The sequence below is a fragment of the Chlorocebus sabaeus genome, chromosome 26 (assembly GCF_047675955.1).
Source record: "Chlorocebus sabaeus isolate Y175 chromosome 26, mChlSab1.0.hap1, whole genome shotgun sequence".
Classification (NCBI taxonomy): Eukaryota; Metazoa; Chordata; class Mammalia; order Primates; family Cercopithecidae; genus Chlorocebus; species Chlorocebus sabaeus.
The window spans coordinates 22465263-22537351 of NC_132929.1; the positions used below are offsets into that span (position 1 = coordinate 22465263).

At 35.8% G+C, this 72089-nt stretch overlaps 1 pseudogene; it reads left to right on the forward strand.

Moving 5' to 3' along the window:
- Positions 1 to 32257: 32257 nt before the first annotated feature.
- LOC119627874 (cytochrome b5 type B-like) lies at positions 32258 to 32797 on the forward strand (annotated as a pseudogene).
- The last annotated feature ends 39292 nt before the right edge of the window (positions 32798 to 72089 follow it).

Here is a 72089-nt window from a genome sequence, read left to right on the forward strand (position 1 = left end):
GTACAGCCGCTATAGAAAACAGCAAGGGGGTTCCTTAGAAAACTTAAAATAGAACTATCATATTAAATAGCCATCCCACTGCTAGGTATATATCCAAAAGAAAGAAAATCAGTATATCAAAGAGATATTTTACTCCCATTTTTTATTGTACCACTATTCACACTAACCAAGATATGGAATCAACCTAAGTGTCCACTAATGAACGAATAAAGTAAGTGTACATATACACAATGGAATCTTATTCGGCTATTAAAAATACTGAACTCCTGTCATTTGGAACAATATAAATGGAACTGAAGGTCGTGTTAAGTGAAATAAGCTGAGCAAAGAAAGACATACCGATGTTCTCACTCATATGTGTGAACAAATAAAGTAGACCTCATAGAGGTAGACAGTTGATGGGTGGTAAGCAGAAGCTGGGAACAGTAGATAGGAGAGGGAGATGAAAAGAGGTTGGTCAATGGGTACAAAATTACAGTAAATAGAAGGAATAAGATCAAGTGTTCAATAGCGGAGTATGATGGTTACAGTTAAAAATAATTTTTGTATAGTTCAAAATATCTAGAGAAGAGTTATTTCAACTTCCCAACATAAGAAGGGGGTGAATATTTGGAGTAATGATGTCCCAATTGCCCTGGTTTTATTACTACACTTTGTATGAATGTATCAAAATATCACATATACCCCCAAAATATGTACAACAATTATGCATCAATGAAAATGTCACTGTGATTAACCCCCTCAAGAAGGCTGTAAATGTCACAAATGCAGAGAAATAATTCTTAGCTAAAAACTTGTAAAATTTTGGGAAAAGACAAATATAAATCTTATAAACTAAGAAACAAAGTGACATAGTTTGAATATTTGTTTCTGCCCAAATCTCATGTTGAAATGTAGTCTCCAGTCTTGAGGTAGGACCTGGTCGGAGGTTTTTGGATCACAGGGGCAGATCCCTCACGAATGGGTTAGGCCATCCCCTTCGTAATAAGTGAGCTCTTGTTCTGAGTTCATATGATATCTGGTCATTTAAAAGTATGTGGCACCTCCCCTCTCACTTCCTCTCTTGCTCCTGCTTTTGCCATGGGACATGCCTGCTCTCTGCTTCACCTTTCACCATGAGTAAAAATGTCCTGAGGCTTCACCAGAGGCCAAGCAGATGCCAGGACGACGTTTCCTCTACAGCCTGCAGAACTGAGTCAATTAAACCTCTTTTCTTTATAACTTGCCCAGTCTCATGTAATAGCAATTTATAGTCTCTAAAGCAATTCAGAAATGATCTAATACACAAAGTGTACTCCACACCAGATAAACACAAAGAAAACCATGCTCAGATACATCATAATTTAAGTCTTAAGAACTAAAGGCAAATAAAAAATCTTGGGACCACCCAGACATGAATGCCACATTATGTAGTGGGAAAAAGTAACTCAAAAGACAGTAAATTTCTTATCAGAAACAACAGAGGTCAGAAGACAGGAGAAACTATTATTTAAATGTTGACCCACAAAAAAATCACCATCACTGCTTAATTCCATATCCTGTAAAAATATTCTTCAGGAAAGAACGGGAAATATAGATATTCTCAGATTAAGGAAAATTAAGACATTTTGTTTTCTGACCTAAAAAATACTAAAAGTAGTCCTTTCAATGGAAACAAAATGATACCAGAAGGAAATCTAGAACACGGGGGAAGCTGGCAATGCAAGAGAAATGTAAATATATGGATAAACAAAATAAACTATTTTCTCCTATTAATTTCCTTCAATGTATTTTTATTTTTAGAAACCAAAAGATAAAGTTGGTGTAAAAGTTATTGCATTTTTTTTTCCCATTACTTTCAATGTTAAAAATCTATAAAAAGCTGGATAGGTTACATTTAATTTCTAAAGCAACCAGTAAAAGATAACCAAAACTATACAGTCAAAAATCACAATTGGTAAAATAGAATACTAAAAATTCATTCAATTAATATAATAAAATTGATATAAAATAAATCGGGAAATGAGGGAGGGAAGTAGGAACTAAATGAAACAAATAGAAAGCAAATAAAATAATAGAATCCCTAAATAAAACATAACAAATGATCACATTCAATGTAAATGATCAAATCACATGCAAGTGGGTGTACATTTCCCTCACATCCGTGGACCCCAGGCATTCAACATTCTATATTATCTAACTAGCCCATACCTAATCTTTACCAATCTGTTAGGTTTTTTTTTTTTTTGTTAAAGCAGAATTCACCTTACTGTTCTACAGAGGAATTTGGTGCAGGGAAGCAAGCACTCCTGTTCTGTCTCTCCTTGAAAGTTCACATCTTTCTTTGGATTTTGGGTTAGTTGGTCCAATAGCCTCAGTTATCAGAATCAGCAAAATTGGAAATTTGCAAGTTATCTAGAATTTCTTGTTTGTTGTTTTGGTGGATATTTTGTGTGTGGGAGTGATGCCCTTCCTAGATTTCTGCATCCCAAATGCAAGCCCTATTATTTAAATAAAATATTTGGCAAGCACAGCCCTAGCTCTAATTCCTCAATTTAATGAAGAATGTAACAATTAAAATAATTATATTAATCTTAAAATAATTCATGTCTACAAACTGAGACATTCTCTGAAGGAAAAACTGTTTAACAAAAGATCTTGAGGTCTAGGTTAGGTATTGTAAAGTGGGCTGAGGAAATAATGCTTAGGTAAAAAATGTTTGGATTAGAATTAGTTATGTGCTAATGTAATAGGTCTGACTTCACTTTTTATGTTAAATGGCTAATAGTTTTTAAATGTCACCCCTCTCTCTTCCTCCTGCCCCACAATTGTCAAGTTGATAAGAAATCCTTCGACACTGGCAAGGGGATTTAAACCATGCAAGCGCCTTGTCGAAATGCACCAGAGCTCTCACCCAAGCCATACCCCTAACCATACTAGAAACCTCTAGCTATTTTTAGACTTATTTGGGAGGCCTGCACTGCTCTCCTCAGAAAAACATCAATTATGTAAGAAATAAACCTTATAATACCCTTTGGGTGTGTGTGTGTGAAATCATGTCTCAACATCTGAACCAAATTTTCAGTATGGGCCCATCCTTGTATTTCAGGGTTGGTGCAACAGCTAATTTGCATATCTGTTGAAGCCTGTATTATTGCCAGGAATTCTGGGATATTTGCAAATATGTCACACTATATTTATGTAAATATTTTTGTTTAGGCTATAAACAGGTAGAAATAGTTATATAAAGAAACGGAAATAGATTTTCACCAGTTCACTTCTATTTTTGGATGCTTCTGCTCTGGTGACTCTGAGACAGTTATGGTAAACAATTTAATGCTGTGAGAACTTAAGGACATATGATCAAAAACCTGGTGTATCAGACCACATATTAGGAGGAAATAGGTAGGACACTCAAGGTCACATCAGAAGTGTTTAATGGAGGCTATATTAGCAAAGTCATAGGCAAGAGGAAAGGAAAACAAAAGACAGCTCAGTACTAGGTCAGCAACAGTAAAAGCCAGTATCATTCTTTGACCTGAAGGATGAGGGGAAGGAGAGTTAGCATAAGATTCAGAACAAGAAGGCTTGGTGGAGAGGATATGAGGCTGAGAGTTTTGATGGGGGTACACAACCAGTTTAAGATGACCATGTAGGCAGAAAGCGAAGAGAATGAATATGTGGATATCACTCCTCTTTCCCTCTGATCTTCTGCAGGCGACCCTTGTCTTATGACCCTTAACAAAAACTCAACTGAAAGCCAGAAAGCAAAAGAACCTATTAATGCCATGTTTCCATAGAGCTGGGTGAAAATGAACAGAAAGGAGATCTGGAGGTCAAAGGAAACATGGTCAGCACACTGGAGCTTCTTAATGTTCTAAGTAATATCATTAATCTACTTTCAGAATTGTTATGCTTTTCAGTAGAAAGATGTATTCTTTGGTTTTACCATACACAGAAGTAACAACATCCTTCATGTCTCTGACAACTTTTGGAAAGTTTCCTTTTCTAATTAATTCTTAACACATTCACATGTATACATATCTAGTATCCTTAATGGATATTGTGTGTGTATGTTTGTTGAGGTTAATCATTTCCTCAGTATATGGCACAAAAGACAATAACTCTGAAAGTCATCCCACATCTTATGATTTTTTCATCAATTTTGAACTATGGGTAGTTGTATCTATACTACACTACAAAAGATATACTGCTTTAAATGTCATCCCATGTCTGTAACTAGAGTAATTTGTTTCTGTAATTCTTTTATAATATTGAAATATTACTAAGGACATACAATTGAAATAATCTTAAGCACAGTTTTTATTTTTCTTTATTAACATTAGTGGAGTATTTTATATTAAAATATTTTTAAATGAACAGGAGACAGATGAGAAATTTGTATCCATATGCTATAAACAGAATATGATGGATTGTGTTAATTACTTTTTTCTCTCTGATTCGTTGTTACTAAGCACTCTCATGAATATTTTCAGGAGTAAGGTAAGGCAACCTTAGACCTTTCTGGCCTTTAAAATGCTATTCAGACTCTCTTCAGTAATGAAATCAGTGTCTAATACTCTGATATTATCTTTTGTATAATAGTGTGTCCTGGCAAAGGAAGGTTCTAGCTAATTGTTAGCAGAGAAATATTTTATACTGTTTCATCCATCTCAATGAGCTTGTGCTATGGTGCAAAATATGTATTAAACAATAGACAATGAAAAGATTACTGGGTTCATTAAGAAATCATAAAAATTATAATTTTGCATTGGTATCAAATGCTGCTAAAAACAGATTTTTTGAAAGGAAAACATATGAAGTTATATGTTTTTGAAAAGGAAACAAAGTTTGGATAAAGTTATCTTTCCTTTTCCCAAATCTAGTTTTTATCACAGCTACTAGTATAGGTAGACATTAGGCTGATTAACAAAAATACCAGCATTAAAAAAGATGATTGAAAACTAAAATTCTATGAGAATAAATACCTAATTTCATGAAATTTACAATCTAAAAGTAAGTGAAAGCATAAGTATTTAGAGGATTGTTTCTGAGCAGTAACAGAGTAATAACGGAACACAACATCACTTAATACACGACAGCATGTGTTTCAGTAGAGTCACTGCTTTCCTATTGTATACACTATTTTTTTTTTTTTTTTTGAGACAGCGTCTCACTCTGTTGCCCAGGCTGGAGTGCCGTGGTGCAATCTCGGCTTACAGCAAGCTCCGCCTCCCAGGTTCACGCCATTCTCCAGCCTCAGCCTACTGAGTAGCTAGGACTACAGGTGCCCACCACCACACCCAGCTAATTTTTTGTATTTTTAGTAAAGAAAGGGTTTCACCATGGTCTCGATCTCCTGACCTCATGATCCACCTGCCTTGACCTACCAACTTTTTTTTTTTTTTTTAACTAAAAGCTAAATTTAAGTAAAACACCTATTACTTAATAATGTAAGCTTTGGCCAGATATCGGGGGAAATTCAGCCCCTGACATTTCAATGTGAGTCCTTTTCTATTTTCCCTAAGTGTCGGCCAGTCTGAGAAATAAAGGGAAAGAGTACAAAAGAGAAATTTTAAAGCTAGGTGTCTGGGGGAGACATCACATGTCAGCAGGTTCTGTGATGCCCCCCAAGCCACAAAACCAGCAAGTTTTTATTAGTGATTTTCAAAAGGGGAGGGAGTATACAAATAGGGTGTGGGTCACAGAGATCACATGCTTCACCAGGTAATAAAATATCACAAGGCAAATAGAGGCAGGGCGAGATCACAGGATCAGGGCAAAATTAAAATTGCTAATGAAGTTTAAGGCATGCATTATCATTGATAACATCTTATCAGGAGACAGGGTTTGAGAGCAGACAACTGGTCTGACCAAAATTTATTAGGCGGGAATTTCCTCATCCTAATAAGCCTGGGACTGCTACAGGAGACTGGGGCTTATTTTACCCCTTATCTACAACCATAAAAGACAGACATCCCTAGAGCGGTCATTTTAGAGGCCTACCCCTAGGCACATATTCTGTTTCTCAGGGATGTTCCTTGCTGAGAAAAAGAATTCAGCAATATTTCCCCTATTTGTTTTTGAAAGAAGAGAAATATGGCCCTGTTCTGCCCGGCTCTCAAGCAGCCAAACTTAATGGTTATCTCCCTTGTTCCCTGAACATTGCTGTTATCCTGTTCTTTTTTCAAGGTGCCCAGATTTCATATTGTTTAAACAATTTGTGCAGTTAACGCAATCATCACAGGGTCCTGAGTCAACATATATCCTCAGCTTACAAAGATGATGGGATTAACAGATTAAAGACAGGCATAGTGAAATCACAAGAGTATTGATTGGGGAAGTGATAAATGTCCATGAAATCTTCACAATTTATGTTCAAAGATTGCAGTAAAGACAGGCATAAGAAATTATAAAAGTATTAATTTGGGGAACTAATAAATGTCCATGAAATTCTCACAATTTATGTTCTTCTGCCATGGCTTCAGCTGGTCCCTCCGTTTGGGGTCCCTGATTTCCCACAACAGCCATTAAATATAAAACCTCTGATAGTGGCCAAGAAACCTATACTTAATTATCCATTCACCAGGACAAAAGAAAATGTAAATAATTCTGAAAACTTGTACATGATTTAAAATTTCTAGAAAATAAAGTTGGTGTCATTTGTATAAAAGTTGAGTGTAGTAATTTTATAGGTTTAAAGTGCATAAGGTTAAAAATGGTAATTTAAATATGCAAATGAAAACTACATTCTATTTTTTAAACAATCACAACACAATAAATTGAAAATAGTTCAGGTATCAAAAGGCGTACTAGAAATGGGGTATAAAAAAAGACTATGGATTTGTCACAGATGGCTCTTACTATTTTGAAGTATGTTCCTGCAATGCCTATTTGGTGAAGGTTTTTATCAGGAAGGAATAGTGGATTTTGTCAAAGAGTTTTTCTGCTTCTATTGAGATGATCATATAGCTTCGTTTTTAATTTTGTGCATGTGGTTAATCACAATTATTAATTTGTATATGTTGAACCAACCTTGCATCCCAGGAATAAAGCCCACTTGATCATGGTGAATTATTTTGATATGCAGCTAGATTGAGTTTGATAGTATGTTTTTGAGGATTTTTGTGTCTATGTTCATCAGGGATATTGACCTGTGGTTTTCCTTTTTCACTGTGTCTTTGCCAGATTTCTGTATCTAAATGATACTGGTTTCACAGAATGAGGTACGGAGAAATCCGTCTTCCTTGACATTTTTTTTTTTTTTTTTTTGGAATAGTTTCAGTTGGAAACAACTGTATGTCTGGTAGAATTCAGCTGTTAATCCATCAGGTCTAGGACTTTTTTTGGTTGGTAGGTTTTTCATCATTACTAATTCAATTTTGGAATTCATTATTGAATTTCATTTTCTTTCTTACATCATACCAAACAGGCAAAAGCAAGACGCATTCTCCCTAAGAACTGGGACAAGACAAGGACTTCTACTCTCATGACTCCTATTCAACATAGTTCTAGAAGTCCTAGCCAGAGCAATCAGGCAACAGAAAGAAGAGTCATCCAACAGGAAAAGCAAAAGTCAAACTGTCTTTCTTCACTGATGATATGATTATCTAGAAAAACCTAAAACACCACCAAAAGGCTCCTAGACCTGATAAAAGACTTCAGTAAGGTTTCAGGATACAAATTCAATGTATGAAAATCAGTAGCATTTCTATACACCAATAACATTCAAGTTGAGAGCCAATTTAAGAATGCAATCTTATTTACAATAGCCACAAAAAATGAAAATACCTTTGAAAAATATCTAACCAAGGAGATAAAAATCTCTACTAGAAAAACTGTAAAATACTGTTGAAAGAAACCATAGATGACATAAACAGAAAAGCATTCTATGCTCATTGACTGGGAGAGGCATGGATTGGGAGAATCAATAATAAAATGACCATACTGCTCAAAGCAATCTATGGATTCAGTGCTATTCCTGTCAAACTACCAACATTATCTTCCCCAGAATTAGGAAAAAAAAACTGTTCTAAAATTTAAATGGAACCAAAAAAGAGCCTGAATAGCTAAAGCAATGCTAAGCAAAAAGAACAAAACTGGAGGCATCACATTACCCAACTTCAAACTATACTGCAAGGCTACAATTACCAAAACAGCATGGTACTAGTACAAAAAAATGATACATAGATCAGTGGAATAGAATGGAAAACCCAGAAACAAAGTCCTGCATCTACAACCAACTGATCTTCAACAAAGTTGACAAAAATAAGCAACAGAAAAGGGACTCCCTATTCAGTGGTGCTTGGAAAACTGGCTAACCATATGCAGAAGAATGAACTATAACCTTACCTCTCACCATACACAAAAATTAACTCAAGATGGGTTAAAGACTTAAATTTAAAACCTCAAACTATAAAAATCCTAGAACAAAACCTAGGAAATACTTTTTTGAACACTGACCCAGGCAAAGATTTTATGACTAAGTCTTCAGAAGCAATTGCAACAAAAACAAAAATTGACAAGTGGAACTTAATTAAACTAAAAAGCTTATGTACAGCAAAAGAAACTATCAACAGAGTAAACAGGCAGCCAGCAGAATAAGAGAAAATATTTTCAAACTGACAAAGGATTAATAACCAGAATATATTAAGGATCTTAAGTCAACAAGAAAAAAAGAAATAACCCTATTTAAAAGATGGCAAAGTATATGAACACTTTACAAAAGAAGACATAGAAGCAGCCAACATACATATGAAAAAATGCTTAACATCATTAATCATCAGAGAAATGCAAATGACAACCACAGTGAGATACCATCTCACATCAGTCGGAATGGCTATTATTAAAAAGTTAAAAAATAATGGCTATTACTAAAAGTCAAAAGTATGTTGGTAAGACTGTGGAGAAAAGGGAGTGCTATATATTGTTAGTGGGATGTAATTTAGTTCATCCTCTGTAAAAAAGAGTTTGGTGATTTCTCAAAGAACTAAAAATAGAACTCATTCAACACAGCAATCCCATTACTGGGTATATAACCAAAGGAAAATAAACTGTTCTACCATAAAGACATATGCACACATACATTCACTGCAGCACTATTCACAATAGCAAAGACAACCTAGGGTCCCTCAACAGTGGACTGGATAAAGAAAATGTGGCACACATACAATGTGGAATAATATACATCCATAAAAATAACAAAATCACATCCTTTGCAGCAACATGGATGTGATTGGAGGCCATTATCCTATGCAAATTAACACAAAAACATTAAACTAAATATTGCATGTTCTCACTTATAAGTCAAAGTTGCCCTGGGTACACATGGACATACAAGTGGGAAAAATAGACACTGAGGACTCCAAAAGGAACAAGGGAGGACTAGGGGCCAATTTTCCATGTATTAGTACATGGAAAATTTATGTTGTTAAGTAAACAAAACAAAATACAAAACAATGGATTTCATCTAGGGTTAAATTTACCTGGGAGTACTTACTAAAATTATAGGCTACCGTCTTCACCATCTCAGAACTACTCAATCAAAAATTCAGGGGACAAGGCCTAGAATTCTGCATTGTTAAAAAATACCACTGATGGCTCTGATGTGTATAGATAGTTCATAATGAAATCTGATTGTGTAATATGATATATACCTTAGAAAATTTAAAAGTTATGCACTTGGATAGTAGTTAATTCATTTTATTCTCTGGTCATCATACTATGTTTCAATTTAAAATACAATCTGATGCGGTCCCATCAATGGTGTAAGAAGGAATCTATCAAATTATTTTTACTCCAGCAAATAGCAAGACGTTTAAAAATTCTTTTAAATCTTTTGTTATTTTAGAAGTGGTATACAGTTGCTGCTTTGGGGATTATTTTTGTGAATGGTAGTGATTCTGTTAATGTGAGAAAGAGACAGACGGAACTCATGGTAGAGGGATTGCACTGGTGGTGATGATGGGATCATAATAGCTCACTTAAAAACCAAGATCACCTAAATAATTTGTGGAGCTCAGAGCAAAATGAAAACATGGCACTTTTGCTCAAAAGTTATGAAGAATATTAAGACAGCAAGAGCACAGCATTAAACCAAGTGTGGGGCCCTTCTAAGTACAGGGTCTTTTGTGACTGCCCAGGTCACACGCTTATTAAGCTGGTTCTGCACTTAATACTGTAAGAGCAAGTTGACATTTAGAAATAATTGTGGTCTCAGCTTTTCATACACTCACTATTATTTTTTGGAACCAATAGTTCTGAGCAAGACTGCAAATAAGTCTTTATAAAGAATGTTCATTTTTCAAGCACTCTTTCCTCAGGTGACCTAATTAGTGTATATTTTTTCCAAACCTAAAGCATTTCTTGTATGGTGATTTAAATGCATTCCATGGAAATTTCTTTGCTTCTGTAAATAATCTTTTAAAAATATTTTAATGTTTCTATATAGAAAAATATTTGTAAAATAATAAATGTATATGAGGGTAAAGCTAAACATACATTTTAGAAATATGTAAGTATCTGAATATCTTTTATCTAAAATATAAAAGCCATTTTAGTCAGTAGCTTTTTTTTAATCTTCAATTATTCTAGGAAACAAAGAATACTTTTATCTCACAGAATTATTCACCCTTAGAGGTTCAAAGTTTTGAGCCTTGGAACAATTGTAATTTTCTCAAATCCCTCTCACTATCGGATTCCCTCTAGTGGAAGGATAAATTATTATTATTATTTGAGACAGAGTCTTGCACTGTTGCCCCAGCTGGAGTGCAATAGCGTGATCTTGGCTCACCGCAACCTCTGCCTCCCAGGTTCAAACGATTCCCCTGCCTCAGTCTCCCTAGTAACTGGGATTACAGGTGCCCTCCACCACGCCCAGCTAATTTTTTGTATTTTTAGTAGAAGTAGGGTTTCACTGTGTTGGCCAGGCTGGTCTCAAATTCTTGACCTCATGATCTGCCTGCCTCGGCCTTCCAAAGTGCTGGGATTACAGGCATGAGCCACTGTTCCCAGCCAATTATTTCTTTTTTATTGTACTATAATGTTATTGGTGAAGTTTTCTTATTTGAACTCTTTTATGACTGGTAGAAAATCCTGGTGTCTTTTGAGCAATGGTGAAGGGGTGTATTCAATGTTAAAGTCCTCTTATAATCCTTCTGAATTTAAATCTTACAAAAAATTACATAATGAGGCTTGGCTCCCACAAAATATGTACTTTCTCAGCTCCTACCCCCTCCAATGCATGTTCGATGTAAAGACGAGGAGAACAAGTCTGTTTTTTAACTGTAATGGACATTACTATATCCCTAAGTATTCAAGGAGAATCTTAGCTCATGGACATATACAATGGAGTCACTTACATCAAGCCTTAAGCCACATCTGTAAATTCTCACTGTTAACAGAATCCCCGTGGTCCTGGGGTTGTGTGTTGCACCTTGTTCTGGCTATTTCTTAAAGATTTAATTCAGCAGTAGGGGTATTCTCTGTGTGTTTCTTATTGTTTCTGATTTTGTTTTTCATCAACTGTAGTTATAGTAATAGTAGACAATTTATAAGGCATTAAATTAAAATAACATGAAAACATCTTTACTGTAAACCTATAAAATGATTATCCTCTCCACTGCACTGAAGAAGAAAAATACTCACAGAGAACAACATGATCTTCAGTAAGGTGAGAATACTTTTCCCGAACCTGATTCTTCAGCTTCCAAACCCCATTATTATCCACACACCATTGAAGTCCAGCATGTAAGTGTATAATGCTCCATCTTCACCATGAGCTTCCCTCTCCTACCCCCTATAGGTACACATTTCACTAGCTTTATCATAGTTCCTCATCAGTATACATTTGCTGCCCCATGAGGAACTGGTTAGTTCACTTTACACATCTTTGACCTGACACTTTTACTGTTTATTCATTCCCATTTACTATTCTTACCTTCTTCAAAGTCCAAGCAAGTTTCACCTCTGGAAATAGTCTCTAAATCCAAACCACATGTAGTTCTGTTAACACATAAGGATATGGTTTATATTATGTGCCAAGGTAGCAGTTACTTGTGTTAGAACGGAAATGACTAGAGGCAGAGAAACCCATCTATGACTTATAAGTTTTGTCATATTTTACAGTGTATATTTGAGTTTTCTCAACTCAATTAGGGAGCTGATAGCTACCACATAGAGTTTTGTGAAAATTAAATAAATTATAGCTAAAACACCAACTATAGTAATGAACTAATGGTAAGTCATTAAAATATTTCCTTTCTATAGGTCTATTTGTACATCAGTTAATTCTATTACCTACATCATACATGCATTCAAATTACCTGTTATGTTCAGTGCTTTAACAATTATTTGGGGTAACTTGTGTTTTTCTAGGAATCTGTCCATTTTATCTAAGTTCTAATGTGTTGGCGTAAAGTGGTTCATAACATTCTTTTCGGGTCTTTAAATTTAGGAAAAGTCTATAAAGATGTCTCTTATTTTTTATGGTAATTTGTGCCTTCTCTGTTTTTGTCTGTGGCCAGCCTACTTAAAGGAGAAACAATTTTATTAAACTTTTGATAAATAACTTTTGTTTTCAATGATTTTCTTTTATCTTTTTTCTCTAATTTATTGATTTATGCTCTATTGTTATTTTCTTATTCTGAGTTGGTTTTGCTTTCCTTTTAATAGATATTTGAGGTAGAATCTTAGATTATTGATTTTCTGTTTGTCTTTGGCTTTTAGTAGATTGGCTCTAATTTCTCTACGTGTACTTCCCTTTGTGTTTACCTACCAGGTTCTTTCAGGATCTTGAATCAATAGGGTAAAACAACCAATTTTGGAAGTTTTTAGCTATTTTTGTTCAAAGAGTTTTTCCAGCACTGTTTTATTACTTTTATAATAGTGGGCTGTAACTTTGTGTGTGTATGTTGAGATGCTTATGACAGCATAAGTTTCTGAGGCTCTGTTTATTGTATTTCTATTTTGTTTTTAAGCTATTTCTTGGATTGGAAACCTATAGTTCTGTCTTCAAACATATTATTTCTTCTGATGTCTAAAATCTTTTTTTGGCTTTACCTATGAAATTTTTAAATTTTATATAGTTTTCAAGTTTAGAATTTCCACATTATTTTTACATATTGTATTTTAGTATCTTTTAATTTTTCTGTATTTTATTTATTTCAGTTAGTTTCTATTAGCTTCATTTTATTTCCTGAAAATGGGTCACAGTTTCCTGTTTTTTGCATATTTAGTATTCTGTTGTTTTTGAAAAACAGTCACTTTAGAAAATATAGCCATACTAGATTGTGATTTCTCTGACAACTGCTGGGTTTGAGTAACTGCCTAGACTGAAACTTTTGAATCTCTCCCCCCCATGGTGTGCAGCACCTCGTGTCTCTGCTCATTTTTTTTTCTTAATCCTTGTTTTACTTGTTAACCTGGCTTCTTAGAGATTATCCATGTGCATACACAGCTTAATGATCAGTCAATAATTTTGGCAAAGATTATGCTCAACATCTTGGGCCCTCTAAGTCTTCCTCACTCTACCAAGTGATCTGTCTATAGGTTGGAGGACACAGACAGTTGCAAACAATTTTCATGTCTCCTTTGTTTTCACTTTTCACTGCACTAGGTTGGTTGGTTCTTGTGCATGCATGGTATTTCAGTCAGTCTGGGGTGTGTGGGAGCTTTTCTCATCCTCCTATGCCTTTTTCATCTCTAAATAGTCCCATTAAATCATATCTGGCTGTTGCTCTCCTTAAATGTCACCGCAGCTTGGGTATACCAAGGTTACAAATGTTTACAGTTTGTTCCCCAAAATTAATTTATTTTGTGCTTGGTAAAGTATATGTTCTTTTTATTATAATATCATGGCTCTCATCTTATAATATGGAATTTGTTTATTTTTATTTAATTTTGATTAGTTCACTCATATTTTTAATCTTTGGATATTTTTTACTTTTATAGATAACTTTTTGTATTTTGGTTTTGTTTGGCTAAATTCAATATGGAAACCACAGGTTTGCATGTATTGTTTTAGGTCATTTATATCATTTTTATGGTCATTGACATGCTCTTACATATGTGATCTCATTTCACGATTTTGTTGTTAGTTTCTTTTGAAACACCATTTCTCTTATGCTTTTTGATATCTAAACTATTCTCTATTTTGTTATGATTGTTTCATCTGGAAAGTAGAATGTAATTTACATTTATGTGTTTATATGACCACTGTAAACTTTATGTACATTAATGCATACCTGTATAATCAAACACATTAACATTTTATTCTATTTAACAGAAGACAAAGAAGTTGTGTGATTTCTGGCAGTCTTTCTTCTTTTCTACTACTTTTCAATTTCTCACTATTTTAACCCACGTATTTGTCCTGAATTGGGAGAATGTGTGTGTATGAGTGTGTGTGTTTGCACGTGTTTAAGTGGGTAGCTGGCTTTTATTCAGTTACTCCACTGGTCATATTAGCCATGTTATTTTTCCTTCTATATTGCTTTTAATACTGATCCATTGATTATATGTCCCTTTTAACTTGTATTAATATTATTACATATTGTTCTTTAAAGGTACAGCCAGTATTTATAGACTAAGGTATTATAATGTAGCCCTCTTTGATAAAACTTTCAACTTATCATTAAAATATTTATGACGGCCCTGAAAGATACAAAATAAAAAGAAGCTAGAAACTAAGAGTATTAGTTATTAAAAATAACAAGGGTAATTTTATTATTGTTACAGATTTTTGCTAATTATAACACGAATGGTCTGTATTGAAAAGCAATTTGTCACTTTCATTAGTTTTGTTCTAAAAATGCAACAATTATATGAAAACCACCACCAGTTTAATCTTGACAAATGTATACATTTCATATAGGTATAGATAGAAGTTGGCCCTGGGACCCCTGTGAATACAGCTCAGGCCTCTCTAGTCATACATGCAACAAGGAGAATATAGAAAGGGGGGTCACAACACGGGGTAATCAGTGTTCAGAACACCTGAGGGGGGTGTGTGTGTGTGTGTGTGTGTATATATATACACGTGTGTGTGTGTATATATATGTGTGTGTGTGTGTATGTGTGTGTGTTTGTCCTGCACATTTTGAGAGCTGTAACATATTCCTCTTTCATACATCTAGGATGGCCTGGGGTGAGGTGAATTTGCAGGATGCCAGTGACTCCTTGTGGAATTCTGGCTTTGATTGCCCTAAATCAGGGTCTCTTATTCCTTCTTCCTGTTCTTTAGAAGAGTACCCCCAAGACTTCTGGAAACATAGGTGAAGGGGCTGTAAATCTGCCTGGTGTCCATTCTGCCCGCAATGCCAGCAGGCCCTATGGAAGGAGTGAGGAAGGCACAGGTCAAGAGGGAGACCCTCTCATGCCTGAATTCAGCCTGTGCCCAGATAAGTTGTTTGGCTTGACTATGCACCACAGATTCATGCCACCCCCCACCCCACATACACACGGACACGCGGGCACATACACACGCACCTGCAGGCACACACACATGCACTGTTGCCTTCAAGTGCCTCTAAACTTCCCACCTCTATACCATCATCTGATGAGGAGTATCTTAATTTTTTCTATCAACAGCCATTTTTGTCAACTCTTAGGCATTTGCCTAGGGATAGCAGCATGAGGGAAACAAAAAAGATTCATTCTGGAGACAGAAAACGTGGTTCAAGCCTCCATTCTGCCACTTTTCAACTATTTGACTTCAGTTAAGCTACTTGATCCCTCTGAGCCTCAGAGATCAGCCTCAAAACACCAGGCTTATTACCAAAGGCAGTTCTCTACTAATGAGAGAGGAATTGGTGATAAATACTGCAACTTCCCAATCTCTCCATAGACAATTCCAAGTAATAATTTGCACGGTTCCTCAAAGGTCCCTAGAAGGATTGAGCCCCAGTTTCACACAGTAGTAATCACTCCACTAATGCACAGTACAACGGTACAGTTACTTATCTTCCCCAATCCCACACTGTGTTTCCTGAGATTACCTCTCCTACAAACTCCTGCCTTCAACTCCTTGCATTAGCTTCTGGAAGAACTGAAACAAATCATCTCATTATGTTTTAGACAATCCACAGTAATTCTCCAAGATAAATTCAACATCTGCTTGTTCAAACAGGCAGTTTAAATAATGGTGTGGTAGGAATAAGCACTTCTGCAAGTTTCAAATCTTTGACAGTGGCAATTAATTCTGTACTTCCTTCAAGAAGTGCTATTGCTTCTGATTTTGCTGTCATGGCAAAAGGTCGACACCAAGAATGTAAATTTAGCTTTTGCTATGTAATAATCCTCATTTCATGGATCAGTGTACCAATGCTTGGATTCTGCCAGCTGCTAGGTAGGTAGATAGTTAGGGAGGGAGACACGGAGAGAGATGTTTTCACTATATATGCCAGGACTGGAGAAATAATCACATATGTGTGTGGTCCCAATTGGACCCACACAGAGATGGACTCTGGTCAAGACTCTTCCCATCATCTAATATGAGTAAGTCACATTTTGACCAGTGGCCATCATGGTAGAGATGGAAGTGGTGAGGTTAAGAATTAGCTTTTCCTCAACGTCACTAATAACCTACAGAAAATCTAAAAAAAAAAAAAAAAATCTCCTTTTCCACTGCACACACCCTGGAAAATGGCCACACATCTTGAAGGCTTGGAGAAAGAGTTATATCCTATATTGTGGCCACATGGCCAAAAATCTAGGCCCCTCCTCAGACAAGGAACTCTAGGTCTTCAAACTGAGTAAGGGGCTATGAATTACCACTATGGATGAGTCAGGTTTCTTCCTATGTGACCTAGAATGTATTTGTTTATATATGTCTAGACTGTCCCTTTATTTCATTCCTAGTGTTCCCACCTTTGATTCCTTATCAACACAGAAGCCTGGGAATCAAAACGCTCTAAGTTCCAGTCTGTTAATCACCCATAGAAATTGGGACCACTTGTGCTGAAGTGCTACCACCTGTGTCTACTATTCTGCGCTCCATTTATTCCTACTATAACTAGGGAGCCCAACTACATGCTGGTATCATCTATGATCATTTTTAGTCTTCAGAGGACAGACTCCAAAGAACATTTTATTGTGCCTTTTTTTTTTTTTTTTGCCACAAAAGGAGTGTTCACTAGGTTTCCCTAAGGTTAAAAGATGGCTGAGCATGTTACACATAGTGTTTTCATGCCAACATTTCCATGTCCTTGAATTTTCAAAATCCTGCCTCGAGATTATGCTTGGGAAGTTCCACCACCTCCATTCCCTACAGTGACATCTTTAAGACCAGGCACAGAGTCATACACGTGAGCCAACATCATAATCACAAATTACAGATGACTATATTCATCCAATAACATAGGCTGAATCCAACTTTCCATTTTGTCATTTTTCATCTAATGCCCTTACAACCATTTCCATACAAGCTTCCTTGACTATTGCAGATACAAATCAGCAAGATTCCGCACTATTTAGGTGTCCATGTTATCTCCTCCTTGAATGGACATTGTACTTCCCTGGGGCTCTGCTGGAAAATAACTGTAGTATTGGTCTGGAGGAAATCATGGATGGTGAGCTTGGGTTCTAAAGACAATCTGCATCTCTTTATAATGCCAGATCTCCATTTGAAGTTCTTGGAAAAGTTTTGGCAAAGAAAGTTTGGTTTCCTCATTTAGGTGGGAAAGGGGCTGTTTTCATAGCTGAGAAAGATTTTGCAGCAATTTTCAATTTAAGATTAACAGAATGGAACTTGGAGCGTTTTGATTCCCAGGCTTCTGTGTTGATGAGGAATCAAAGGTGGGAACACTAGGAATGAAATAGAGGGGCAGTCTAGACATATATAAACAAATACATTCTAGGTCCACATAGGAAGAAACCTGACTCATCCATAGTGGTAATTCATAGCCCCTTACTCAGTTTGAAGACCTAGAGCTCCTTGTCTGAGGAGGGGCCTAGATTTGTGGCAACATGGCCACAATATAGGATATAACTCTTTTTCCAAGCCATATTTGAGTGTGCCCAAATTTTGCCCATTCCATGTCTCAGAATCTCTCCAGTTCCTGTTCATATTACTTTAGAATAAGAGGCCTGGAAAGGATGAGATTTAATTGATTGTACAATACTATAACTTGTACAATCAAGTTCTGTATCTGATCTTCCACTACATCTGCTTTGCAGCTACAAGAGATAAGGGATTATTTAACAATAGTCCAGAGTCATTCTGATTCTGCACCCATGACTTTAGCTCAGAGTGTAAGGCCTCAGTTTAACATTTTCGTGTTGTGAGCTCTCCGTGGTAGTTACATGCAGTTATCTTAACCCAGTCTTCATCATCACCATTGTTTGTAAAGCAAGCATGTAGAGCAATATCCTATGATTGCCCCATACCTTGCAATTCACTGACACTTCATCCCCCACCTCCATGTGTGATTACTTCATTAATTTTGATCCTGCATCATCCCCAAAGAACCTCTCTAGCAAGTGTCCTACAGGAAAGTGACAAGGCCTCCAAGGAGCAGCTGCACCAAGTTTGCAACATCATCAGACACCTCTCTAGTGTACATGTGGCAACTGGAATAAAAGAGCTGCCAGAATAAAGGGGCCTCTGGGAGCTGGGACAATTAGCATGTCTGTGGCAATCATTGTGAAGCAGAGATTTAAAGTCCTATCCTCATTTCAGCAAAATGTAATGCCTGGTGATCACCAGTTCACAGACTGAAGGGAATATTCCTTCTTCCACCTCCAGCTTAGGTATCATCAATTTTTTTCAATGCTTCACAATTTACATCAGCATTTTAATTGTAAGTCCATAGATTTCCACTGAAATGTTTGAAATATATAAAATGTTACATTTCACATTTTAACAAAAACAGCGTAAGGCCTCTGTCTACAATACTTCTCTCAGGGATCCACTGCCACCCAGAAAGTTACAGTTTTCCTACTAACCTAGGGACTTTATTTTGTTGCAAATATGTAGGCAGATTTATTTTCAGGTGGAAGTGAACTGAATTAAAAGTGAAGGTAAATCCTTCTCATCTGATTAAAAATACTATAACTATTTCAGACATTCTATATCAAGTTCTGTATTCCTCACTGCATTTTAAATAAGGATTCATTTTTGAATGTTGATTGTTAAAATAAGATTATAAAATTAAAATGGAAATAAAGAAGTATGCCATCTCCCATCAAATAGCACATCAACTTTTATTTCTCTATGCTTCTTTTTAGTATTTTTCTTTATGCTTTCCATCCCAGTAATTACAATGCAAATATGTTATTGCTTTCATTTCACATTTTATCAAGAACATTTATCTGTGTTGCTACATATCCTTCAAAATTATCATTAAATAATGATAAACTGTTTCAGTAAGTACATGCCTCATTATTTAATAATCATTTTCTAAAATTTGGTGTTTTCTATTATTAATGTAAATATAAAATGACATACTGAGGAAAAAATGATGAGGTAGGCATGTAAAAAATCACTTTTACATACTTTAAAATAAGGCATAATTTTATGATTCATACTTGTGTTCTACATGATATTCTGCAATAACAGTGTTTCGGTATTTACAGAAATTCTATAAAGTATAGCCTCAAATAAGTAATGGTCACCAAAGGCTGTCCTCTCCTTTCCTGTGTATTTTTAATCTATGTTGTCATCTTTACTGAGTTCACGTTTTCTTATTCTAGGACCCTAACCCAAAGCTATTTTATGTTTTTACTTCTGTATAACACAATTTGGCAGTTCACTGTTATTTATTCAACTTTCTGCAGAGAGAGAAAATAATAATAATGGCAGGGTCTAATTCTGATCCAGACTAGGACAGTGAGTGTGTTTTGAGTCCAACTGTCGTCTCCACACTTGTCTGTGCATCATCCCACCAAAAGACATTGGCCATCTCCAGGGTGTTAGATCTGCCCTCTGCTTGAGAAGTGACTGTCATGACGTTTTCATACCTTCCACACTAACTAAAGACTTCATGGCTATTTGGGAGACTGTAAAGAGTTCCCCATGGCTGCAGCTGTGACTGACCTGGGTCCCGATACTCTCTAAGTCTCATTTACTTTATCTAAATATGAAGGAAATCATGGATAGTCTCCACAGAAGAATTTACATAGACCCTGCAGTGCAGTCATGGAACATTCTGGAAATGAGGAGAGATTGTGATTTACACATACCAACAAAATTACTCTTCAAAGACTTTCCAGCTCTCTCAGACCTTCTCAAGATAGGGTGTGGGGTATGGCTAGGTAATTCAAAGTTTTGACAAGACTTATATTTAGACGCACGGGCTGTTGTCTGTGAATATTTACCTGGCTAGCCAGAACCTCAGTTGATTTTAAACACTTTGAAGCTCTATTATAGAAAATGCAAGGTTGCATGCCCAGCTAAAATAAAGAAGCAACAGTTATAATAAAATGTAAAAATAAGGTACTACTTCTATTTCCAGCTATAAACTAAAAAATTAGATTGTGGGGAAAGCCATTTTTATCAGAAATATTTAATGAAAAGAATATAGTATATTCATATTGTAAATACTCAGCTGTTTATGGAATATCAGATTTTAAAAATTAATTTACTTGCCATTAATATGGCTACTGTTCTATATACTATACATAATATAGAATTTTTTTTTTTTTTTTTTTTTTTTTGAGACGGAGTCTCGCTCTGTCACCCAGGCTGGAGTGCAGTGGCACAATCTCAGCTCACTGCAAGCTCCGCCTCCTGGGTTCACGCCATTCTCCTGCCTCAGCCTCCCGAGTAGTTGGGACTACAGGCGCCCGCCACCGCGCCCAGCTAATTTTTCTATTTTTAGTAGAGACGGGATTTCACCATGGTCTTGATCTCCTGACCTTGTGATCCGCCCGCCTCGGCCTCCCAAAGTGCTGGGATTACAGGCGTGAGCCACCGCGCCCGGCCAGAATTTTAAGGTTTACAAGTCATTACTCATTGCTAAATTGTAAGTGCTTTCATCTTTTCATAAATCAACACTAATAAGTAGTTTTTTCTAGTATGATAGAGTTATAGTTCTAGATATGGTTCTCTATTCCTGGAAACTAGAGCAGAAAAAAACTTGTAAGTGTAAAGAGTGTATCAGTCAAGTTTTTCATGAAAGCAACATATAAAGCTTATTATGAACCTTAAGATCTTTCATGAATATTTTCTCAGGTATCCTACATCAAAACTTGTATAGGTCCCACATGACAATAGTTGTCCTTTATTCATGCAGTTATTCATTCATCAATACACTTATACCATCAAGATTTTGATTACTATTATGTAATAGTAGTGGTTCTAGTGCTGAAAAAGTAGAGGTCGTACTTCCTCAAAGGAGATCCCTTGATTCTTGAGAATACCTAAAAGAAATGTTTTGCTTCCAGCAACAAGGCTCACTAGATATTCAGAGAAAATCCCCTAAAGTAATCCTGAATAAAATGAATATATTCCAGAGGCGGGGGTAGGGGGATGGCTTGGAGCCTGGGGGGCAGAGGTTACAGTGGGCCGAGATTGCACCACTGTACTCCAGCCTAGGCGTCAGAGCCAGACCTAGTCAGTCTGTCTGTCTGTCTCTCACTCTCTCTCTCTATATATATACATGTTATATATATAATTTATATAAAATATATTTTATTATATATTTTATAATATATATTATATATAAAATAAGTGTGCGGGTGTGCATGCATGCGTTTGTGTGTATTACAATGTGTTTGACTTGGTGGCAATTCAGAAAAATTCATCTGCAATGGTGAGGAAGCATGAACCCAAGACACTAGCATCTGTCATATCTGGTGGCTGGTGGTGTTAATTTTAATGGCTACTGGCAGGGACGGAAGGCAAAGATGAATTATTAGAGAATGAAGTCATATAACCTATGTGTCACAATGAACCCCGAACTAGGGATTTACTTTAAAATGATTCCAGGTTGTGATTTATTTTATGTTCTTTGAAGAAGCAAACAAATCTCTCAGGCCACAAGTAATTATAATAAAGTTTCAAAAGTATGAATTCAAAATCAAAACTCTAGACATAGGATGAAAAAAGAACCAAGAGCATGATTCATCAGAAAGAACAGAGAAGCAGATCGCCAATACTGAAGATATAATATTACATTAATCAGATACACAATATAAAGAAATTATTTTAACATTTTTAATAAGACAAAGGAATTACAGCAATATTAAAGCACAAGGTACTATCAAAGTTGACAAAACTAAAGTGAAAAAGGAATCTACAGCAAAAGAAAATAGTAATGTAACAATTGGGATAAGCACCAGATTGAACACATTTGAAAAGACAATTTATAAACTGGAATATAGAGTTGAATAAATTAGATTGCAACCTGGAGATATGAAAAGGTAGAAAACACAAAAAAAGAGACAAGAATCAAGGAAGTCTGAGAAATTCCAAAGTATTCAGTCCAAAATATTGTAATAAAGAAAATGGACAAAAAGTAATATGTGAGGAGATATGGCTGATAATTGAAAAGGCACTAATTCTTAGATTCTGGAAGCTCAAAAAAGTCTCGACCAAAGTAAGTAACAAAAAATCCACATGTAGAAATACTAGAGTAAAATCGCAGAAAACCAGAGACAATTCTTTAAAGTAGCCATGAAGTAAAAACAGAATATCTGCAAAGAAAAGACAATTCGATTGCTGTCAGATGATTTAATTTTTTTTATTGGACTTCAGATGCAGAAGATTAAATTATGGCTATATTGCAATCTTGTTTGTTTCCCCAAGGCTGTTTAAAACATTTTTTTCTAAATCATTTCTTCATTGTTTTTCCCATTTTTCATTCTCATTCTTCCACCCCATAAATATCCTAGTATATGTCAAGTGAATAGTCATTACTTGCATGTATGTGTTCTTGTAAAAATTTGTATAAAATAAGAAGATATTATGTTATCTATCTCATCTTGCTTCTTACATTCTTTACTCAGCTCTGCTAAGATCCATTCTTTTTGTGCTGTGTACCTCTCTCATTTCTTTTGATTGCTGACTAGAACTCTATGGTGTACATCCACAGTAATTTAACTATCTTGGTAACCAGATTGTCTCTAATATTTCATCATTAGCAAATACAAAAGTAGTTGAATATATATGTGCATCATTTACAACAGCTAAAATTTGGAAGCAACTTAGGTGTCTGTCAACAGATGAATGGATAAAGAAAATGTGCTTATACACAATGGAGTACTATGCAGTCATTAAAAAGAATGAGATTCTGTCATTTGCAACAATATGGATGGAAATGGAGATCATTACGTTAAGTAAAATAAACCCATCACAGAAAGACACACATCACATGTTCTCACATATTTATGGGATATAAAAATCAAGACAATTGAACTCATGGATATAGAGAGTAGAAGGATGGTTACCAGAGGCTGGGGAGGTTTGCAGGGCTTGGGGAGAAGTTGGGACGGTTCATGGGTACAAAAAATATATATATAGACATAACAAATGAGATCTACTATTTGAGCGCACAACAGGGTGACTATAGTCAATAATAACTTAATTGTACATTCTAAAATAACTTAAAGAGTATAATTGAATTGTTTGTAATTCAAAGGATAAATGCTTAGGGGGATGGATATCCCATTCTCCATGATGTGCACATTTCACATTGCATGCCTGTATCAAAATATCTCTATGTACGCCATAAATATGTACACCTACTATGTACTCACAAAAATTAAAAATAAAAAAATTTAAAAGAAAATTTTTCTTACATAAGATAAATGCAATAAAAATTTTGACTACAACTGCATTAGATGTTTGCATTAATCTGGAAAGAACTGATATATTATATTAGAATTTCCTATCTAAGAATGAGGACGATTAATCTCCTTATTTAGATGCCCTGTGTCTTTCACTGTAGCTTCAGTGCTTTCTTCACAGAAATATTACGCATTCTAGAATAAGTTGTCTAGATATTTGTATTTTTCTGTCATGTAAAGTCTATCCTTAATGACAATTCCCAGTTTATATTAGTGTGAAAAAGATTAGTATTTTGATGTTGATTTTGTATCCAGCAAAGTTCTAAACTTACCCCAGTTTTCTAGTAGTTTTGTTGTTGATCTGTTTGGTTTTTAGATAATCATATCACCTGACAAAAATGACAGTTTAAAATTTTTATTTCCTTATAGCATTGGGCAACACCACCAGTCTTTATTCAAGAGTAAGGCAAAAATGTGGACTGTGTAGTATTCCTGATTTTTAAAATAAGCCATCAGAGGTTACTTCAGGTATTTGATATATAAACATATTTAAGAAAATTTGCTTTTATTCAAAGATTAAGAGTTTTAATCATTAATAAGCATTAAACTTTATAAAGTATTTTTCAATTGAAATAATTTTTTAAATGTTCCCTTTAAAGTTTATTCAAATGGCAGATTTTAATAATTTATTTCCCAATGTAGAACCATCTTTGAATTCCTAAGATAAACTACATGATTGACTCTATATTTGGTAAGTTAATGTTTCATGAGAATTTTTGCATGTATGTTCATGAATAAAATGGTCCACTAACTTTCTTTTTATATAGTTTGACTATAATATGGTTAATGAGCTAAGATTAAATAAACTATAAAATGACCCAGGAAGCAACCTTTTTCTACTCCTTTCAAAAACATATGAAAGAAATTATTCTTTTAAGTAATTTAAAGAAAATACCTGAAAAATCATCTGTCTTTTCCCTACCTTTGAAGGGGGCAATTGTTTTTACGTACATAATACCATAGAAGTCTATTCAAGTTATCTATCCCTCACTGTACCAGTTTTGATTATTTTATACATTTTAGTGATTTATCTACTTTACCCCTCTATTTTGTCATGTAGAGTTGTTAATAAATCTTTTACTTGCTATGCTATTATGAATTTCTTCAAACTTTTTCTTTTGTTAATTTCCATATTCTTTGTTAGTCTTGCCAACAATGTATCTATATTATTAATGTTTTAAGGAACTAGATTTTAAATTTTCTAAACTTTTATTATTGTCCTCTATTTCATTTATTAGACAAATTATTTTGGATTCGTGTATTTCTTTTTATACTTTTTAAGTTGAAAGCTTAGGTTATTTGCTTTTAACTTATCTTGTTTCTTGATATATACATTTTAAGTAATATATTTTTCTAAATACTGCTTTAGCTCTTACAGAAAAGTGAACATTAAATATTTTCATTTTCATGCAATTCTAAGTATTTCTAAAATCTGTTTTTTCCTTTGTAAAACAATAAGTTAGAGTGAGGTATTATTTTGGTTTCTAAAAATAAGAGATATCATTATGCCATTGAAAATACTAGTTTTTAGTTTATTAAACTTGTTTAATAAAGATAGTTTGGTTTTTGTTTTTTTTTTTCAAAAAAAATTTTTTTTTATTATTATACTTTAAGTTCTAGGGTACATGTACATAACATGCAGGTTTGTTACATACGTATACTTGTGCCATGTTGCTGTGCTGCACCCATCAACTCATCAGCACCCAACAACTCGTCATTTACATCAGGTATAACTCCCAATGCAATTCCTCCCCCCTTCCCCCTCCCCATGATAGGCTCTGGTGTGTGATGTCCCCCTTCCCGAGTCCAAGTGATCTCATTGTTCAGTTCCCACCTATGAGTGAGAACATGCGGTGTTTGGTTTTCTGTTCTTGTGATAGTTTGCTAAGAATGATGGTTTCCAGCTGCATCCATGTCCCTACAAAGGACACAAATTCATCCTTTCTTATGGCTGCATAGTATTCCATGGTGTATATGTGCCACATTTTCTTAATCCAGTCTGTCACTAATGGACATTTGGGTTGATTCCAAGTGTTTGCTATTGTGAATAGTGCCACATGAACATACATGTGCATGTGTCTTTATAGCAGCATGATTTATAATCCTTTGGGTATATCCCCAGTAATGGGATGGCTGGGTCATATGGTACTTCTAGTTCTAGATCCTTGAGGAATCGCCATACTATTTTCCATAATGGTTGAACTAGTTTACAATCCCACCAACAGTGTAAAAGTGTTCCTATTTCTTCACATCCTCTCCAGCACCTGCTGTTTCCTGACTTTTTAATGATTGCCATTCTAACTGGTGTGAGATGGTATCTCATTGTGGTTTTGATTTGCATTTCTCTGATGGCCATTTTCATGTGTCTGTTGGCTGTATGAATGTCTTCTTTTGAGAAATGTCTGTTCATATCCTTTGCCCACTTTTTGGTGGGGTTGTTTTTTTCTTGTAAATTTGTTGAAGAAAGAATTTCAGCGATTGAGGATCAAATGAACGAAATGAAGTCAGAAGAGAAACCAAAAGAAAAAAGAAGAAAAAGAAATGAACAAAGCCTGCAAGAAGTATGGGATTATGTAAAAAGACCAAATCTACGTCTGATTGGGGTGCCTGAAAGTGAGGGGGAAAATGGAACCAAGTTGGAAAACACTCTTCAGGATATCATCCAGGAGAACTTCCCCAACCTAGTAGGGCAGGCCAACATTCAAATCCAGGAAATACAGAGAACGCCACAAAGATACTCCTCGAGAAGAGCAACTCCAAGTCACATAATTGCCAGATTCACCAAAGTTGAAATGAAGGAAAAAGTCTTAAGGGCAGCCAGAGAGAAAGGTCGGGTTACCCACAAAGGGAAGCCCATCAGACTAACAGCAGATCTCTTGGCAGAAACTCTACAAGCCAGAAGAGAGTGGGGGCCAATATTCAACATTCTTAAAGAAAAGAATTTTCAACCCAGAATTTCATATCCAGCCAAATTAAGTTTCATAAGTGAAGGAGAAATAAAATCCTTCACAGATAAGCAAATGCTTATAGATTTTGTCACCACTAGGCCTGCCTTACAAGAGACCCTGAAGGAAGCACTCAATATGGAAAGGAACAACCGGTACCAGCCATTGCAAAAACATGCCAAAATGTAAAGACCATCGAGGCTAAGAAGAAACTGCATCAACTAACGAGCAAAATAACCAGTTAATATCATAATGGCAGGATCAAGTTCACATATAACAATATTAACCTTAAATGTAAATGGACTAAATGGTCGAATTAAAAGACATAGACTGGCAAACTGGATAAAGAGTCAAGACCCATCAGTTTGCTGTATTCAGGAGACCCATCTCACACGCAGAGACATACATAGGCTCAAAATAAAGGGATGGAGGAAGATTTACCAAGCAAATGGAGAACAAAAGAAAGCAGGGGTTGCAATACTAGTCTTTGATAAAACAGACTTGAAACCATCAAAGATCAAAAGAGACAAAGAAGGCCATTACATAATGGTAAAGGGATCAATTCAACAGGAAGAGCTAACTATCCTAAATATATATGCACCCAATACAGGAGCACCTAGATTCATAAAGCAAGTCCTTGGAGACTTACAAAGAGACTTAGACTCCCATACAATAATAATGGGAGATTTCAACACTCCACTGTCAACATTAGACAGATCAATGAGACAGAAAGTTAACAAGTATATCCAGGAATTGAACTCATCTTTGCAGCAAGCAGACCTAATAGACATCTATAGAACTCTCCACCCCAAATCAACAGAATATACATTCTTCTCAGCACCACATCACACTTATTCCAAAATTGACCACATAATTGGAAGTAAAGCACTCCTCAGCAAACGTACAAGAACAGAAATTATAACAAACTGTCTCTCAGACCACAGTGCAATCAAACTAGAACTCAGGACTAAGAAACTCAATCAAAACCGCTCAACTACATGGAAACTGAATAACCTGCTCCTGAATGACTACTGGGTACATAACGAAATGAAGGCAGAAATAAAGATGTTCTTTGAAACCAATGAGAACAAAGACACAACATACCAGAATCTCTGGGACACATTTAAAGCAGTGTGTAGAGGGAAATTTATAGCACTAAATGCCGACAAGGGAAAGCAGGAAAGATCTAAAATTGACACTCTAACATCACAATTAAAAGAACTAGAGAAGCAAGAGCAAACACATTCGAAAGCTAGCAGAAGGCAAGAAATAACTAAGATCAGAGCAGAACTGAAGGAGATAGAGACACAAAAAACCCTCCAAAAAATCAATGAATCCAGGAGTTGGTTTTTTGAAAAGATCAACAAAATTGACAGACCGCTAGCAAGACTAAGAAGAAAAGAGAGAAGAATCAAATAGACGCAATAAAAAATGATAAAGGGGATATCACCACCGACCCCACAGAAATACAAACTACCATCAGAGAATACTATAAACACCTCTATACAAATAAACTAGAAAATCTAGAAGAAATGGATAATTTCCTGGACACTTACACTCTTCCAAGACTAAACCAGGAAGAAGTTGAATCCCTGAATAGACCAATAGCAGGCTCTGAAATTGAGGCAATAATTAATAGCCTACCAACCAAAAAAAATGTCCAGGACCAGATGGATTCCCAGCTGAATTCTACCAGAGGTACAAGGAGGAGCTGGTACCATTCCTTCTGAAACTCTTCCAATCAATAGAAAAAGAGGGAATCCTCCCTAACTCATTTTATGAGGCCAACATCATCCTGATACCAAAGCCTGGCAGAGACACAACAAAAAAAGAGAATTGTAGACCAATATCCCTGATGAACATCGATGCAAAAATCCTCAAGAAAATACTGGCAAACCGGATTCAGCAGCACATCAAAAAGCTTATCCACCATGATCAAGTGGGCTTCATCCCTGGGATGCAAAGCTGGTTCAACATTCGCAAATCAATAAACATAATCCAGCATATAAACACAACCAAAGACAAGAACCACATCATTATCTCAATAGATGCAGAAAAGGCTTTTGACAAAATTCAACAGCCCTTCATGCTAAAAACACTCAATAAATTTGGTATTGATGGAACGTACCTCAAAATAATAAGAGCTATTTATGACAAACCCACAGCCAATATCATACTGAATGGGCAAAAACTGGAAAAATTCCCTTCGAAAACTGGCACAAGACAGGGATGCCCTCTCTCACCACTCCTATTCAACATAGTGTTGGAAGTTCTGGCTAGGGCAATCAGGCAAGAGAAAGAAATCAAGGGGATTCAGTTAGGAAAAGAAGAAGTCAAATTGTCCCTCTTTGCAGATGACATGATTGTATATTTAGAAAACCCCACTGTCTCAGCCCAAAATCTCCTTAAGCTGATAAGCAACTTCAGCAAAGTCTCAGGATACAAAATTCATGTGCAAAAATTACAAGCATTCTTATACACCAATAACAGACAAACAGAGAGCCAAATCATGAATGAACTTCCATTCACAATTGCTTCAACGAGAATAAAATACCTAGGAATCCAACTTACAAGGGATGTAAAGGACCTCTTCAAGGAGAACTACAAACCACTGCTCAGTGAAATCAAAGAGGACACAAACAAATGGAAGAACATACCATGCTCATGGATAGGAAGAATCAATATCGTGAAAATGGCCATACTGCCCAAGGTTATTTATAGATTCAATGCCATCCCCATCAAGCTACCAATGAGTTTCTTCACAGAATTGGAAAAAACTGCTTTAAAGTTCATATGGAACCAAAAAAGAGCCCGCATCTCCAAGACAATCCTAAGTCAAAAGAACAAAGCTGGAGGCATCACACTACCTGACTTCAAACTATACTACAAGGCTACAGTAACCAATACAGCATGGTACTGGTACCAAAACAGAGATATAGACCAATGGAACAGAACAGAGTCTTCAGAAATAATACCACACATCTACAGCCATCTGATCTTTGACAAATCTGAGAGAAACAAGAAATGGGGAAAGGATTCCCTATTTAATAAATGGTGCTGGGAAAATGGGCTAGCCATAAGTAGAAAGCTGAAACCGGATCCTTTCCTTACTCCTTATACGAAAATTAATTCAAGATGGATTAGAGACTTAAATGTTAGACCCAATACCATAAAAACCCTAGAGGAAAACCTAGGTAGTACCATTCAGGACATAGGCATGGGCAAAGACTTCATGTCTAAAACACCAAAAGCAATGGCAGCAAAAGCCAAAATTGACAAATGGGATCTCATTAAACTAAAAAGCTTCTGCACAGCAAAAGAAACTACCATCAGAGTGAGCAGGCAACCTACAGAATGGGAGAAAATTTTTGCAATCTACTCATCTGACAAAGGGCTAATATCCAGAACCTACAAAGTTTGATATATTTTGTTTGAAATTAATTGAAGCTTTCATTCGTTGCTTCTAAAATATGACTAGAAATATATATTTCATATATACATATGTACATATGTATTATTAGTAATGGTATTGTTCATATCTCTAATTTCTGCCTAATTTTCTTAACATCTTCAAATATGTAGTTAATTTATGTGATTCTCTCTGCAGTTTTACCAGTTCTACTTTTCTCTAATTTAAGGCTGTATTGTTAAGCATATTTTTGTCATTTTTTTGTTTCAGTAGAAAACAACTATATTTTTCTCTTACTCTTTTTCCTTTATATAAATAGATTTACATATTAAAATAACCTGCCACCTTTTTTTTTGTTTGTTTATATTTTCCTGGTATAACTTTGTCCATCCTCTTTTGAAGTTTGCTGGGTTTTTTTTTTTTTTTAATGGCAAGATGTTACTGGGTCTTCTTTGCTTCTTAAATCCAAGCTCAGAGACCATATATTTTAATCGACCAGTTAAATATTTATATCAAGACAGGAATAGGTTTAAAAGTTACTTCTAACTTTACATTCTCAATTGTAAAAGAAGTATAAGTAAAATTCTCAAATTGTATAAGAAGACTTCAACTATTCTCCTACTTCATATTCCCAAAATTTGAGCTTAAGACTCCCATCTCTCCTCAGCATCAAAATACTGTCGTTCTCCTCTAACTCTCTTTTTTGGCTTCTAAGAGGTTTTTTATATTGTGTGGGGTAGGGGAAAATAACTGTTGTATATGACCACTTTTTTTTAATCACAAAATATTTCATGGATTGCATTTGGGCTGTGGCTTTTTGATTCAAAAGCTAAGGATTTAACATCTTTGCTGTCTGGCACCCGCCTGATATAATGGATATTTTAGATCAATAACCAGATGGAGACTGATCACTTGTTGGGGAAAAGGAAGTACAGCGATTAATGCCCGCCCATTTCATCCACTGCCCCAAGAAGACTATTCTAATTTAGGGTGACAGTGAATGTGGCCTGGATAGGGAGTCTGTAAAGTCCTTAAATCAGAGACTTTTGCTTATTTTTATTTATTCAGCGCCCAGCTCAGTGTTTGGCATATCAGAGGCAACAATCAATACACATTGAATGAATTTCATAGTAATACAGTAGCTCACACTCCACCAATAATGTGGAAATGTCAGCCTAAAAAATTAATTGCATCAAGTCTGGGATAGCATTACTGCAAAATTAATGAAATGACTAAAAACATCGAGCATGTTTTACAGACCAGGAGTCCCGAGAATTAGCTACAATATCCAAATCTGTCCCAACCCAACTGTACTTGATATTAAATGGTGGTAACTTTCTGATGTGGCTTAAAATGTTATCAGAAATAATTCTGAGTCCAGTACCAGACAGATCTTTCAAGGTAGAAAGCAACAATTCCAAGAATCTTCCAGGTGTTGACCTCTGCTTCATAGACTCACTCCAGGAGGATTCTGTTGATGCAGGAGCCTCTGCTTTGCTGCTCCTTGCTTCTCTGGCCTATAGGGGACTTCCTACTATATACTGCATGCACATGGTCTTATCCACATTTCTCTCCTGCTCCTCTAAGATAATAGCCTGCTATCTTTGAGAAAAGGGACCAGAGGAGAGAAGCCACATACCAACGAAGTTATATTCAAATGCATTTTAATTCTAAAATGTTATAGCAATTTTACTCTACTTTGTTATAGTCCACTTACAATAAAAGGAATTGGGAAGGAATGTCTCCTAAACCTAGGCTGGAATAGATTTTTGCTTAGCATCATGTCCATGACCTTCATCTAAGAAGCAAAAATTATGATTTGTGATAAAACACTTGAATGATTTTTTGATAGACCTAAATGAGATTAAGAAATTCGGGGACACTAAGGTTGCCCATCCAGCTGAGTAAAAATGTTAAAAATACCCACATACATACATAAAAAACATACAAACATACATATATAAAACACATACATATATATAATATGGATCTAACAATAATCATCTAATCATTTTGTTAGAAGATACCTTTGAATAATCTTATTTTAAGAACCCTTTTTCTTTAGGAAAAGTTTGCTGCGGGCTCTCCTCAAGGAAGGTAGTCTTGGAAGTCCAGTTAGCAGTGGAGAGGCAGTATTTCCAGTCCAATGGCGACTGCACAAGCTAGCGGCAGTGATGAAAAAGGGCAGGTGGGTAGGGACTTCCACCACCTAATACCAGTTGGAGGAGGTGGTGAAGCAAAACTCCTTGAAGGAACTGTGGCTAGTGACCCATGGGTGACTCTACAATGTCCCCCACTTCGAGGAGCCCCCTGGCAGAGTAAAGGTTCTGCTGGAACAAGCTGGTGCAGATGCAACTGAAAGTTTTGAAGATGTAGGCCACTCCTCTGATGCGGGAGAAATGCTAAAGCAGTACTACATTGGTGCTGTCCATTCGAGTGACCTCAAACCTGAAAATTGCAGCAGGGATCCTTCAAAAAATGACACATGCAAAAGTTGCTGGTCATATTGGATTTTCCCTATCATAGGCGCTATCCTCTTAGGTTACCTGTCTCACTCCTACATATCGGAAAGCAAATCCTCCTGATAGACCTTGTTGAAGTCTGGAAAGCACGTCTACTTTGGAGCGAAAACTGGAGACTTGCTCGGGAGCTGCAGCAATGCCGTCTTGTCGAATCCTGCCAGTTGTATTCTTCCCCCTTTGGAGCCAAGACAGCTGGCTGGACAACCACCTCAGATCTGGGACCACTGTCCTTCATCTTTCAGATTATTGTTCCCAAAGTACCTGGCTCACTGTTCTGTGTCAAACAATTTCTGGTCTTTCTTTTCTTCACTGGTTTCCATAGGTACACCCTTTTATTTCAAAACTTTGTTCATAATTGTAATTCATATGACATTGCTCTTTGGTAAAAATGCCTGCTTTCCAACACTTTAAATGCACATTACACATTCTTAACAGGACAACAACCTAGTGCTGAACCTTTTCCTTTTCCATTTTTCTTTCAAGTAAATATTTTTTAAAAAATTCTGATTCAGGGCTGGGTACGGTGGCTCATGCCTGGTATCCTAACACTTTGGAAGGCCAAGCTGGAAAGATTTCTTGAAGCCAGAAGTTTGAGACCATTCTGAGTAACATAGGGAGGACCCATCTATATATTTTTTTAAAATCTGATTTAATTTTGTTATTATAAGGAGTTTATGAAGTAAAGGTATGCACCTATACTTAAAACTGCCAGATTTTTGTTCCTTGTATGTGTGTGGTAAAACTATAAAGAACTGTGTAGTTATTTCCTCCCTCTCGAGCTAGGGTAGAAGGTAGCTCTTCACACCCCGAGTCCGGCCCCTTCCCAAGTGGCACTGGACAGAAAACTACATTTCCCTTTACTTCTTGGAGGTGGAAAGAAACAAGGAAAGAGGAGGATGAACTGGGGTGACAGAAGGTTGGTGATTTCAGAGTAATCTTTGTTTAGAAAAATATTGAAAAGCATTACTTCAGGATAGGAGTTTAGAGAAAGCACCAGAGCTTTCACGTTGGTTTGGCACCAGTTTCCAGACATCTGTTTTGTTTTGTTTTTTTTTTCTCTTCTAGCTATCTTTTACTGGTAAAACACAGACATATAATTATGTCTGTAGAGCTTTACCAGGGACTTTCCCTGCTTTTTTTTAATTGATTAGTAAATTATTGATTCTCCATTTTCCAAAAGTAAGAGTGGAACTCCAACTTGGCTTTCTGTTTGCCCAGCAGTAAAGTAACTTCTGTACAAATGGTATTTGAAAGTAAGAGCTCATGACAAGAGACTGTCTTCCATTTCATCTCTATTTTACCTCCCTGTCTCCAATTTGTGATTTTGTTCTGTTTTTCCATGAAAATAAAAAAACAAAGCGGTAGACTAAAAAAAAAAAAAAAAAAAGTTTGCATAATCATTATTCTGTACCTGGAACAAACTGGGGATATGGCAAGTCCAAAGATAAACAAGCAATCATTGTATAGAAGAAGCTTATGAAGCAGGTGACATCTTAACTGAATCTTTGGTTTTACTGACTCAACAAGAACCCAGACTTAATGGAGGATACTGAGAAGCAAGGAACTATGCTTGAAAAACTGGGAGACTATGTCCTCAGGTCCACTGCCAGGAAGCTGAACACATTATCCTTTTTGACCTCAATGGCAGGTTACATTTAAACATTTCCCTCTCATGTTTATGCTCTTTGACCTATTCCTGGAGCTCTCATTTCCAGCCACCCAGGCAAAGCTATCACATCTATATATAATCCCAAGAGAAGAACAAATTTAGTAACATCTGATGTGTTATTCTCAAAAGATTTATTCAGAAGAGCTTGTAGTCTCGTTTTCTTTTTTTGTTCAGTCTAGAACCAAAGTACTAAATGCCAGTTAATTACTCAGATGACTCAGAACCTAAAGAGGTTATATGTGTTTAGCTGAATATCAAGCAAAAAGAGAGAGAGAGAGAGAGAGAGAGAGAGAGAGAGAGAGAGACAGACAGACATAAAGAGAGATTCAACTCAAGCTGCAGATGGTACCAAGATAAACCCAGCTAAGACATGATTGGTTCTCTTCCCCTAAACAAGGAAGAATTTTTAAGTATATCTGCCATGATATAACAGGTTAACAATATAACATTAACTATTTGCTTCTGGGTTTTAAAAAAGACAGTTTTTGTTTAAGGCCTAGATAAAATTATTGGTTCTTCATGGCTTTTTTCACAGCCTCCTGAAAAGGCAGTATTTTTCCAGTGCTGAAGGAACTCATAATTTAAACTGCCTGGTCCTGTCAAATTCAACTTGACAGAGCCACTGAGAAAATAAAGTCTATATTTCATATGATATTTAGACACACATATTTCAGGCATTACAATGATGAAATGTACACTATTTTATTTAAAATAAAACTAAATCTGAGCACACATACCTATCCAATATCCCATGTCATTAAACACAGGTGATTCTATATAAAATGCACTCAAGTGCTTCAAGCCTTTGTAGGAATTAATGAAAAGGGAGGATCTGAGTGAGCTAAAGTAAACATGAACTGTAACTTAAATAGTTTCACTTGGTATATTTTACAGGCTATTTAAATTGATTGAACTACTTCTCAAAGAGAAATTGCTTTGTGCTCTTATAAGAGGAATCCCATGCAACATATACATATGTAGTAACAAGTTAATAGTCATCCTATCTTATTATCGTGGCATTTAAATTTGTATTCTGATTGTTTTTTTCTGCTGAAAAGTTAAAATTAACATAAGAATTCAAGATGACACCATGGAATAAGTGAAGTGTGTTCTTACTAAAATTAGATCAGAATCTGTTTTATCAATTTTACTGTATGATCAATATTAAGTACACAGAGTAATGTACTAAAACAACACAATGTTTATAATGTTTAGTTCTATTTAACTAAACATTCATCAAATCATTTAGATCAATTTTTTATAATCAACAAAGAACTCAAACCAAAATTAAGTCACAAAGAAAACCAACTGTTCTGCAAATATTTTAACCATGAAGACTTTTTTGGTCAAAAGTGTATTTAAATTAGAAACAAAAATGTTCTTAACACGAATATATTTGATAATCTTTTAGAGTTCAAAATAAGTCATTGATGAAATAAATCATAATAGAAATTAGAAAACATTTGCTGCTGAACAACAAACATGATGTATAACAAAATGTTATTGAACGCTTGCATTAGAAAAGAATTAAAAATTAATAAGCCAAGCATCCATATCAAGATTTTAAGAAAATAAAAAGTATCAAGAATTAAAGAAAATAAAAAGTAGAATAAACTGGCCAAAAGTGATAACAAATAAAGGATCAGAAAGTAATATCCTAAAAAGACAATGCAACAATAGGGAAGATTAAAAAGAAAATCAAGCAAAGAAAATGGTTCATTGGGATTTTTCTTCTAGCCAAGGTAGAGTAATAAACTCACGAAAGTGCAAAAAAGAAAAGGAAGAAGGGGGGAAGGAAGGAGAACAGGAAACAAGGACATAGAAAAAATAAGGATTTGAAAGACACCAGACACAAATGAGATGAGCCTTGCTATCATCACTGCCACAGCGTATTGGCTTGAGAATGTTTCAAGATTGCAGCACAGGGAAGGAGAGCCCAGGTAAAGCCCAGCAGATTGCCTGATGTGAGGGGATGGAGCTGAGATTTTTAAGAAGAACAGGAAACTAGAGTTCACAGGATACAGTACCAAAGAGAAGAGATATATACACAGAAAGCAAGCTCTGGAGACCTGCAGAAGAACCCCTTCCACTATTCAGCACAACACTGATCAACCTATAAGTGAGAGGAAACTCCCTCTGGCCAATGAAGGAAGCACCTACTCATAATTAAAGGTACTAGTGCCTGATGCCCACATAGAGTCGGGAATAGCACCTGTTTGTACCAGCCAGACTGGATGACTCAAGATTCATAGGGCAGGGGGCAGTGCATTCAGAAGGGTCTTGTTTCAATAGTGGGAAATAATTATTTCTAGAAAAACCACTTCTCCAGTCTCTCCTACAAACTACACACAAGATTCTAAAGAATTCACTTTTTTTTTTCCCCAAGGAATTTAACTTCATTCCTGAACAAAGCTCAAGAAGATTTACAGGAATACAAAAATACCCAGCACCCAATAAGGTAAAATGTACTATGTCTTGTACCCAAACAAAGTTTACTTGGCATGTAAAGTAGCAGACAGGCATTGTCTATAATAAGGAGAATAACCAATAAATCAAAACCAACCCAGAATATAGATGTTAGAATTAGCAGAGAAGAGCCTTTAAAAAGTCACTATAATGGCATTCCTTATGTTAAAAAACTTAGAGACATCAAAGCTATAAACACCCAAATCAAACTGAGAGGTAAAATCTGCAATGCCTAAAAGATACAGTGGGTAGAATAAGTAATAGATCAGGCACTGCAAAAGTAAAAATTAATAAAACTTAAGGCATAGTATAGGAACTACCCAATATGAAACACACAGAGGAAAATATGAATTAATAAAATGAAGACTATCAATGAGTTGTGAGAAACAACTTCAAACAACCTGATATATAGGTTGTTTCAAGGTGTAACTCTCAAAGTAGAGAGAAAAAAAAATTGAAGATATACTGGCTAAAAAGTTTCCAAACTGATAAAAACTATACATCCACAGATACAAGCTCAACAAATTCCAAGTTTTCCTCAAGACAAAACACATAATATCCAATTGCTCACACTGATAATAAAGAGAAAAAAATCTCACAAGTAGCCACATTATTGTACATAAGAAAAAAAGTAAATATAACATCAGAATCCTCCTCAAAAATAGTTCAAGTGAGAAGACAGTGGAAGACCATTTTAAAGTGCTCAAAGAAAAAGGAAAAAATCCTGGCTGGGCGTAGTAGCAGAGGTGGGCAGGTCACGAAGTCAGGAAATCGAGACCACGTTGAAACCCCGTCTCTACTAAAAATACAAAAAATTAACCTGGCATGGTGGTGGGCGCCTGTGGTACCAGCTACTCGGGAGGCTGAGGCAGGAGAATGGCATGAACCCGCGAGGCGGAGGTTGCAGTGAGCCGAGATCAGGTCCCTGCACTCCAGCCTGGGTGATAGAGCGAGACTCCGTCTCAAAAAAAAAAAAAAAAAAAAAAATCCTGTTATCCTAGAATTGTATATTCAGTGAGCATATCTTTCAAAAATGAAGACAAAATAAAGACATTTCAGACATCGAAAGCTGAAAGATTTGTTAAATAGCAAAACAGCACTCTAAAAATTGTTAAAGGAAGTTCTTTAGGCAGAAGAAAAATGATACCAAATGGGAATGTGATTCTACGCAAGTTAATGAAAAGCACTAAGAAAGGCAATTATAAGAGTAAAGTTTTTGTTTATTATTTAAATCCCTTTAAAAGATAATTAACTATTTAAACAAAAATAATAATACCATAAGTTGAAATTTGTAAGTTATGGAAAAGTAAAATGTATGCCAACAATAGCATGTCATGGGGAGAATTTGAAGTATACTATTATAAGGTTCCTAAACTATATGTGAATCGGTAGAATATCACACAAAAGTTGATTATAATAAGTTAAATATGCATACTGTGAACTCCAAATCAACTGTCAAGATAACAAAACATAATCAGAGTTAATAAGCTAACAAAAGAAATAAAATACTAAAATATACCCAGTTAATTAAACAGAAGGTGGAAAAAATAGGACAAGGGGAAAAAGACATAAGACAAATACAAACAAAACACGAAAATGATAACTTAAGAGTAATCATACAATAACCTAAAACACAAATTTTGAAAATAAACCAGTTAAAAAGCAGGGAATTCTTAGATTGAACGAAGAGTTAGACCTCACTAGACGTTGCCCACAGAAAATGCACTTCCCTTATAAATGCAATATACTAATAGGTTAAAATAATAGAAAAAGATATGCCATGTGAGCACATACGAAAGTAAATCTGAAGTGGCTATATTATTTCAAATCAATAAATACTAAGAAATTATAAAGAAGATAATTTCGTATTAATAAAAAAGCTAATTCATCAAAAAGGACATAGCACTCCTACACCTTCATACTCCTTGTATCAGAGCTCCAAAATACATGAAACAAAAATTAAAACCCAATACACACAAGAGAAAAGAGCTGAAGCCACAATTAATACTCAGCATTCAGTACCCTGTCTCAATAAATAATAGAACAAGTAGACAGAAAATTCATAGGGATATAGAAGATTTGAATAATAAACGTATTTGACATTCATAGCGTACTACCAAATGAAAGCAGATTATTTTCTGAAAAAAAAAACACAATATTTACCAGGATAGACTATATTCTGGGTGATAAAACAATACTAAGTAGCTCTAAAATGATACAGGTAATAAAGTATGTTCTCTAACAATAGCGAAATTAAAATTAGAAATAAGTAACAGAAAGGTATCTGGAAATATTCTCAAAAATTAAAAAAAAACTTCTAAATAACACGAGTCAAAAAAAAAGAGAAAAATTAGAGAATATTTTAAACTGAATGAAAATGAAAACAACATATCAGAATTTGCAAAATGTTACTAAAACCATACGTAAGGGGAAATTTATAGCACTAAATGCCTACATTAGAAAAGACAAAAGGTCTTGAATTAATGATTACAGGCTGTATTTTAAAAGTAAAAACAGAAAAACTACTAAAGCCAGAAGAAGTAGAAAAGAAAATTTAAAAAAAAAAAAACCCTTTAGGTCACACATAAGTAAAATAGAAAACTGAACTGAAACATAATTTGTTTAAAAATTAGTGAAACCAAAAGTTAATATTAGTTTCAAATAGCCAGTAAGAGGATATTGAACATACCCAACATGAATGATAAATATTAAGCTTATTGATATGTTGTTGATATGCTAATTATCATAACCTGATCACTATACATTATATGTACAGAAGCATCAGTAGGTTTCCATAAATGTTTACAATTCTGGTTAATTTAAAAGAAGAAAATTTTTAAAAAATCAATGAAACCGAAAGTTTAAAATTTGAGATCAAATTGATAAACCTCTAGACAGACCATTCAGGAAAAAAAGAAGACTTCAGTTACCTATATCTGGAATGAGAGATGTGACATCACTGCAGATTTTACAGATATTAAAATAAATATAAGAAAATATACCTAAAATTATGCCATTAAATTTGACAATATAGATGAAATGGTACTTTGAAAACATCAAGCCGCTAAAATTCACTCATGAATAAATTGAATGAATATACACATATGTATTTAAATTTATACATATAAATCACATAAGTGTAAATAAATAAAACATACATATATATATATAATTGGCTTTGTAGCTAAAGGCCTTTCTATGAAGAAAACTCCAGACACAAATGGATTCACTGTTGAATTTCATCAAACACTTCAAGAAGAAGTAGTACTAATTCTAAACAAATTCTTCAGAAAATTAAAGAGAACAGATTACTTCCCAGCTACGTCCTGACCCCATCATTATGCTGACATCAAATGCAAACACGTGACTGTAAGTCTATATCCCTCATGAGCCTAGATGTAGAGTTGAAACAAAATTTAACTGAGCCCAGTAATTTATAACAAGAGTAATATATCATGACCAAGTGGGGTTTACCTCAGGAATGCAAACGTGGATTAAGATTTGAGAATGAGTTAATATAAACTCCATTTTAAAAGTTTAAGGAAAACAATCAATAAGTATAAAAACCATTTGACAAATTCAACATTCATTCCATTTTTTCTGATTTTAAAACTTCAACCAAGAAGAAATGATCAACCTAATAAAGAGCATCTGAAAAATATTTACAATATCTTATCTAACCATAAAATATCTTATCTAACCACATTTTTATAAAATAAATATCCATGAGTCCTTACCAATATAAATGATTGAGTAAATACATAGGAAATAATACATATCCCATGCAGAAAAATTCCAACTAATTTATGTAGATTTCCACCAAAGTGGATTATAACTCCTCACTCCTTCCAAAGTACATGCAATACGGACACGATGGAAGAAAAAAAAGTAATTTTACAGTGGAGAAACCTGACAAGTATGACCTCGAGCTAGATAGTCAAGGTTAATATCAACAGTGATGAGGCATCTTAGTATCTATACTCTTGATGTGATAAAAGTGGCGTTTTCTCTCTCTGATCATCCTCCCTAAAATGATAATCCCCATAGAGTCATTAAGAAAACAACGGACAAATCCCAATTAAAGGACCCTCTACAATATTCCTGATCAAAAACAGGATCAAAACTATTAAGGTCATCAAAACAAACAAACCTGAAAAATTGTCACAAGTAAGAAGAGCCCAAAGAGACATGACTACTAAATGGTTTCCTGAATGCAACTCTAAAACAGGAATTAGGGTAAACCTTTTGCGAAATCTGAAAAGAGTATGAAGTTTAGTTAATAATCTGTCAGTATTAGTTCAATATTCATTTTGTGAAAAACACACCAAAATAATATATTAATAATAGGGGTAATTTTTTGTGTGGTATATGAATACCCTCTGTACTTTCTTCCCAATAATTCTACAAAACTAACACTATTCTAAAACAAAACATTTAAAAATACAAACAAACAACAGCAAAACAAATGACATGAGCAGCAACCTGGGAAGATCTTTAATGGCCAAACATGGAATAATGTCAGAAGCAAAATAAATAACATTATTTTAAGATTTACAACACAAATAATAAAATAAATATCCATGAATGAATATACATACAAATGGCTGAACAAATAAATGGGGAGAAAAACAGAACTCTCTAACAAAAGATTTCTAAATGATACATACATGAATATTCCCCACTCCAGGGCATGGAACTTAAATCCTCTCCCCTTGAGTGTCTTTTGAACTTAATAGTTCACTACCAAAGAAAAGCATGGAAAAGAAATAGTAACTGTAAAAAGAAACTAGCCTAGATCATCTTACCCAGGGGAATAAAATTAACATCACAAGGAATAACTTACACTATTATTATATATCCTTGAATTGATGCAATTCAAAGAATATTTCACTTCTGTAGTATTCTTTCCCCAAACACATAATTCCAGACTAATCATAAGAGCTAAAATTGTGCGACTTTCTACAAAATATCTCATTAGTATTTTTGCTAAATATCTTAAATATTTTGGACTAAATAATTTTAACTCTTCAAAAATGTTAATGTCACATTAATCAAAGAAACACTAAAAAACTATCACAGATGGAAGGCGGCATGGTATTATGAATTAGATTCTGGAAAATGGAAAGTACACCAGTGGCAATCTGTAAAATCTCAATAAATTCTAAAGTTTAATTAATATTGCACCAATGCTAATTTTCTTGATTGTGACAATATTCCATCATTAGAGAAGATGTTCACATCAGGGGAATCTTATTGAAAGGTATATGGGTACAGTTTTATAACCTTTTAAACTTTTCTGCAAAGCTAAGATTATACTAAAACAAAGTTGCCTCCAAGATATGAAAGTATTAGAAAGAAATATAACAATTTGTAACTTTTATGTCAAAAACAAATGAAAGAAAACAAACATCCATATAAATGGTATATCTTGCTCAGAAAATAGGAAACTCAATATTGTTTAGGAGCCAAATCTTCTCAATTTTATCTATAAATTTAGTGCAGTTCCAACCCAAATTCCAACATGTTGTGTTGTGGATATTGACAACAGGAGTCTAAGATTTTAAGAGAAAAAAGACACAAAAGTGAAAACAATTATAAAAAAAAAAAGAAGTTGGAGGGCCCACAATTTTGTAGGTCCAATTTCAAGACGTACCAATCCTGTAGTAAGTAAGGTAATGCTGAAAACAAAGAAATAGGTCAATAAAACAAAATAAACAGCTAAAAATTAGAGTAAAACAAATATAATCAATTGATTTTCAACAAAAGTACAAAGGCATTTCATTGGAGAAAGTATAGTCTCTACAACTAATGATGACGGAAAAAGTGAACATCCATTTACAAAACAATGAACCCTGACATCATACGCCAAAATTAACTCAGTATGTATTATAGCCTGAAGTATAAAACATTATACTAAAAATTCAGATAGAATAAACCAACAAAAATTGTGCATGACCTTGAGTATGATTAGGTATTTGAAATAGGGCTTCAAAAGCATGATTCCTAAAATAACATATTAGTAAGTTAGACTTTACCAAAATTAAAACCTTTTGATCTGTGAGAGAAATTTTAAGAGAAAAAGACAAGCCACCCGGCAATCAGGCAATGATGACCACTTAGCTGCTGCCTCATTCCATTTTCTGCTGGTATAACCGAATACCACAGACTGCTTAATTCATTTAAGGGGTCGGGGGGGGGGGGGGTGGGGAAGAGAGAGAGAGAGAGAGAGAGAGAGAATTGACCTGGCTGGGATGTCCAAGAACATAGTACCGACGTCTGTCAAGAGCCTTTGTGTTGCTTTATAATATGGCAGAAGGGCAAGCAAGCATGTGAGACAGAGAATGGGGTCTGAATCTGTTTTCTCAGGAGCCCACTTATGTGATCACTAAACCACACCTGCAATAAATATCCCACTCCAGTGATAGTAGGTCTGCTCTCAGAAAGCAATCACCTCTGAAAGGCCATACTTCCCAATATTGTAACATTCGTAATTAAATTTCAACTTGAGTCTTGAAGGGAACATTCAAACCTCAGCAACTGTCTTTAATGCTGACACTCTAGAGCCCTGGAAAAGTAAGTCTTGGAATCAGTGTTTGGAGATGCACCAAAATGGGTACTGTTTCCCTGGGATGCAGACACTGCTTCATCTTAGGTACTAGGAAGGCATGACTGCTCTCAGCTACCAAGGTACTGTTTGTCCAGGAGGCAGGGTGACACCCCAGTTCTAGCCTGAAGAGAAAGAGGGATAGGTAAAGCAGCTCCACCTCCACTTGGCCCCACAGGGAAGGGTATAACAGCTGCTCACAGCTAGGCTTGGGATGATTCCATGGTGACTTACCCTCAGAGACGAATGGGAGTCATGGCTGCTCACCCCCAGAGCAACATACCCTCCCAGCCATAGCTCCTGTTCTGAGATGGTGTGTTTCAGTAGCTGTGCAGGCCACAGAGGGTAGGACACAGTGTCAGCTCCTTCTCTGGGGGCATCACAGCTGTGTGGACTCCAGGCAGCCCCTTCATCTGAGCTTAGTGTCTGTGAGGACTGCAGTTCACCCCACTGATGGTATACAAGGTACTCATAGGGTCTGCTGGGATCCCCTTGCTTACCTCTTCTCCATAAGAAGAAGCTCCTCCTGGTTTCTAGCTGTTCCCTGTTGGGCATGGGGTGGCGGAGGTCCATGTTTCCTTACATTCTCTATGTCACCACCCACCACCCTCAGCTTCTGTGCTCACCAGGGTTTCTGCCACTTCCCTAATGCACTCCAGTGCTCTCTGTTATTTTCACCAAAATGTTTTCGTTCATTTGATGTCTGGCTGTCTTCGTGAGGGAGACAAGTGCTGGGGGCTTCCACTCAGCCATCTTCATACTTCATCTCTTTGGTAATAGTGATTCTCCTTTCCCTCCTTTAGGGGATTGCTCCTCATTCACTCTGAATTTCTAACAGGGCTGCCAGTTACAGTACCCTGTCCCTCCTTGTCTGGTTTTTACTAGGCCAGAAAAAGAAAGCACTCTTCCTCCCTTGATAGCAACTTCATGACAGACAAGAATTCTTCCAGGACTTTTCTGAACCAGAGTTGAAAGGACGGCTGTCTTTTTCCCCACATCATGACTGATATGTACATGATATCACTCCTGCTAGTGGCCATGTCTCCCATCATGTGGAGTATTCTAAGAGAAGGAAGCCAAGATGAGATGCAGAGAGAAGAGAGACAGGGAGAAGCGTGGTGATTGTCATAGTTTGGGTTCTCCCAGGGGCACACGCCAAGATAGACATGACAGGGTAACTAGTTAATTTAGAAAGAAATGCCAGGAAGGGAATGTGGCAACGAGACAGGGAAGAACAAGAGGCCAATAAAGCATGAGTTACAAACCAGTTATCACTGTGGATAATGCACAACTAAGAATGCTATTTTTTAAATTTACAGTGCCAAAGTAAATGACTTTTGGACTGACGTGCATGTGCTGACATTTGGAGAGCAGCATCTCCCTGGCCATGAGGGAAAACAAATCTTAAACTTACAAAGGATGTACTCAGAACAAGAGGGCTTAACTACTGGAGTCCCACATTCAACGGCCACAAACTAGGCAAGCAGGGACCATCTATCACTGCAACAGAGAATTTGTGTCCTGGCCCCGAGAACATGACCCACTGAGCTTATGAGTCCTCATACTTCCCTTGGGCAGCACAGGGTGGGCAGGGCCCCATTTCTCCTCTCTAACTCCTTTTATTCTTTTTCATGTGGACCTGTATTCTCTCTCTCTCTCTCTCTCACAAGCTCGCTGTCTCTCTCCCTTTCTTTCATTCTAATAGCTCTCAGTCATTGGGGGTTACGGTGTATCTGGCACTATTTTAAGTGTTTAATATGGATTATTTCAGTTATGTAATCTTTCATGCAGATTAGTAAGCATTCCAAGCTTATCATTCGATACTGCTAATAGTGCCCTCTTACAAAAAAGGAAATTTTTACACAAGAGTATGTTACAGCATCCAGTATATGTTTATGTATTGATTAGTACTCAGAATTTTGAAACTATTTTCTTATGTATCAACAACACTCCTTATCACTTTTTCTCAGCAATTACTCTTTTACATTTTATATATTTTTTCCTTTTTCTCCCAAAAGGCACCCTGTGCTGCCTCTTTTTCTGCTTTTGACATGTCCCATTTTACATGAAGTACATTGTAAAGAGCACTCATTTTAGATTCTGAAGAGGCTCAGGTTTGAAACAGATCTATTTTGCCAACAGGCATTTAAACTAAGGCAAGTGGCTTAAACACTGAGCCTTTTTTCCATCTCTAAGTTGGAGCTGATGCTCTGCAGAATCCACTTCACACATCAAATAAAATCACAAATTTTATTTGTGGAACTTCTCTGTGAACTGGCAATTTCTATGTAGAATAGTTATTTTGGAAGTAGGTGAATGGCATATGTGGAAGTACAGGTGGGTTGGGTGGAAGAAGTAGTATATGGCAGCACTCGGATGGTACCATTCCATTCTTAGGACAGTTCCCAAAACAACTTGTGGAATAAGATGCAGAGTTCACAAGCCAAAAAGGGATTTACAATTGCTGAGGTTTTAAAAGGATCCGCTGAAATGTTTTTAGAAAACTGTTGACTAAGTAGTTTACCAATCCTCGTGTTCAACCTGCACATGTTTCATGCTCTAAAGCATCTCGGCAAATGCTTTAATCACTCACTAATTATAACATCATTGAATGGCTACACTGAGGCAACCATATAATTATGGAGCAAAAAGCTCTGAGCAATTACAAGGCTGAGCATATTGGTTGATTACAATAAATCCCCAGTTCATTGTTGATATTTGTCACCTGCTTAATATTTCTAATCTCTTGATGCATGTGGTAAACCATGTGCAACATGGGAAACAGGGTCTTTGCAGAGAAAGCCCAATTGAAGGGGGTGATAAGAATACATATGCAATTTACTCCTAAATGGGATGATGTACTCACTTTTATTTGTCTAGCCAACACATGGTTTTAGGTAACTTCTCTAGTGGGCCTTGCCTTCCAGGGCCTCCAAGAGGTGAGACAGTCATGTATGCGGACTACACACATGAGTTAGCATTGATAGAGATGGGTATGGAGTGTTATGAAACCCTAGTGAAATTAATGACTGAGTCAAACACTGGAGAAGATCCCAGAAGGTCTCCACAGAGGAAATGTTATTGAGGTCTAGTTTGGAAGGATTAAAATATTGCCAACTATACAATGGAGAATGGGAGTCTCTGAGAACAAAAGATTTTCATGAAGGATATTAGTAAATCAGCAAAAACACATGCAGAAAAATTATCTTTTGTTGCATCCCTTAAAAATAATACTTTACCTTCAATTAAACAGAAGCAACAATAGTAACAGTTACAAATGGAGGATATTTCATATGAGAAAACCACTACAAATGCCTCTTTTAAAATGGGTTGATTCCCTATAGTCTACCTAGTCTTCAAGCAACCTGTGTTTCTAGGACAATCTTACCTAAGACCTTCTCTTGGCAAATTGTGTAATTTTCTTCCTTACAACAACAAAGCAGACTTGAATCAATCCGGAAAAATATGTAAAATGTAATGAGGTAATTGTAGAAAAGTTACTTTGCATTCTCACATTGCCTTTAGGACAGGATTGTTCTTAGTCCCCTGTACTTCCACTCCACTGTAAAGTTTCTGAAAGTGCCTCAGGTATTTCAACCTAATCATTTTCTTAGAGAGTAGTTGTAAATATTTCAAAACATTGGATTGACATTTTCAGTATATGGCATATGGATTTCTCTGTTGTTTTTTTTTTAATATCCTATAGGCCAAAATCAAACATTTTGCTACTATGTAATTAATATTTACCTTTAATACTTGAGTGGCTTGATCATTTCACTGAGAAAACTGAAAATTAGTAACTGAGTATATCACATAAGCACAGAGCTGTGTAAGTAGATTTTTTTGCATAGAAGTGTTTCTCCTCTCAGCAAAAGTATATTGAACATGTGGAAAAAAAAGTGGTAATTTCTTTTGAGATACTGTGACAACAGTTATGTACTGTGCTTTGCACACAGTGACATTTAATAAGTGTGTGTTGACTGATTTTGAAATGTGAGACATTACCTTGACAGAATTTTGTCTGTGCTTGTAAGGGATTCGATTGGGACGAGAAAGGCGAAATACCACCTGAGAACTCTGCACAAAGTCAAAGATGGACTTCAAAAAAAAATTTAAAAAATGATCATTCATTTCATTATACCTTTTCTCTGCATGGCACTGCAGAGTCATCACTTTCTCCTAAACTCTTGCCCAACTCAGTTGCCCCATTGACTAATGAAGAGTCAACGCTCTTGGAAGAGGAAGTAGGGGGAGTATTCAGTTGGAACTTCCAAAATATTTGCTACTTAGATACTGTGAAGAAGTAAACAGTTTCATTAAGTATTATTCTATTGTTTTAGGAAAATATCTTGTGGATGTTTATAAAGAAATATCAATTTCATAAAAATTAGAAGTTAGGATGAAGAGTTTATCATTGTTTTATCACAATCTAGACCTCATTAACACCATCTATGTCAACATTGTGTCTAGTACAGTGTACTGAAGACTTTAGGTGTAAGTTTTCTTCAAACCATTCTTTTTTTATTTGAACTTTGTACATGTAGTGTCCCAATTTTACCAATTTAATTATACTTTTACTATATAGATATTAAATATAATCATATTTATAAAGTATAAAATACATTAAAAAATTTGTAAGCAATGTCCTGCCTATTGAATCATTACCAAATAGCAAAGAATAACACATTCCATACTCATGCTAAAAAAAAACTGAATGTTTACTGTGTTTAGTCAAGATAACCACTAAGAGATTCACTTTCCCATTTATAAAATGAGAATGGAGATATTTATCCAGGTTTGTGGCAACGTGCAAAGGACATAATGGCACAGAAGCAACTTTTTGGATTATAAAGCTGCCTACACAGTCAAGGAATTGTCATCCTTGTGAAAGAGCTTCAGTGAGTACAGCAGAGATATGTGCCACTACTTCATATCTGAGCCCTGCAAAATAGCTAAAACAATGCCCAAATCTTAGGACAGGAGATATGTAAGTCAGAAGTGATAGACCATTTGTCACTTTCCTCATTGTGGTGCAAATTCCAGGCCAGTCCACTTGGCCATGCAGAGTCTCCAGCTAAAGCTACTACATGGTTTTTCCAAAGAGTATTGCACTAAAAACATTATGTGATTTACTCATTGAATCCTTGGGCACAAAGCCATGGAATACTTTTATCTCTTTCCAAGCAGAACTGCCTGGAAAATAAAGGTATTAGGTAAATATAGTAACAAATTGATAATGTAGATTCTAGCTTCTGTATGAGTATGAAGAGTGAGTGTTTAGTGTCTCTGACCCAGGACTGGAATTTTCATTCTTTCATTTTTAAAAATCTGTGTATTATAAAATATTGTCACATTCTTGTTATTATCCCTTAGTGAACAGAATATCCTAGAAAATAGAAAATTTGAAGAAATGTGAAAAGAAAAATATTTTCTGTGTTCAAGAAGGATACTCTTTTGGATCAGGAGGTACCATTGGTCCTAATGATTTAATTTTAAAGATGCTTCTGTGAATATTTGTAGAATTTTTAGAATATAAATTGGGACTAGTATAGATCTGAAGGATCATCCCACATGTATTTGCGTCTTGATCATATGACATTCTATTGCCTGAAACGTGATTTATTATGGAACAAATAAAATTTGGTTTATTATTGAACCTACGGTTATGTCAAGGTGATTCATTCTAATACTGAAATATATTTTTTGGAAAATTTGTTTTTCCTTGAGTCCTTGAACCTATATCCTCCCAATAGGAAGCCCCAGAGACACTGGGATTTTTTAAATTCTGTGTTTAGAGAATTACTACAATGAAAAATGAATATTGATAAAAAATAGATTACCTTTTCCCATTTCAGAAGAGGAAAGCATGAAAATACTAGCAGACTGGCTGTGGGAAGAAACTGGTATCAAAAAATAGGACATTGGCTTTGCTTAATGCAGGGGTCTCTCTTGGCTGTGCTTAAGGAAGTCATATCTGATCACCTGATGTCAAAGCATCTTAACAAAGGGAACATGCAGTCCCCCTTCCTTAAAATATTCAAGAAGACTATACTATTTATACCCTGTCCTTGTGAGCTTGAATGTTGGATCTGAAGTTCCTGGGTGATTTCTACTTTGTGTGAGGTGTTTTGACAGGAGTACTACTTAAGTCATAACAGATGACTCCAACCACCCTGGCCTTTGCTTTCAAAACCAAATTCAAGTTGTCAATTGGTTTGCATGCATAAATTCACAGGCTTACATTCAGCCACAGGGAATAATATAATACCAAGTTCAAAACATAATAACTGAGGCTTGAAGGAATATGGATTCAGATATGCACACATATCCCTTCAATAGAATGCCAGAAATCATGACAGAGTTCAGTGTTAATGCGATATTTGCCAAAAATGTAACATCATGTAAAAAGTAATTCTCCAGGGACTTTCTATTTACAAATTATGGCTCAAATTATTATCCAACATGACTGGTGAAAGTCCTATACTGCCATGTGGTATTTTTCACTCTGTCTATGCATAGGTTTAAAACAAATTTTCCTGTTTATCTCAATTGTTTTCTACCCCCTTTGGAAACTTAGAGCATATGAGTCCAAGATGGCACACAAAGCAGCTTCAGATGGACCAGATGTTTATGTTCTGGCTGTGCTGCAAACCAGGTCTGTGAGTAGTAACTGTTCTATTCTCTACTCCCTGTTTGGTAATGTGTGGTTAGCATGTCCTTCATTAATGTTTTCAGACAGCCATGAGCATTTAATCAAACCACTTCCTTTACCTAAGTAAGCATCAACACTGTCAGCCCTCACCCATGTTTCCCCAAACTTATAGCATGTACACTTGCCTGCATCAATTTATTCAACAGATTCATAGCTGTGATACACGGCTTGTTGGCAATAGTAGGATGAATAAACCATGGTCATGACCTGCATGGACCTGAGTTTAAAAGGTGGATGGGCAAAGTAGTCAATGAATGTATTATACAAAACAGATTGGTTCACTTGTTCTATGAGAGATTAAGAACAGACACTGTGTTCCCTCAGAAGAGGAAGGAAGTAGTGGGGGAGGGGTGGTTGGGAGCTTAAGGTAGAGAACGCTTAGGGTAATATGGGTTTTGAAGTGGATCATAAAGAATGTAATAATCATGCGGGAATTGCCACTATAGAGATGAAGTTGGAGGAACAAATTATTTTCCATAAACATCTTTGACTTTTTAAAGTGACCAACCATTCTGGGTTTACCCAGGACTGCAGATTTTCTCAGGATGCAGGACTTTTAATGTGAAAACTAGGAAGGTCCTGAACAAACCCCTCACCCTACATTTTCTACTTCACCAGTGTACCTGTTTATCTGTGGGTGACCTGTTGACTTCATCACCTGAATGAAGTGACTTCATCACTTTTTCCAAAGTGTCTCCTCTTTTACCACTTTCACTTGTCTGTTCCACCTTCATAATTGCTTGCCTGGATTGCTTCCACAGCTTTCTATTTACCTTCCTCCCAGCTGACAGAGTGATCTTTCTAGCATGCAAGTCTGGTCACATCACTCCCCTACTGAGAATTCTTCAATCAGTCCTTACCACCTTCAGGATAAAATCCAACTTCTTTGGTCCCTTAATTTTCAAGCTTTAGTCTATATAATAATCATGTAAAAGGAAGAGCTCTTTAAAAAAACAAAATGCCCATTCATTTATCCATTTATTAATCCAACAAATATGTGCTGAGTTCCACTATGTGTCAAACACCGTTTTAGGAACCAGAGCTAAAATGATGAGCAAATCAGGCAATGTCCTTTTCTTCATAGAGTATACATTCTAGTGAGGTGGGAACAGGCAATAAACAAACATGTATTGAATGCAATGACAGGTAGTGGTAGACTGTTAGGCTTAAAAAAATGGCAAGTAAGAGAATAAAAGATGGGTACAATTTTGGGTAGCACAGGAAGGTAAGACCTTTCTGAGTGGCACTTGAGCATCAAACAGGTCTTGAGAATATGTGGGGTAATAATGTTCTAAGAAGGGAGAGCAACAAATATAAAAGTCCTGAGTTGAAGGGTGTTTGGTTCCCTCAAGAGAGAAGAAGTTTCGTGCATGGTTAGAGAGGAGTGAGCCTGGGAAGGCTGATAGGAAGTGAGAGCAGAGAGCAATGCAGGAGCCAGAGCATCCAGAGACTTGTAAGCCATTTTAAGAGCTTTGGATTTGATTCCAATATGATGGTCAGTCACTTAAGAGTTCTGAGCAAAGGAAGGACATGATTTGCATTTTTACAAGATTTCTCTGGCAGCTATTGTGCAAAAAGACTATAGATAGAAGAGAATCAGAGAAACCATTTAGGAAGTTGTGGCAGCAAGGAAATGATACTGGCTAGGAATATGGTGGCATCAGAGGTTTCAGAAATCGGCAGTGCTTTAGGTTTCACTTAGCATTTCCCTCCAGCAGCCATACCTCATTACTTGCATGCTGTGCTCACGCCTCTATGTATTTTTTGCTCTGCCATAAAATCCTTTCTCCTATCCACATGCCTTGCCCTGAATAGTTCCAAAAAAAAAAGAAAGAAAGAAAGAAAAGAAAAAAAAAAAGGGCCTAGTAGAATGATCTCTTTTCAGGAAGTCATCCACAGGTCTAGGTTTGGGTTTCGTGTTCTGCCTTCACTGCACTGCATCTGTACTTAATTTACACACTGGATTGTAATTGCCTGTTGACATGTCTATTTATACCCCATCCACGTGCATGCTTCTTTTCAATCTCTCCCTTTCTCTCACATGCACCAGATGTGATCTCTTTGAGGAAAGTGGCATATAGTAAACATGAAATACATTTTATGTTGAGTAAATGAAGGAAGGAGCTTGCATGTTAAAATGAAAAGATTAGAAACTGGGAGCCACTTGGAGCCACACCTGGAAAGGCATTATGAAAACAGTGATATTTGGTCAACAGACCGATTCATTTATCCCTAATATGTGTTAGGACCTACTCTATGCAGATATTTTACTAGATGTTGGAGATACAATAATAAAAAGATCAGCATGATTGCTAATCCAATCATAAACACATCTCAATTGTTACTGCAAGAGTACATTATCAAAAACACCTAAAACAGGCAAACAAGATGCACAGAGCCTCACGCATTGTGAAATAATCCCGGATTTACTTCATAGAAAGCTCTCACTCCTATAGTTGTGCTTCAATGATACAGAGTAAATTTTTTAAGTGTATAACACATATTCTCTATAAGATGTAGACAGAATTGATTTTGACAGGAACTATGGAAATGCATAATTATGAGTGACATGAAACCAAACCCAGTCCAGGTCAGGGACAAGCTATAAAATAAACTCCAGGCCTATAATAGAATCAGCAATGTGCCCAGCATAATTTTGTGTAATGGAACAGCAACAGAAAACAGTTTTTGTGAACAGACACAGTAAAGACCTAAAAGCAACTTACAGGCCAGGTGGCTTATGGCAAATACTATACTCTTTTAAAAATTATATAAGACTGATGAAAAAACCATTCAGTGAACCCTGGATAAGCCAAGCTCCCGAGTGCATGAGGAATGAGCCGGGGGACTTGACCTTTCTGTTCTCACTACGACCAGGCTTTGCACAGGACTGTGGCCTTCCACTACCCACGTTGTCAAACAGCTTGCAGCTGGAGTAGATAGCTTAATTACTGACATCCACAAATGCCACGGCCAGCAGTTCTCCTGGGGATTTCTGAACCTACTCAGCCACAGATGGAAGAAAAGAATCTGCTGCAGGATAAAGAACTACTTGGGTTAAAAAGCATCAAGGCAATAGTGCATGCTGTGAAAACCATAACAGCATACTGCTCCTGTCTGTGGCTGCTAAGATGATAATTAATAGGGAGCCAGAAGGTGATTGCAGTCTCTAAGAATTGATTATTGAAGGACTAGAAATTCAGGGCAGTGCACTGCTTCAAAGCCCAGACTTCAGAGTCAGACAAACCTAAGTTCTAATCATAGAGTTTTGTAATTTTTATTAACAGACTGTGAAATCTTAAAACCTTTATCTTTCTTTTTTTTTTTTTTTTTTAGTAATGGACTTTAATAGCATTACATGTCTTATCAAAATTTATCAACATTGTTTCTTGAATACAACAGTCAAAATATCTTTAAAACCTAAAGTTTCTTTCCAGCCCTATTTTTCATCCATTTGTAATGCATAGTATTATAACATATTTCATGCTAAATTCATCCATATCAGATAAAATGAGCATGTTTTTCTCTTTTCATTTATTCTGTTCTTACCCTGATTAGTCCAAATGCAAACAAAATACCTAGAAGAAATCTTGAGAACAAAGAGACTAAAAAAAGCAATAGAATTCAGACCTTTTCATATTCAGGAAGTGATTATTAAAGGCATTTCAAAAGTATATGTCTTCCTCAGTATTCTCTTAAATACCTACAGCAAATATCACCAGGCATCAAACAAACATGAGAAGTTATCAGTTTCATATTTAAACTACTTCTGGAAACTAACCTTTGACCCAATTTAGTACTGGTACTGGTGAGTGGGCGCCTTTCATCATGGCCCAATTTCACATTTTATCCTAATTCAGGTATTCTTTCTGATGCTTAATTGTGCCAATTTCGGATGATTAGCCAACAGCATTTATTATGTCTTGAGATCATGTAAATGAATCTTTGAAACCTCTTCAAACCACTTGTGTGAACGTTGGAGAAAACTGCATCATAATGGAAGAACACCGGATATAGATTATAACTATGTGATATAGCATTAACAATAAAAATTGATATTCAGAGTATTTAATTTATTCTGGTATTTGTTTTGTATATATGAACAACTTATTTGAGCTCTCTGAATCTCAATCACCTATGAAAAGGGCACAATACTGCCTCTCATATGGAGTTGTGAGAATTAAATGAGATGAAAATACAGAAGTCGAGTGTCTAGTGTGGAAGAGGTGAATGTTAAGTGATCATTTTCAACATGGCATCAATAATAGACCCTCTATAAATCTTGAAAAAGAGAAAAATAATGGCATGCTCTTTATGGTGGTTTACTTTAAAATTATGTGTCTTCACACAATCTAATGAAGGCAAATGTCAAAATCAAGAACAAGGGATAAAAAAAGGAGGGAACCAGAGTCCTGAAGTTCAATTTTAGGCACAGACTTTCTGGTTACAGTACCTTGTACATTCATGTATTTAAATGCTTCAGGGAATCCCAGGGTCATCATAAGTATTCAAGAAATACTTTGGCTAATGAAACAAATGAATTATTAATATGTAAAGGGAGGATGAATTAAAAATGTTCATCGTATAACAGAGCCATAGGAAATAAGACTAGATATACAAATTTTCAACATGTAGAAAGTTCTGAATTCTGGAGTCTTTACAAAAAAACCTACACAATGTATTTTGGTAGGCTATGAAGAGCAACAGAAGATTTCGAAGGCAGAGGAGGGTTAGCAGTTACTATTATTGTTAAGCAAATTTTGGAAGTGATTAGATGATAGAAAAAGATAAAATAACCAAACGTAACTCAAATTTTCAAAACTGAGAAATTGGTTGATGCAATAAATACAAAGAGGGAAGTCAAGAGAAGGAACTGATTAAAGAAAAAATATGAGTCCTGTTTCAGTAATGTTGATTTTCAAGGACCCAGTTGCGGGCTCAGAGAGTTGGGATTTAGCTTTATAAAAGCTATATATTCCAGCTGTATGAATATCCTGAGGATTACCCTTGTAGATTAAAAAGGCCTGTCTCCATATGGTCCATGTAACCACTTACATTCACACCCAATTTGCAGCAAAATATTAAGTCATCTATGCCAACGGCCCACATTGGCCAAGGCAGCAGCAGTTTCAGGGCATTCAGGGAATTGCCTGCCCATGCAGCAATGTGCCCTAGGCACCCGAGGGAGCTGTGATGGGCAGAGTGGGTTGATCAGTCAATGGTGTTTGTGGACTTCACTAAGGCAGCTGCATCTGTCAAATGCATCAGTGTGTGGGGAACACTAGGCAAGACTGGGTGTCGGGGGAAGTTTCCACAGATGACTCTTTCACTATATGAGGGAATCATGAAAAGGGATGCAGCTGTGAGAGATACCAAATCCATTTACTGTGACTAGGAGTACAGGCAGAACGATAGCTCTCTAGTATTAACACAATGTGCTCCACACTGCCTTCAAGTACAGTAGCCCAGCAAGAGGAATCACTCTACATGAGGTGAGCAGTAGAAAGACAAATGTCCTATATTACAGACTCTCCATAGAATAATCATACTGCAGGTGTGGTTATGTTTAGTGGGAGATAATTTGGTATTCTGGATTGCAATGCAATGAAAAACTTTTTCTAAAGTAGATGATAGGTCTCAGTATATTTTATAATTTGGAGAATTTAATCACAAGTATACATTCTTAGTCCAAATCCTTTTCCTAGTTTCCAACTTCCTTAAAGAATATCCAAAATCAATGTGCACATCAAATTCCACTTTTTCCTCTCCTGCCCCCAACATATATATACCCATAGAAAAATGAGTCTAATTTCCACTCTAACTCATTATCTCTGACCTACTGGGGAACAGGTCAGAAATTCACATTGGAAATTTAATATGTACAAATTGCAGCTAAGTTTAAAAATAACTCTTTCTCAGAGTTCAAACCCTGGCTCTTAAGCTGACACCTGCATTTGAGCTCTCTTTGTGGTTTTTGAGTCCTAGCTTTGCCTGTGGAATTCTCCAAGACTGGCCACACTCCTTAGTGATGACCAGCTTTTGGAAGTATCCTTGAATGCTTTCTTCTTGGCTGCATTTGTCTTTTCAGTGCTTAACACACATTGCCTCTCAAGAATACAGCAATGTCTCTCAAGGAAGGTTGACCTGGTTGGCATCTGTACACCTCTTAATTGTTCCCTGTAGATCTCATACATATCAGACATTTCATGAGTTAGCACTAACAGGGAAATGGTTCTGTTATAAACTTTTACCGAAGTCAAGATCAGAAATCTCCAATAAGAAGACATTAAATGTATCAGGCAGTGGGCTGTAAAGAAATCATTTTTCCAGCATGGTAGAAGGTTGTACCAAAGATATTCCTCAGACATACCTGCGTCCTAGCTAAGCTTTCTCCTTGCGAAGCAACCTTTTCACATGCCAAGGATAACAACATGGTTTTACTGACACTTTGATACAAAATAAAATGTTATTTCACAAACATAACATTATATGGCAATCTGTAGATTGTATAAGTTCTTTATGAATATGCCAAAGCAGAAAATAACTGACACAGTAACAGTTGCCTTTGCCAGGTCTTGCAAGACCCTACCTTGTACAGAGAGTGACATCCACATGCTGCATGTCCTACGTAGGTCCTCTGGAAACCATGAAGTTGGTCTCCATGAGACCATGTGCTAGAGACCATGTGCTGCCACTTCCTCCTCTGTGTGGCCACTGGCTTCTGAATAGACACTGCAACTGTGTCTAATTAGGTGTATGGCTTGCTATCTGATATGGTTTGGCTTTTGTCCCCACCCAAATCTCATCTCGAATTATAATCCCCACATGTCGATGGAGAGACCTTGTGGGAGGTGATGGGATCATGGGGTGGTTTCTCCCACCATGTTCTTGCGGTAGTGAGGGAGTTCTCATGAGATCTGATGGTTTTAAAACTGGTGGTTTTCCCACTCTCTCTCTCTGTGACCTTGTGAAGAAAATGCTTGCTGCTTCTTTGCCTTCTGCCTTGATTTTAAGTTTCCTGAGCCATGAGGAACTGAGTCAATTAAAACTTTCCTTCATATATTACCAGTCTCAGGTATTCTTTTTAGCAGTGTGAAAATGATTACAGATAATTGGTACAGGGAGAGTGCAGTACTGCTATAAAGAAAACCTGAAAATGGGGAAGTGAATTTGCAACTGGGAAACAGGGACAGGTTAGTACAGTTTGAAGGGCTCAGGAGACAAGAAGATGTGGGCAAGTTTAGATATTCCTAGAGACTTGTTGAATGATTTTTACAAAAATGCTAAGTGATGGTGGGGACAATGAAGTCCAGGCTGAGGTGATCTCAGATGGTAATGCAGATGGCTTTACGAATGGCAGTTTCCCTTGGTCTCTCTCCCTCCTGTCACGTTATGAAGAAGCAACTTGCTTCTCCTTTGCCTTCCTGCATGATTCTAAGTTTCAAGTCATGCAGAACTGTGAGTCAATTAAACCTCTTTTCTTTCTAAATTGCCCAGTCTCTTCATAGCAACTGAAAGGTATTCTTTACAGCAGTGTGAAAACGAACAAATACACTATGTTCAATCTGTAATCCACCTAAAATGTTGCAGACACCCTGAAGATGCCAAATAAATAAAACTATTGAGTACAGTCTTCAAGACTCTCCACAGTACTGTTCCAGTCTCCATCTTTAGCCTTGCCACCTACAACTCCCTTGAGTGCATTTTATGTTCAGGTGCACTGGATTAAGGGTTGGCACTGATTATCATCCTCACCTTTCCACATCTGTGCCTACGCTCTGCTGCTCTCCTTGTGGGCTCTCTCCTTATGTCCACCTCTAAATTTTCAAGCCATGTCAACACTCATCTCAAAGCTGCCTTCTTCACAAATCCTCAGCTATCCTTCCTCCATGTGTGCTGATGTGACTCTGATGAACCCCTCCTGGCACTTTATTAACATGGGTTATTACTGCATTTTCCTCAATCTGCTTTTGCATTACCATCACCAGCCTCTTCTTAATTTCTATCACCGGATTTGAATTCAGCATTGTATCCTTTGGAACCAAAATGTATTTGATAATTTAATTTATATATTTTCCAAAGGGGTGAAATCTCTTTTAAAAAATCATAAGCAGAAGCTTCAACGTGATGTCATAGCAGTGGTTCACAAACTTCAGTGGTCAAAGCCAAAAGGAACTTTATTTATGAAGTCTGTGATAGGTTCCGGAAATTGCATTTTTAACAAGCAACTCAAATGATTCTGATGCAGGTGGTACTAGTGCCATACTTGGGAAATAACTGCCAGAGAGAACAATTACTAAAGGGAGCAAGGGCAGGTGGTAGCCAATGTGTAAAACAAACAATTATCCGTAATTTAAAACTTAACTACTTCTGGCTTCACAGTATAGAGAAGGCTGGTCCAAGTACAGAAAATGGTTAGCCGTCCACAATAAAAATCTCATGCTTGAAAAGAGTAGTGAAAGGGAATTACACTGGACAACAGTTCTGCACAACTTAAATAGAACGTAGAACTCTTTTTTAAAAATGAAATAAAATAAGTTTTATTAAACTGATTCTGTTGGCTTTAGGAATAGCAGACAGAAATTTTGCATAGATACTGTATTAGAAACTTAGCAGCAGTCAATACAAACATCAAATTATATAATATCAGTTTAGAGCTTAAAATAGCTACAGTACCACAAGCTAGAGGAAGAGTTAAATATGTAGAAAATAATCAAATTTTATCAATATTACCTGCTTCCAAAGGAGGTATTTAATTGTACATAGGAATTATCTTTTAATTCTGTGATTTTCTGTTATTTAAAATCTAAAATATATGGAAAACAAAATTCACATTTATAATGTAAAACATCAGCTTGTCCCAAGTTTCTTCGGGCCTACAAAGGCTGTGAGAAGAAATAGAATCACAGTAATAGCAGTGATTCTAATTTTGCTCCTACTTGCCCCGCTTGCAAAAGACTCCAGTCCCACTGCAAAGTCCTCTCTCCTACTTCCGGGAGAATTCATGGACTATCACACACGCGCAGAAATAGATCATTTTTTATTTTGTACAGATGCTGAGTTGCTTGGTATCATCTGGGTACCACTGTGTTTGCCAAGTTCCCAACATTTTTTCTCAGTCATCACTGAGTCCCTCCTTGTTCATAAAACGTTGTCATCTCCTTCCACAGCCCAGTCATGTACACGACTAATATGCTTAATATCCATGGTGTTCTTCTGCAAAATGGAGAATGCTGATTCTCTTTTGGTTCACACTAGTGAACTCTGAACATGCTAGCTTAGCACTGATGCTTTAGAGAGTTTTCAACCCTTTTTACTTACAAAAGCTTTAATTTTTACAGAACTTGGATACAAATCTAAAGGTGGGCTACACCAGGAACTCAGTATGAATTACACACATAACCAATGCCTCCCAGTATGTAAGTTGCTCCAGAAGACTTCTCATTTATCATGTGAATGAGCTTCTGTTGCTCCTCCACTACTACCTTTGGTCAATTTTGTTTATAGCCCAACAAAACCACTGTCACTAGCTATGTTTTGTTGTTTGAGAACTCTATTTTTAGAATGCAAACATGCTAAAGTGGGGGCAAAACATGTTACATTGTATAAAAGATAGGCATCATACCTATGAGAAATGGGCTTATTTTTTATTATGAAAGCTTAATTCAGGACCTACCAACCACCTGAATAGATTTACATACACTTTGTACATAATGGCAGAAATAAAATAATTTCTGTAAGATTTAATCCTATTGCTCACTGGTAAATATTTTTATTTGGCCTGCACAGTGTTTATAATTTTAAAAAATGATTATTAAAATGAAAATAACACTAGCTTACATTCATTAAGTGCTTATTACATAGGGAGTCACATGCATTTGACTATTTTAGTCCTCAATAAACGCTATGAGCTAGGCGGTACCGCAAAAGTGCACGTCTCTCAGGATAAAAATCACACTGCAGTCTTCACAGCCTTTGGGACAGCACTATTTTTAACTCCATTTTCAGCTGAGAACAATGAGGCCTTGAACAATTGAGTATCACCAGCATCACAGCCTAGTCAGTGGCAGAGCCAGGATACAAAATGCAGTGTCTCATGCTCCAAAGTTTGCCCTGTGCTATACTGCCCCTGGAATCAGAATATTGAACTTCACAAGACATATTTCCAGCTCCTGTAGGAAAGTCAAATGATCTGGCAATAAAAGTCCATCATTTCTACATGAGCCCAAAGGTTGAAGGGAATGATGGCTGCTCCCCACAACAGCACACACATAACCTTTTCAGCACAGCCTATCCCTCTCCATCTCCTGCCTGACAGGGAGCCCTTCAGCATTATCCTGCCTGGTTGCCTTTCCTATAGAAAGCCAAAGGGCAAGTGGAAGGTTTCCCTATATGCATGTCTCGACCCCAAAAGTTAGTTCTGAAGGCCCTCCCATCACACATCCCACAGGCCTTCATACATTATGTCACTGCTTGGCCCTAAAGGCATGTGAGTTTGTGAGTCTGTATCTAGGCTCTCAAATTAAGAGCTACAAAATAACAGCAAATCTCATGATAGATAGCCTCTGTAGCTACGTAAGTTAGACTTCTAGACCAAGATAGTAAAGTACATAGGTTTTGATCACAGGTTTTGGATTAGACAGACACAATTTAAGTACCAACTTCACCACCTAGTAGCTGTTACTCAGGATAATTAAATTTAAACCCTGAACCTCAGTTTCTTTTGCTGCTCCGTGCATTTAATAAATGACATGCCCAACACATTCATAGCGAAGGAATAAATAAGTGATTAAAATACAAATGAAACTTTGTAAAGTGCTAAATGAGAACTGCTAGTTTTATTATTTTTCTACATTAGCCCTTAGGTTCATGTATAAGTCTTTGATACTTTAATTGGAAAAAGGAAAGTGTTATTATTAATCACTCAAGTTTATCTATATGATGATGATTTTGCCCTAGGAGCTTCTAACCAGGATGGATGAAACAATGGTTCTGTGACTTGATAAACTTGCACTTTGCTTTTATCTATTAGTGCTAAAGGCAAAGATTATCCTGCAGAGAGAGCACAGATACCTGGCCATTGATAGTTAGGTCCTGGTCAATGGCTTTATTCTTCTGAAGACTGTGATGACTAATTACTTAAATGTGCTCTCCCTCTAACATTAACCTGGAGAAAGGAACTATTTGCTTGAAAATATTGTTTCTTTATTGACAAAGCACTTGCAGAACGTGGAAGGTACCAAAAATGAAACTGTTTGCATTATTTTTCCATATTTATCTGTTTGCATTATAAAGCTTTGATCTTTGACTGTTGCAATATTAGATACTTGGAGCCTAATATCGTTGAGGGCCCAGCTAAGTGTTTTACAGAAAGCATTCAATAAATACTTGCTCAAGTAGCAAATGAATATATAAATAATTGAATGCACTCCAGGAAGTTCACTATATTCTCTCTCATTTGCATGAGATCACATATACAATTGGCCTCCACATCAAGAAAGGATGAAAAATAAAATAGATTAAATCACAGTCTCAGCAGAGTACCCCTTACCTCACTAGACGAAGTTCCTTCTGCATTTCCAAGGTAAGCAATGAGATGCAAATCTGGCTTTGGCTATTCCTTTGAGCATATGATTTCTTAAAGGGAACTTAAAGGGGCCTCATCACTGTTTCCATTAAATATACAAAGATTTCCTAAAGTTGTACTCAAAGGGGCATTTCTCATGGGAACTGGATATAAAATCAAACTCCAAATGTCTCCCTTACGCCACAGCATGGACCAGATGTTCCCAGAGAATTTCTGAATATGTCAGGATCAAAGAGTAGTGTGAAGTAGGCATTAAATAAGCCAAGTTCCAATGAAACATAAAGGTTTTGATTATTCCATAAGTGAAAAACCATAAAGAGATACATAAATGCACAGCTCAGAATACAGATTATATTTAGCAAAAATAATTTTCACAAATGCTTATATTTTTATCTAATTCTTAAAAACCTGGCATCTGTGAGATTTTTTCAGTAAATGTTGCCATTATTGACTGTAAAATATAAAAATATTTAAGCATGTTCTTATCTAATGAAAGTACCATAAATGAGTAATTTAGGGTAAGAACACATGCCCAAATATAGCTTATGATTTGATGGTAAAAAAAAAAAAAAAAGTTTAAGTGTTTCAATAAAAAATACATTTTAAGATGTATTAAAATATGAATAATTAAAGAAAACTCTTACTATCTCCTGAGAAATCACAGGGATTCTTCATTGTTTTCTGAGAAACATCACATAAATGGATAATTGCTTAAAACAGAAAAACAATAACTTCCAATAATATAAAAGGGCTTAAAGCCAAATGTATTTCATTCCTCTACCTAGATAAAATAATTAAGCAAAAAATGAGATGAAAATTTTGTCTACAATGGACTAAAAATGGCTATAAACCTCAAATTCTAGTCTTTCAAAAATGATTGCCAATTATTGTGCCATTTGGATTAAATCAAGGTGGAATTCTAAAATTCAACATAAAATATTTTATAGTTCAAATAGCATGTATATTTTCCTGAAAGGTATGCATGAGACTTCTGAGCACCCACATTTTAATTTTTTTCTTGAGAATATTAAGTCAGGTGGGATTGGAACATAAATAGAATAGTTGGTGACTTACTATACACATGATTCTGGAGGAAAGTTCAACAGGAGAGATAATATTAAAGAAATAAATGCATGGCTTTCTCATATTTATTTTCAAAAAATCTTCTAAATCATAATATTTTCTAAACATATAACAAGGGTAAATGGTAGGGATAAGTAGTGGCAATCAGCTATTAGCTGCTGACCTCATTGAACATATTAGAGAAGAATTCAATTAAATAAAAGACTTGTGAATTTCAGAGACAGTCATCTCAACATTTCAGCCTGATGACATATGTCCAATTTCCATAGGCTAAAATGTAAGGATGGATATATCCTCAGAACACAAGACACAGAAAATCGGATGTGATAACATGGTAAGTCAACATAATTAAATGAAGCTGGTACCTGCTGGAGCCCACTCATCTCAATCATTCTCACACCATTCATGGGCAAACAACAGACCTGCATAGACCTAAACCACACCCAACGTTAAGCATTTACCTGAAAACCTCCAAAATGGGACCTCCTAATAGATACTTTCAGGAAGAGGAAGAAGGAAACATTATAAATCAAGGAGATAAATAATACACCAGGAAGAATGATGAAGAGTTATTTTAGAAAGCAAGAGTATAAACATCTAAGTAGTAACTACAGAAACATGGTCTACTTGGGTTAAAAAAAAAGAGTTCAAAGAAGAAAAATATAATGTTTAAAAGGTATGATAAGATAATAAAGAATAAAACCTCCTATACATCTCACCATTTTGAGGGTCAGGAAATTCAAACAGGGTCTGCCTGGTCTTGTCTCTGATTTGCATATTGGACCTCCAATGAGAAGACTCAAACGTTTGGTAGCCCAAACAACTAGAGCTGGTTGGGCATCATACTTTCTATACATGGTCAGCTTAGTCTTCCTCAGCATGGTATTCTCAAGGTAGCTGTACTAGACTACAGTCCCCTTAAAGACTAGATCAGAACTGTCAGGTGTCACATCCACTATATTCTATAGGTCAAAGTAGTTAAGTAGTCATGTTGCAGCCTAGATTCAAGAGGAGAGAAAACAGAATTTCTCTCAATGGGCAGAATATTTTAAAATTGTGGTATCTTTATTCTGACAGAAGTGATGATATGCTTTTTGCCAGCAGTGAAGAACATGCTCTAACTTCAAAATACTGTCTTAGAGTCTGCCTTCTCAGATGTCTCTTGGCATCAAGTGTTACAGATTGAGTTCTCCACAAATCTGATCGTGAGATAATTTGGGTGCATGAATCTTATTGTGAAGTACTTTTGGGATCAATACCTTTTAGGAAGTAAAGGAAGCATTATTGGGTAGATTGAGAAGTTAGGCTGTTCTGCAATCATAACAAGGGACAGAGCTGATCTTGCGGTTTGGGAGTTGGAAAATTGTCCTAAACTGTTACAAGGAACTGGGCTTCCGTAACCCAACATTTCAAGTTGTTGAATGCCTCCATAGGAATTAGGCATTTCTCTTCAGCTGAGAGCAATTTCCACCAGTGCACAGCCTCCAGAACTGTGAGAAAAAATATTCTATTGTGTATACATTACCCAGTTTGCAGAATTCGGTTGTAACAACACAAAGAAATAAAGACAGTAATCTTAACTTTATCTTTTAAAAAATCCCTTTTGCCATGTAACATAATATACTCGTGGGTTCCAAGGATTAGAGTGTGCACATCTTTGGGGGGCATTCTGCCTACTGCTCCAATTTGAGCGCTATTTAAAGCAGCAACAGCTAACATCCAGAAACAACTGATTCCCATTATTACTTAATTTTTCTCGAAAGCACTGACCATAATATGCTACATCATTTACTTGTTTATTATTTAAGAACTCCTCCTAACATACAACTTCAAGGCAAAGGTTTTATGTTTTTTCATTCATTGCTATATTTCTAGTGTCTAAAAGATGCCTAGCACATAATAGGTATTTAAGTATTTACTGGATGAATAGATTAAAACCTGATTGTCTATAAATACAAAGAGAAAAAGTAAACTGTTTGCATTATTTCAAATCTGGTGTAACATCTTAAAATTTGACAAAGATAGCTCAGATAGGAAAAATATAAAAGAATGGCTGAAGGTATCGTCACTATACTACGGCCTTTATTTACCCCTGCAGTGAAGAGCAGAATTAGTAGACAGGGTGGAGAACACATTTTTTTTCTTTTTTTGTAGAGTCAAGGTCATGATATGTTTCCCATGCTGGTCTTGAATTCCTGGCCCCCAACAATCCTCATACCTCAGCCTCCCAAAGCACTGGAGATTACAGGCCTGAGCCCCTGTACTTGGCCTAAAGAACTAACTTGATACTTCATTCTAAATAATGATTTGTTGTTTAAATGTTTTGCAACATAAAAGCATTTAGTGAGGTAATTAAAATGTGTGAAAAGAATCATTAATTTCCTCAAAACGAAAAGCAAACAAGAAAACTTCTGACCATAGTCAAAGTGACAAAAAACCAAATTCTCACAAGAATCAGTGGGCCATTAAACATAATTGTAATGTTAATCTAGTAACAATACTGAACAAATCACCAGAAAATACTGTAATCGGAAGAGCTGGGTGCATTAGTCATATAAGATATTATGTTAGATAATACACGTTTTATAAAAGTTTGGTATTGACAAACAGCAAGATTAATAGAATAAAATGTGAACTCCAGAAATAGCACAGAATATGTATGAGACATTAACATATGATATAGAATTCAATTCAATCCAGTATAGACTTTTCAGAGTAACATTTGAATACATTTGTTTGAAAAACAAATGAATAAAAATGTGTCTGCATATTACTCCACATGCCCAAATAAATTCTAGGTGGAGGGTAAGTTTTAATTACAAAAATAAAAACTGTAATATTGGTAGAAAAACAAAGATAAATTTTTTTTACATTGTTGAGTTAGATAAGGCCTTTCTATGAAAGACATAAATCCCAGAAGACAAAATGGAAGCAACGGATGAATGTAATTATGTAGAAATTTAAAATGTATGCACAACAAAATTTCAGCCTCATTAACAAAGGCAAAATATGAAGAGCAAATCTAATTAAAATATGTCTCATTTGCATGTATTTTATACATAAATCATATTTATATGGCAAAAGGCTAATTTTTTAAATATAAAATTATTTTTTGAAATGACCAAAACTCAGATATGAAATATAATTAAAGGAAATATACAGCATTGCCTAAGAAACAACTTAAAAATAGTCAATTGACATATAATTAAAGAAAGGCAAATTTGAACATTTTTGGTAGCACTGTTCACCAATTAGAATAAGTCCTAAGAAATGTTAATATACAAAACTCTCATGCACTCTAAGAGAGAAGGTAATTTGTATAATCATTTTAGAAGGCATTTTAAAAGTCTAGTCACCTATTTACCTATCTATCACCTGTCTAGGTGTACGTACATAGAGAATAGAGACTCCAGCAATAGCACAACATACCTGCAAGAATATAGCGATTTTAATAGGAATACGTTTGACCCCATTAGCCTCACTCTTGAGTATGTATCATATACTCACACAATTGTGCAAAGACAAATTGAAGATTGATTGCACTACACTCTTTGTAATTACATAAACTGAAAAATAAGTAAATATTCATTAATAAAAAGTATTGTAAAATAAATTGGTCTTCCGTACGATAGCCTGCTACACAGCTCTTTTGAAGAATGAGGTAGCAAGAAATATTTGAATAGTTTTGTATTTTTTTCCACTGTAAAATTCTCCCTTTGTATTTAAAAAATATCTTGGGGAAAATACTTTGCTCTTACCTTGTTTCTCCTTTGTATTAGTCCGTCCGTTCTCAAGCTGCTAATAAAGACATACTCAAGCCTGGGTAATGTATTTTTAAAAAGGAGGTTTAACTGACTCACAGTTTTGCAGGTCTGCGGAGGCCTCTGGAAACTTAAAATCATCGCAGAAGAGGAAGCAAACAGGTCCTTCACACGGCGGCAGCAAACGGAAGCGCAGAGCAAAAGGGGACAAGCCCCTTAGAAAACTATCAGATCTCGTGAGAACTAACTATCATGAGAATAGGATGGGGGAAACCGCGCCCATGATTTAATTATCTACACCTGGTCCCTCCCACGCACCTGGGGATTATTATTTAATTATCTACACCTGGTCCCTCCCACGCACCTGGGGATTATTATTTAATTATCTACACCTGGTCCCTCCCACACACCTGGGGATTATGGGAACTACAATTCAAGATAAGATTTAGGTGGGTACACAGCCAAACCATTCCATTCTCAGAGAGAAATATATTTACTAACTAGAGTATAGCATTTTTGTACAGTTCTTACTGTCTTTACCCTTACACTATGCAATCAAAACACCATTTAATTATGCTAGTCCTGTTTTCCCTATTCCTTTCAACATGGTAATGTTAATGATCTGTAATCCAATTAGATTAATTAGTTATAGTTGACAGTCCATTTGGGGTTCAAGAAATGTCATGAACTTAAGAGCTTTTTTCTTTTGCATATTTAAGAGTGACACTTGTTCCAGCTCTCTATATACCCAAGTGAGAACTAGAAGTTCTGATCTGCATTACTTTTCAAGTGTTCTTTTAAATATGAAGAAAACACAAATAATACTAAAAAAATCCCCAACTCATAACTACACATAAATAAAATCATGTCTAATGCAAGTATTAAACTGAATTTTCAGGAAGAGACAATATTCTAAGTATATTACATGGATGTCCTTGGTTCCCTTAGGTCTGCAAGTTTCTGAAATTTGATTTAAGGGATACTCAGCCACATTTCAAATGCCGCTCTCTGCTGTCTTTGTTGCCCTTTGGGCTCTCAATTATTCCCTCAACATAGCTGGGCCTCCATCAGCCTTGGTAATTACCCAAGCTTTTTTGAGTTTAAAAAAGAAAAAGAAAGTAACTGAATGAATAAGGTTCTACTTTGGCCTTCAGTGAACTTAGTTTCCTTTGTAGGTGTCCATTCAACTTCTTAACTAATGTGGAGCTTTAGGCAAGAATTTCTATGTTTGGGGAATCAAAGCAAGTGATTCTAAATCAGGCCACACTGAATTCATTTTAACTATAATTTACAGATGTGTTTAGATTTTTAAAATGTACAGCCGCGTATACGTAAGAACAGATTTTCTTTGTACTTAGGTTTAACTGTCACTCATAAAACACACATAGTACTGTGCTAGCAATAGAACGATTTGAAACACCTGACAACTGTTGAACAAACACAGTAATTCATTAAAACCTTGGAGAAGTTTTCTCTTCAGTGGTATGAATAGCTTTGCTTTTACTCCTGGACAGAATGCTAATGCGGAAAGCCTGTGATCAAAGTGCACTGGAAATGTGCTTTTAGGACAGGGATTCGCCCCACACTAGTGTTTCTGTTTGATTCTTTCTTTAAGCAAGAATGCCACTTACAGCAGAGGGGGAAACTGACAATTTTGAATTAGGAAATTAGTCAAGGCTGAAATGTTTTCTGATATCTTGATAAATGTAAAGGTTCTTCTTTGTAGCCTAGCCTTTGCTACCTCATTTCTCTACTGTGAACAGATCCAGTGGTTGGACAGTTACAGCTTCTCTTTCTAGCTGGCAGGAATGTTCCTGGAAGTTGACAAGCAGCCCACACAATATGGTGTGTGCTCTTATTACTGAAGACAGGCTGAAAATGCATTGCCTGCTCTGGCGCTTACTGTTGCAGCTGTTGTTAATGAGGATTTTTTTTTTGGTTTTTGTTTTTTTTGATAACCAAGTGAGACTCTTGTCCTATGACAAGTCACATATATGGTTGTTTTTTCAGGTATGGATCTAGGAAACCCTTCAGACCGGTCCGTCACAACCTCAATTATAAATGGCTCCATTTTGTGTGTGTATCTTGATTTTACATTTTAACATTATTTCTAAATGCTTTTTAGAGGCACTTAACTCTCATTTAGCCCTGCTTAAGATGAAAAAAGTGTATTTAAATAAAAAATTAGTCCACCTTCTTAATATCTCAATCTATTTTTAAATTTTATCTGTAACATGGAACTCTCACATGGAAATATATTTAATATTTAAAATTATCTTTTCAGATAAGAGCTAATAAAATGAGAAATATTCATATATAATAACAGATATAGCAGGTTAAACCCAAAAAATATACTAGGATTTTAGGTCAGTGAAATCACATATACCTCTATTTGTATTTCCAAATGTTAATAGTTGGAACAAAATAGGGGCGGGGGTCCCAAAAATAAACCCAAATGTATGGTCAATTATTTTACACAAAGGATCCAAGGTATTTCAGTGAAACCAGGATAGTATTTTTCAGAAAATTGTTCTGGATCAATTAGACATCTGCAGCCAAAAATTAAATAATAAAATTAAAATATTCTTGACTTCACATCATAAAAAAATTATCTCAAAATCTATGACAGACCTGAGCATAATACCTAAAACTAAAAAACTCATGGAAGAAAACAAAGGACAAAATTATTATCATCTTGGGTTGGTCAAAGATTTCTTAGATATGGTACAAGGAGCCCAAGCTATAAAAAAAAAAAAACTGATAAATTGGAATTCATCAAAATTAAACCCTTTGCTCTTAGAAATATATTGTTTAGAAAATGAAAAGATAAGTCACATACTGGGACAAAATATTGCAAAAATAAACTCTCAAAAATCGATATTAAAAAACAAACAACCCAGTGAAAGATGAGAATTAGTTTCTAACAGAAACTTCACTAAAAAGATGTCATATAGTTGGCAAAGAAGCACATGAAACATGCTGTCAACATCATTATTCATTATGGAAATAAAAATTAAACTCACAGTAAGATACCACTATATATTTATTATAAAAGTCAGAATTAACAGAAGAAAAAACAACTTGTAACAGTTTTAGGATGCAGAATAGCTAGAACTGTTACATTGTTATATATTGCTGATGGAAATGCAAAACTTTGGAAATAAGTTTAGCACTATCTTATAATGTTAATCACATGACTCAGCAGCAATCCTCCTCTAGGGATTAACCCAGAGGAACAAAGACATATCTCCACACAAACACTTACATTTGAATGTTCTTAGAAGCTTTATTCATAATTGCCAAAAATGAGAAATAAAGCAATGTCCATCAACTGGTAAACAAATTGTGGTACATCCATACAATGGAATTCTACTCAGCAAAAAAAGGAAATATCTACTGATTCCCACAGAAATGTGGATCCTTTTCAAAAGCACTATGTTAAGTCAAATAAGCCAGACCCAGAAGGCTGTGCACTGTACAGTTACGTTTATATGGCACCCTGGGAAAAGCAAATCTACAAGGAATATAATTGTATCAGCGGTTGCCAGGCATGGGAGGGACGGGGATGGAACTGACCATGAAAGGTTATAAGAAAACTTTTTGGTGTTATGAAAATATTCTATATGTTGAGCATAGTGGTGGTTCTATGATTTATAAGTTTGACAAAATTCATAAAAGGGTACATCTGAAAAGGGTGAACTTTACTGTGAAAATTATATCTTAATAAACTATGGGGAAAAAAGAAAACATTACTTACTTTAGGGAATATAATTTTGTTTTCTATTTGCTGTTATATAATTTCCAATTTTTTAACATTTTATTTTATTTTTCTTTTTGAGACAGAGTCTCACTCTGTCCCCAGGCTGGAGTACAATGGTGCAATCTTGGCTCACTGCAGCCTCCGCCTCCTGGGTTCAAGTGATTCCCATCTCAGTCTCTTGAGTAGCTGAGATTACAGGCACCCGCCACCAGGTCCAGCTAATTTTTGTATTTTTGGTAGAGACGGGGTTTCGCCATGTTGGCTAGGTTGGTCTCGAACTCATGACCTCAGGTGATCCATCCACCTTGGCCTCCCAAAGTGCTGAGATTACAGGCGTGAGCCACCGTGCCTGGTCAATTTCCAAAATATTTTTAAAAATATTGTAGCATTTCAGTACTGGGAAGTTGCCTTGTTCTCAATATTGTAAAACAGTGTGATTGAGTGTAGAGTTTGAAGCAGTTTTCACTGTGCTGGTTGCTAATCCAATACACCTTTCACAGATGGAGAGAGGAAGAGGAAACTTTTCTTTGGAAGAATTCAGGACTTGTACCTAGAAGCAACTAAGTAGGGATACAAGAATGTAGAAATGAAGAATTCTCCAAAACCTGTGTATAACTCAGTGTATATTTGACACACAAAAATCCTCTTTTTCAACCACTATCAATCTAAGTTAATGACTGTATTCTCTTATGATTTTTAAAAGAAGTCAAATAGAACATAATTATTTAAATTTTAGTGTAAGAAGACTGGATATTGATATATTATGGCCCTGAAGGCTTTTGAGAATCAAAGATTTATCCAGAGAAATAACCCTTGATAATCACTAAACGGGTATTCACTCTTTCAGGCTGCCAGAGTACAGTGTTGGGGTCCCCAGCTCATACATGTATAGAGGCCAATCAACAACAGTAATAATGGGTGAAGGCAACTTGGTGAAACACATTAGGCAGTGTGGACAGTAGGACCATCTGCAGAATGTGCTTCTTCTGAAAGCATCCATATTGAAGTTTTAAACACACTGCAGTGTAAACAAAACACTTCCTACTGAACATGCCACCTCGATGCCCTTTTGATTTCTGGATTTATGCAGCATAATCAAAATTCAATTTTTTTCCAGGACACCTTTTTAGTTATTTTATTGTTTCTGTTTATTAGCATAAGTTCAAATTTTATGTATGCAAACTTATTCTTATGTTTCAGGTGACTCTTTTTCTCTCTCATTCTCTTTCTCTCTCTCTCTCTCACACACACACACACACACACACACTTTTGCATGGAGGTCTAATTACAAAATCTTCTAAATTTCTTTAAAAATAATACTTAATTTGCAGATCCAAGAAACTAAAAAAACAGGAATAGGATAAAATATGAAATACTCATTAAAAACACAATAACCACACTGTTGACATCGTAATACAGAGAAAATATGTAGAATGGTGAGGGGTTAAAAACAAACAGGGCCAAATAAAAGTTATGCTAGAAATGTAAGGTTAGCTTAACATTCAAAATTAATTAATGTAATACATATATACCATTAATTGTATGAAAACAATCCCCATATTTTCAATAGAAAATGTATTAAACCAAATTAAATTACTGTTCATGATAAAAACCTCTCAACAAATTAAGAATAAAATGGAAATTCCTCAACCAGAGAAGGGCACCTATGAAATATCTACAACTAACATACTTCTTAAAGTTGAAAGACTGAATGTTATCCACATACTGTGAGAATAAAAAGGAGGAAACACTTTGACCTCATTCTAAGAGGTCAGTATTACCATGATACCAAAGTCAAAAATATAACA